The sequence below is a fragment of the Lolium rigidum genome, chromosome 1 (genome assembly GCF_022539505.1).
Source record: "Lolium rigidum isolate FL_2022 chromosome 1, APGP_CSIRO_Lrig_0.1, whole genome shotgun sequence".
Lineage (NCBI taxonomy): Eukaryota > Viridiplantae > Streptophyta > Magnoliopsida > Poales > Poaceae > Lolium > Lolium rigidum.
In genome coordinates, this window is record NC_061508.1 from 178,541,637 (window position 1) to 178,613,725 (window position 72,089).

Here is a 72,089-nt window from a genome sequence, read left to right on the forward strand (position 1 = left end):
GGAACCTTAGAAAGAAGTATTTAGTCTCTAGCCAACTCGCCGAAGTGGTCTCTCCTAGGAAAGGTATAGATCAGAGCTATCGCCTAGTAAGGGTTGAATCCGCAGCCCTCGGCTCTGTTAAGATTTGAGCTTACTAAAATATGTTAAATACTGCGAGACTGAGTCATCTATTCGCCTTCGCCATGCGCATGTGCTGAACCAAGGGATCCAACTGCGGGGTTTAAGACTCAATGGAAAGCTTTCGGCGAAGACCGGTTCGACGGGTTGGTTACCTATACTTCGTTCCTATGGTGTTTAAGCCGAGCTCAAAACCACCATGAGAAGTTAATCATTCCTTACCGGGACCGGAAGGAAAAAGGGACTCTGCTCCAAGATGAAATAGGTGGATACTTTCCTATTTTCTTTGTTCAAAAAGAAACAAGCTCACGAGCCACTCGAAAGAGATCAAATCCAAAGGAGAGTTCCAGTAGGTCATAGCCAAAACACCTAATAAGTTAGACGCACCTCAATTCAAAAGAGCGGTAGGCGTATTTCAATACTGAAAGGGTAGACGTTGTCCTTCAACCGAAGTTTTATTTGCTTTTTCACCCAAAACTACAGTAGTTACTATTTTGAAAGAGTGTGAAGAGCGCCAAAGAAGGAAGGTATCCGCCTATCTAAAACACCCTGGGTGCAGTTCCAGCACCGGCTTCCGTGGCATTCCGATGAAGAGTTTTATCAACAGCCCTCGCGGCTAGAAAACAAGACGATCTATTTGTGCAAGAATTAGAAATTAGGCCTTCTACGTGCTCCTGAGCTAGACTCTGGACTTCCTTATTGCGCTCTCCTAGCGAAGTAGCTTCAATCCGAGTTCTCGGGGAAATGAAAGAGAAGAAGTACTAACTGAAGAAGGGTAGCGATCACCAATTTGCTCTGTTTCTTCTTGGTTTTCTTGATTCGTAGAAGATCGCCCGGATAGCTCAGTTACAGCAAACTATGATGAGGACGCCGGCCCAAAGCTAGTCTATCTATGATTTTTCCTGTCAAAGAAGCTGCGCCAGACGAGGTGGTTGATCTTTCACAAACGAAGTTGCTCTGGATGAAGCGATTGATGTGTGTGCCATTTCAAAAACCCGAGGGGTAGACTGAAGTCAAAACAAAGGACTAAGCGGGCGATGATGACACGGGAGTTATTGGAGTTCCCGCCCCCTTAAACCCAGAAAGCTTTTTCTTCTTTTCTTTCCTTAGGCAGGCGAGTAATCTCTAGCACTGAAGCGCTCCTAGAAAGGGAATTCTCTAGTCGTCATGTCAAAACAAGTAGGCCCGGCAGTAAGTGTAATATCCCAGGATTGGGGTTACAAAAAATAGAGGAAACAGATGTGTGCATTGCATTCATGCATAGAAAATCCGGGGAATTTTCGAGCGTTCGTTTAAAACACAAAGATGTCGAGGTTTCTCTTGTGTCGAGGGAATTGATATAGGTCATCGACACTAGTGCAAAATTTCGACATAACCTTTGACGATTTATTATGTTTTCGAGGGAAGGAGTTTGAATTCAAATTCAAATATGAATAACATGAATTCAAATAAAACTTGAATTGGAAATTGAATTCCAAACAAATATATAAAACACAATTCAAAATTTACAAGTAGATAAAGAAAGAAAATATATATTACATTAAGAAAAATAATAACTTAATCAATTACAAGCTCCAAAAGAAATAGGAGATTACAAAGAAATAAAAAAATCCCTAAATGTAATCTTGATCTCCTTATTCTTCATTCCCTGCAAAAGAAACAACAAAGACAGAAGAAATGGTTTGTGAATGTTAAAATGTTTGCCTCACCTTTGGTGAGGCAATGTTAAATGTTGGAGACTAGCCATAGGAAATTAGGAACTTGTCCTAATAACCAAAGTTCGATCAGAGGGAGAAGTATTCTTTTTAGGCAGCATTAGGGACAAATGGGATTTTTGGATCATGAGGCATCAAATAAGAAGGCAACTTAGGCAAATAGCAACACTGAAATGATCCATTACTATAGGCAACAAACCAACAATGTTCTTCCCTCTAATCTAGCTAGAATCCTCTAAAAAGCCCACAAAGTTATTTATTCGAGTCAATATTGACATGGAGAAGTCAAATATGATTCTAGTCCATTTATTTAAAAGCCACTTGCTAATTAAGCAAAGTCTTAATTAACATAATAGTCACACTTGATCTTATTTAGCTCACATAAGATTATTAGCCAATCCAGATTAACCACTTGGTAATATCAAAAATAAAGGTCAATACAAGATAACTACAAGCATCAGTTGTGCCTTGCACAAGAGGTATGAGAAAAGCAAGTTGGCAACTAACAAAGGCCTATACATGGATAAGCATGGACACCACTGTAGCTTGCACACGGGAGAAGCACCCAGGTGGAGTCTAACCACAAGCAGCTCACACACAACACATGCAACTATGTGTTGTCGATCACACAGACAATAGCCCAGTATTATAAAAGCAAGAGCACCACAGCTAGCCAAACCATTTGGCTAAATCTTCACCAGAGCGTACACCACTTGAGCATCTGCAGTTCATAAGGAACTGCAGAAACACATCATATCAGAACCACCAACAGATCAAGAGCTGCAAGATCAACAATAGGAAGCAGATCCAGAAGCTGGGAGGAGCTAGCCCTCCACAAGAAAAAGGATATCTGAAGGGCTAGAAGAACCAGTCATCAAACTACATAAGTGCCACAGGTAGAACTTTATCAGAAATACAAGATAGATCAGGCAATATATGTTCTTAATTTGCATAGTCACACCAGGGGAATAAGGGGAGTATCTAAAATAAACCATCTCACTACCCTTCTACTAGGTTTTCACCTAGGAGGATAGAGAGATGGATTTCCCTCAGAATGGCATAGAAGTGCTATGCCAGTCTCATCACTGAGAAATAAAAAGGCACAAGCAGTATCTGTTCTTAGTATTAATTAAAGCCTCAGCCTTTGCATCATAGGCAGGGCCAAGATCTCAAGTTCAACATCTATTCTTATCAGTTTATAACTGCCAAATAAGAGATAGCAAGATCCACCAATAAACAACCTTGCAAAAATAAATCATTTCTAGTTGCTAATTCGCAACTAGATCATATTCAAGAAACTCAAAGTCTCACTTTGTGCATTCCAACCCAGTAACTGTCCAGTATCATTTATGCACTTGATTCAGTCATCATCATAAGTAGCCAGTAATAAATAACTCACTCCAGGAATCACTTGGGGTCCAGGAAATCATCCCAGGCCAACCAAGTAGTACAAAAGCAGCAATCAGAGACACCATACGCATACAAGTTAACACAATCAACCACACATGCCTGGATGGTTAATCATTCCAGACTGAGGCATCATCACATGTGTTCCACAACAGTATCTAAAAATCATAAATTGCATAGCCAATATATCCATCAATTTGCATCACAACAACAACACCATCGGAATCAACGCAAGGCAGTAACTAGGCCACAAGATCTTCATCAGATAATATAAACCTTTCCAAGGCAACAACCAGCTCATGTACATGTGGAAACAATCCACCAGATTCCTTAAATGAAAATACAACTAGGAATTATCAGCATAGCCAATTCGTCTCCACCGTAGGCAGACAACAAGATAATTTTTAACCCTGAACGAAATGTTCAGTTAACTCTTCAATGGAATTCAGTAACACTATAAATGCAGAACATTATATTCAGTACATGGAACCAGTATAGTTGCACATAAATGGTAATCCATGACAGCAGCTATAAGCACCACACATACACACATGCAGTTGGTTCAAAGCCATAGAGTGAGTGAGAAAAATAGGATTAGCTCACATTGCAATCGCAACAGTAGAAGAAGAAGTTGGCGCCGGGGTTGCGTCGCAGCACCGTCCCGCCGGCGCCAAGGTCGAGGGGGTAGTAGTAGCAGCAGCGCACCCTAACCAGCACCATGCCACCACCACCAGCACATCACCACCACCACGTCGTCACAGCAACATCCGACCAAGAGCCGAGGAGGTGGAGCCACAGGTGGTGCAGCAGCCGAAAACTGCCAGCAACCTAGCCACGGCTAGGGTTGTCGTGGGACATGTGTGCGGGACAAGGAAGAGACGAGGTGGCAAGGCCGCGCCGGCAAGCAGCGGTGCTGGGAGAAGCCGGCGGCAAGTCAAACCGAGGGGGCTAGGGTTGTTGTGGAGCACATGTGCGAGGCGCAGGTGGGGAGTTACTGGAGGACATTATGCGGAGCAGCAACGGCACGCCACGGTGCTGGGGTTGGCCGGCAGATGGCCGGGCGACGGAGGCGACCGACAAGGATTTCGGGTTGGGGAACGAACGGGAGAGGCAACGAGAATTAAATCGTCGAGGTGGAGTTGTAGATCACCTCAAGGCGGAGCAGAAACCCCGCTCGTCGGCGCTCGGTACCGGAGGCGGCCGGCAACCAATCGGAGCGGCGCCCTCGTCGGTGGCGATTTGGGGAGGCTCGGGAGCGAGCGTGTGTGAGAGAAGGGAACGAGGGAGATGGTCGGGTGCGGGGAGATCGACCCAATCCGTGCCCGACCGACTCGGCTAGTTGGGCCAGGTTGTTTCAGACGAGTTGGGCCAGTCCATTTAGCATCTGACCATTTTTTTTATATATATAGTATATTTATCCCTCAAATAGAATAACTCCATAAGAAAAGTCAAATGCAAATATTTGGACACAAATAAAATTCAATAATTATTAACACTTCTTAAATAACTATAAACTACGTAGGAAATAAAGAAAACACTAAAGGTAATTTTCATATTAACATTAAGATTATCATTTAATCCCTGAATGGTATTAATCCAAATTATTATTTTCTTTATATAATAAAATTAAGAAAAATGTTAAAACAAATATTAGCTTAGACTTAAAAAAAATTCTTAAATTTAATTTTATTTAACCAATTAGTATTTTTAAAAAATGATATTGCAAATAAGGAACTTATTAGTATCTTGTCTAAAATCCTAATTCCATTAGGAGTAAAACCCTAACTCTATAATTACATGAGCAACTCTAAAACCCTAGTTGTTTATCCCATATGTTCATGTGAGTTTCATTTTACATATAAAAACCTTAATAAGCAACCAATGAATGCATGCTCATGATCCACTAAAATAAAACCCATTCACATGATATCATCATTTCATGTTTTTCTTTCTGATTAACACCTATATGATCTACTAGTGCCACTTAAGGGCAAACCCTAACTTGTTACTCTCATTTAAACACCATTGATCACCATTTTTAATACCACACCAGTGGAATCAATCAACCATCATTCTTAGTGTAACCTCATTGAAATCAACTTCAACCATCATATCCTAGTAGAATCATAATGATGAACCTAATACCAATCTTGTGTATCAATGCACTTCACATGCTCCTATTCAACTAAACCCTACCTAGGAAATAATAAGCCACTTAACAATTGGAGATTACTTAGTAAAGCAATTGTGAAACCATAGTAAACCCTAATAGCTAATTTATAGAACCCACAAACCTAATTATTATACTTGTTCTTCATTAAAGAACATATTCTTCAAAAGTTATTCTTTTGAATTATATAATAAGTAATCATCAACCATGCATGATAGGACTTAAAATTGACAACTGCCCTTTACTTATTATACAACTACTATTCCTTGATATGTATGATTGTTACTATGCATGATACCACTTGCTTATGATTCTAATACAACAAGACCCTAATAAGAACCTTGTTTGTGAATCACTCTAAAAGTGCAACACACCCTAAACAAATCATTTCAACTCACTAATCCTAAATCATCGGGGTTAGGTCACGCTTAGAGCGATTGCATCTCATACTTATGCATTATTGCATCCTTGCCAATCTTTTAAAACATCGTCCTTACCGGACGATGATGCTATTTCAGAATTTGGAGTTATTGCGTATCGAAGACCTTGCCTGCATAATCTTGCAGTCAAGAAAGGCAAGTTCATCACTTGCTCATGTCATTTGAGTATCTTTATCAAATTACTTGCAAAGTACTATGATTGTCACTATTGCATAAAAACCAAAACCACTATTTTAATAACTATGAATATGACTATGTGGTGGGCAATGGAACCATGGATTGTGTTGATATGGTGGAGGTTCCATTGCAAGGGTTTATATCCATCTAAGATTAAACAACAAATGTCGCCAGTGATTCTTGTGCCGTAATACCCGTGTTAACCATAAGATCTGGAGTGGGACGGAATAGTCAATTGTATTTCCACCTCTTGTACATCAACGGATGCGCTTTACCGTAGACCCTTGATCCAAGAGAGGACAAGTGGTACCCTTGATCCAAGAGAGGACAAGTGGTAGGGTGGGGGTCCCGATGAAGTCCCCACGGTAATTGCGGTCTATGATGGGTTGCAGCTGCCTGGCGAAGGAGTTCATGGTAGAGACCTGAACTGTTGTCGTGGTCGGGGTCCACCCATAAGTGGGAATAATGGGACCGGCGAGGACCCAGGGTCGGAGTTTGCAGCAAAGGGTGGGTGTATGAGGTAGCGGAGGAATATGATTGGCTATGACCTTATACCGGGCCTCACACCAAAGGAAGTGTGGACGGGGTGTACGCCCGGTTGGCACCAAGGATAAGATCTCTTATGGGTAAACCAACACACCTCTGCAGAGTGTAATGAACCGTGACCTGTCACTCCCTGTTCCGGGATATGGAACTGCGAACCCGGCCGGAAAGGAGCTCCATGAAGTTCTAGTAAACCGGTGAAGGCTGACGGACATAGTTCTTCTGAATAAAAGCAACCTTTTGAAGAAATGGTTATGAAAACCTGCATTGGTATTAGACTTTCTGGTCTAATGCCGTAGCTAATGCATTAAACATCTCTTTCCTATAATGAACTTGTTGAGTACGCTCGTACTCATCCCACTCTTAAATCCCCTGCTTAGATATGGAGGCATCGAAGGAGGATCTACAGTGCAACTCGAAGGCCAAGGAGCCAACAACTACTTCACGAGACAGGACCCTGTCAGCGGAGTCAGATACGTCATCCAACAAGGAGAAAACCTAGATTAGCAGTAGAAAGGAACTAGCTTCCTCAACCTAGCTCCTGCTTAGCTAGAATCTATTCTTAGCCTCTATAGCTAGTCAAATACTCTACAAATAGAGTTCGTGATAGAATTAGACTACGAGTCGTTCTTCTGGAGTTTATTTGCAGATTTACCTCATTGTAAAGTAGGAGGCTGTGCTGATCTTATGTAATAGAGTCAATGTTGTAATTCTATAGACATGCCTTGGAACAGCATATGTTTCTGTTGTACCACTCTGAGCGATATAATACTAGTGGAACGGTGTTTCATTGGTGTTATATCAGACTTGCATACTACACCATGCAGTGGTATGCCGGGTCACCACAGTTGGTATCAGAGCAAATGCTTTGACCTTAGGATTAAAACCCTTTGAAGGAGACCTATAGGATTGGTAGTGTCTATAGGAAGTTGTCCTAGGTAAACCAAATATTTTATGACTTGAGATGGATATTCACTTGAGAATAATCCTGACACACTTGAGTCAACATTTCTTACCTATACTCCCTAAGTAATGTTAGCTAGCTAATCCCAAATTATGTAGGATACTCTTAAGACCCTAAAATAATTATGAGTAGACCACAATTGGTATACAATACATGGTAGTCCAAAGAGAGGATACAACCATAAGGAAGATATCCTATTGGAAGATGTGTACCAACACATGTAATTGGTAAGTAAATTATCCAAACGTGTAAAAACAACTGATACTAAGGAATGAATATAAGTTATATGAGGTTGTATCAACCATGATGAGTCAATCATGGGAGGAAAGGAAGAGGGATAGGAATAATATATGACTACTTACATGGTAGAGATAGAAATCATATATGATTCACTCGAGAATCGTTATGTGATGGGCTAGAATATCATAAATACTTAGGAGGAGTTTGATAAGAAGTTAGACGCGAAACAATAGAGTAAGATTGTGTTCCAAAACCATGGGAATTGTGTCAAGTACATCAGAACCCTAGTTATATGGTAAGAACATAGGAAACTATATGAGCTATATTCCAATAGTTATGTATTTAGATTAGCTATGTTAGAGCCTAGACACACCATGTGTAGTAGTCCTCAACAAAATGGAAGCTAAGTTAGTACTTCCAAAGACAATTAGGTTAACCTTAACTATCCTAGACCACTTTGTTTCAAGTTTATCTCATTGCAAATGTGCAATTAAGGTAAAGGTTGAGATAAATAGTAGAATTCCCTATATTCGTGCTAAGTATCACGATATAAACCTATATTATGTGGTGTCTATACTACACATCAGAGCCTGATGTTTAGAGATGTCTTACTCAACAATCTTATTCAGGCCTATGATGATGTGTAATATAAGCACAAAGCTGAATCTTCTTGGATTTTATTGGATTTTCATTGTTTGACTAGATCCATACATGAAGTTTGACTTTGATATGCAAATGCATGTTGCAATATCAAGTCCTTATTTGATGCTATAGATCTAGAGGGTAATGGTATTCGTGTGAGGAAGTGACGAATTCTGTATATTTTGAAGACAAGATGAAGGTTCATCAGATAAAGGAAACAAAATTGTGGGAAGCAACCACAATACTCTGAAGGAAGTACAATCAGAAACTCATGCTTACCTCAATAGAGGAGTACTTTAGTACGAAAGAAGCATGAAGGCGAGAAATATAATGATTATGGTGAAGCTGAAGCAGATCCATAGTTAATATAGAAGAGGGAATGCATGGGAAATCACTTAGGATACTATAATCATAGTGTCAACTAGTGGTTTTCTTGCAAAATAAACCCTGAAGGAAGGAAGATAACCTATCAAAACATAGCAAATATAAGAAGACCATAGTTGATATCAAAAGACCACAATTGGTATAATATCAATACTGCGAGATAAAGTAGAAGATGTCTCGTCCAATTAATCAGAACCTATAATAGAATCCATTTTTAGATATCAAATAGCCACAGTTGGTATAATTACCACAGCTGGTATCAGTTGGTATTACAAATAGTCCACGATTTAATTAGTTGTAACAAAAGTTTGTGAACAAATAAAAATCTTGTCAGCCAAATAGCTAGATCTATAAACATTTAGTCAAAGGATTCACAGTGGATGTCCACAATTGAGTGGATACACCACAAATTTTCTTCGCAAAACCTTAGAGGAATATAAATTATAAACAAGACCTAGATCAATATGCTAATCATAAGTCCAATAGTTGGAAGAAAAGGAATTGAAGACCATAAGAAAACTCTAAGGGGTAGAGTAAAGACTGAGTTGGATGTACAATAACTCAATATTTTGAGTAAGAAAGATGAAGAAGGTCTGAACTGAGAGGAAATTCAATCTTATTTTCATAAGATTATTGGACACTACTTTCAGAAGAATGTCAGACCAGAAGCCGAGGTTCATACCTCGAAGAAGTAAGATGTGGACTATAACTTGAGAAAGGGAGTAGTACTTACTCAGAAGAATTAAAGCTCAAGTCAGCTAATGCTAATGAAGTTGGAAGAAGAAAATACCGTAGACCAAATACAGCTCGAGAAGGCCAAAGACCGAAGGTTATTGACTATACCAAAACTAAAGTCCATTTGAAAGATTCCTTTCATGGAACCTAAAGAACCCAAAATAGTTTTAGGTACCAATCATAATCCATGATTGGATAGACTAAGTGAGTCTAAACCATTTTCAGGGAAATAAACTGTCAAGAACATATCTATGGTAAGTACCTTACTAAGTACCACTATTGCACTTTTGGTGGTAAGGGAAAACAAAGACCTATTTCACCAATTAGGAATATTTGACTAGCAGCACCAGACAAAGTCTCAATCATGGAATCTTCAATGAGAAAGGAAACAAGATTATGATATCGAAAGAAATCATGGAATTGAAGGAAGAAGCCATGGCTCAGAGAAAGACACTATTTGATTCCAGGAAGAATCTGGACAAGGGATATATTCAATTATATCCAAAGAGATCACCACGGAGTTCGAGAAAAGTTGTAGACTATACAAGTCGGACCCACACTCCGGAAACGTGAGAGTTCAAACTTCGAGGACGAAGTTTAGTTTAAGGGGTAGAGACTGTAATATCCCAGGATTGGGGTTACAAAAAATAGAGGAAACAGATGTGTGCATTGCATTCATGCATAGAAAATCCGGGGAATTTTCGCGCGTTCGTTTAAAACACAAAGATGTCGAGGTTTCTCTTGTGTCGAGGGAATTGATATAGGTCATCGACACTAGTGCAATAAATTTCGACATAACCTTTGACGATTTATTATGTTTTCGAGGGAAGGAGTTTGAATTCAAATTCAAATATGAATAACATGAATTCAAATAAAACTTGAATTGGAAATTGAATTCCAAACAAATATATAAAACACAATTCAAGATTTACAAGTAGATAAAAGAAAGAAAATATATATTACATTAAGAAAAATAATAACTTAATCAATTACAAGCTCCAAAAGAAATAGGAGATTACAAAGAAATAAAAAAATCCCTAAATGTAATCTTGATCTCCTTATTCTTCATTCCCTGCAAAAGAAACAACAAAGACAGAACAAATGGTTTGTGAATGTTAAAATGTTTGCCTCACCTTTGGTGAGGCAATGTTAAATGTTGGGGACTAGCCATAGGAAATTAGGAACTTGTCCTAATAACCAAAATTCGATCAGAGGGAGAAGTATTCTTTTTAGGCAGCATTAGGGACAAATGGGATTTTTGGATCATGAGGCATCAAATAAGAAGGAAAATTAGGCAAATAGCAACACTGAAATGATCCATTACTATAGGCAACAAACCAACAATGTTCTTCCCTCTAATCTAGCTAGAATCCTCTAAAAAGCCCACAAAGTTATTTATTCGAGTCAATATTGACATGGAGAAGTCAATATGATTCTAGTCCATTTATTTAAAAGCCACTTGCTAATTAAGCAAAGTCTTAATTAACATAATAGTCACACTTGATCTTATTTAGCTCACATAAGATTATTAGCCAATCCAGATTAACCACTTGGTAATATCAAAAATAAAGGTCAATACAAGATAACTACAAGCATCAGTTGTGCCTTGCACAAGAGGTATGAGAAAAGCAAGTTGGCAACTAACAGAGGCCTATACATGGATAAGCATGGACACCACTGTAGCTTGCACACGGGAGAAGCACCCAGGTGGGGTCTAACCACAAGCAGCTCACACACAACACATGCAACTATGTGTTGTCGATCACACAGACAATAGCCCAGTATTATAAAAGCAAGAGCACCACAGCTAGCCAAACCATTTGGCTAAATCTTCACCAGAGCGTACACCACTTGAGCATCTGCAGTTCATAAGGAACTGCAGAAACACATCATATCAGAACCACCAACAGATCAAGAGCTGCAAGATCAACAATAGGAAGCAGATCCAGAAGCTGGGAGGAGCTAGCCCTCCACAAGAAAAAGGATATCTGAAGGGCTAGAAGAACCAGTCATCAAACTACATAAGTGCCACAGGTAGAACTTTATCAGAAATACAAGATAGATCAGGAAATATCTGTTCTTAATTTGCATAGTCACACCAGGGGAATAAGGGGAGTATCTAAAATAAACCATCTCACTACCCTTCTAATAGGTTTTCACCTAGGAGGATAGAGAGATGGATTTCCCTCAGAATGGCATAGAAGTGCTATGCCAGTCTCATCACTGAGAAATAAAAAGGCACAAGCAGTATCTGTTCTTAGTATTAATTAAAGCCTCAGCCTTTGCATCACAGGAAGGGTCAAGATCTCAAGTTCAACATCTATTCTTATCAGTTTATAACTGCCAAATAAGAGATAGCAAGATCCACCAATAAACAACCTTGCAAAAATAAATCATTTCTAGTTGCTAATTCGCAACTAGATCATATTCAAGAAACTCAAAGTCTCACTTTGTGCATTCCAACCCAGTAACTGTCCAGTATCATTTATGCACTTGATTCAGTCATCATCATAAGTAGCCAGTAATAAATAACGCACTCCAGGAATCACTTGGGGTCCAGGAAATCATCCCAGGCCAACCAAGTACTACAAAAGAAGCAATCAGAGACACCATACGCATACAAGTTAACACAATCAACCACACATCCCTGGATGGTTAATCATTCCAGACTGAGGCATCATCACATGTGTTCCACAACAGTATCTAAAAATCATAAATTGCATAGCCAATATATCCATCAATTTGCATCACAACAACAACACCATCGGAATCAACGCAAGGCAGTAACTAGGCCACAAGATCTTCATCAGATAATATAAACCTTTCCAAGGCAACAACCAGCTCATGTACATGTGGAAACAATCCACCAGATTCCTTAAATGAAAATACAACTAGGAATTATCAGCATAGCCAATTCGTCTCCACCGTAGGCAGACAACAAGATAATTTTTAACCCTGAACGAAATGTTCAGTTAACTCTTCAATGGAATTCAGTAACACTATAAATGCAGAACATTATATTCAGTACATGGAACCAGTATAGTTGCACATAAATGGTAATCCATGACAGCAGCTATAAGAACCACACATACACACATGCAGTTGGTTCAAAGCCATAGAGTGAGTGAGAAAAATAGGATTAGCTCACATTGCAATCGCAGCAGTAGAAGAAGAAGTTGGCGCCGGGGTTGCGTCGCAGCACCGTCCCGCCGGCGCCAAGGTCGAGGGGGTAGTAGTAGCAGCAGCGCACCCTAACCAGCACCATGCCACCACCACCAGCACATCACCACCACCACATCGTCACAGCAACATCCGACCAAGAGCCGAGGAGGTGGAGCCACAGGTGGTGCAGCAGCCGAAATCTGCCAGCAACCTAGCCACGGCTAGGGTTGTCGTGGGACATGTGTGCGGGACAAGGAAGAGACGAGGTGGCAAGGCCGCGCCGGCAAGCAGCGGTGCTGGGAGCAGCCGGCGACAAGTCAAACCGAGGGGGCTAGGGTTGTTGTGGAGCACATGTGCGAGGCGCAGGTGGGGAGACACTGGAGGACATTATGCGGAGCAGCAACGGCACGCCACGGTGCTGGGGTTGGCCGGCAGATGGCCGGGCGACGGAGGCGACCGACAAGGATTTCGGGTTGGGGAACGAACGGGAGAGGCAACGAGAATTAAATCGTCGAGGTGGAGTTGTAGATCACCTCAAGGCGGAGCAGAAACCCCGCTCGTCGGCGTCGGTACCGGAGGCGGCCGGCAACCAATCGGAGCGGCGCCCTCGTCGGTGGCGATTTGGGGAGGCTCGGGAGCGAGCGTGTGTGAGAGAAGGGAACGAGGGAGATGGTCGGGTGCGGGGAGATCGACCCAATCCGTGCCCGACCGACTCGGCTAGTTGGGCCAGGTTGTTTCAGACGAGTTGGGCCAGTCCATTTAGCACTGACCATTTTTTTTATATATATAGTATATTTATCCCTCAAATAGAATAACTCCATAAGAAAAGTCAAATGCAAATATTTGGACACAAATAAAATTCAATAATTATTAACACTTCTTAAATAACTATAAACTACTTAGGAAATAAAGAAAACACTAAAGGTAATTTTCATATTAACATTAAGATTATCATTTAATCCCTAAATGGTATTAATCCAAATTATTATTTTCTTTATATAATAAAATTAAGAAAAATGTTAAAACAAATATTAGCTTAGACTTAAAAAAAATTCTTAAATTTAATTTTATTTAACCAATTAGTATTTTAAAAAAATGATATTGCAAATAAGGAACTTAATAGTATCTTGTCTAAAATCCTAATTCCATTAGGAGTAAAACCCTAACTCTATAATTACATGAGCAACTCTAAAACCCTAGTTGTTTATCCCATATGTTCATGTGAGTTTCATTTTACATATAAAAACCTTAATAAGCAACCAATGAATTCATGCTCATGATCCACTAAAATAAAACCCATTCACATGATATCATCATTTCATGTTTTTCTTTCTGATTAACACCTATATGATCTACTAGTGCCACTTAAGGGCAAACCCTAACTTGTTACTCTCATTTAAACACCATTGATCACCATTTTTAATACCACACCAGTGGAATCAATCAACCATCATTCTTAGTGTAACCTCATTGAAATCAACTTCAACCATCATATCCTAGTAGAATCATAATGATGAACCTAATACCAATCTTGTGTAGCAATGCACTTCACATGCTCCTATTCAACTAAACCCTACCTAGGAAATAATAAGCCACTTAACAATTGGAGATTACTTAGTAAAGCAATTGTGAAACCATAGTAAACCCTAATAGCTAATTTATAGAACCCACAAACCTAATTATTATACTTGTTCTTCATTAAAGAACATATTCTTCAAAAGTTATTCTTTTGAATTATATAATAAGTAATCATCAACCATGCATGATAGGACTTAAAATTGACAACTACCCTTTACTTATTATACAACTACTATTCCTTGATATGTATGATTGTTACTATGCATGATACCACTTGCTTATGATTCTAATACAACAAGACCCTAATAAGAACCTTGTTTGTGAATCACTCTAAAAGTGCAACACACCCTAAACAAATCATTTCAACTCACTAATCCTAAATCATCGGGGTTAGGTCACGCTTAGAGCGATTGCATCTCATACTTATGCATTATTGCATCCTTGCCAATCTTTTAAAACATCGTCCTTACCGGACGATGATGCTATTTCAGAATTTGGAGTTATTGCGTATCGAAGACCTTGCCTGCATAATCTTGCAGTCAAGAAAGGCAAGTTCATCACTTGCTCATGTCATTTGAGTATCTTTATCAAATTACTTGCAAATTACTATGATTATCACTATTGCATAAAAACCAAAACCACTATTTTCATAACTATGAATATGACTATGTGGTGGGCAATGGAACCATGGATTGTGTTGATATGGTGGAGGTTCCATTGCAAGGGTTTATATCCATCTAGGATTAAACAACATGTCGCCAGTGATTCTTGTGCCGTAATACCCGTGTTAACCATAAGATCTGGAGTGGGACGGAATAGTCAATTGTATTTCCACCTCTTGTACATCAACGGATGCGCTTTACCGTAGACCCTTGATCCAAGAGAGGACAAGTGGTACCCTTGATCCAAGAGAGGACAAGTGGTAGGGTGGGGGTCCCGATGAAGTCCCCACGGTAATTGCGGTCTATGATGGGTTGCAGCTGCCGGCGAAGGAGTTCATGGTAGAGACCTGAACTTTTGTCGTGGTCGGGGTCCACCCGTAAGTGGGAATAATGGGACCGGCGAGGACCCAGGGTCGGAGTTTGCAGCAAAGGGTGGGTGTATGAGGTAGCGGAGGAATATGATTGGCTATGACCTTATACCGGGCCTCACACCAAAGGAAGTGTGGACGGGGTGTACGCCCGGTTGGCACCAAGGTTAAGATCTCTTATGGGTAAAGCAACACACCTCTACAGAGTGTAAAGAACCGTGACTCGTCACTCCCTGTTCCGGGATATGGAACTGCGAACGCGGCCGGAAAGGAGCTCCATGAAGTTCTAGTAAACCGGTGAAGGCTGACGGACATAGTTCTTCTGAATAAAAGCAACCTTTTGAAGAAATGGTTATGAAAACCTGCATTGGTATTAGACTTTCTGGTCTAATGCCGTAGCTAGTGCATTAAACATCTCTTTCCTATAATGAACTTGTTGAGTACGCTCGTACTCATCCCACTCTTAAATCCCCGCTTAGATATGGAGGCATCGAAGGAGGATCTACGAGTGCAACTCGAAGGCCAAGGAGCCAACAACTACTTCACGAGACAGGACCCTGTCGGCGGAGTCGAATACGTCATCCAACAAGGAGAAAACCTAGATTAGCGGTAGAAAGGAACTAGCTTCCTCAACCTAGCTCCTACTTAGCTAGAATCTATTCTTAGCCTCTATAGCTAGTCAAATACTCTACAAATAGAGTTCGTGATAGAATTAGACTACGAGTCGTTCTTCTGGAGTTTATTTGCAGATTTACCTCATTGTAAAGTAGGAGGCTGTGCTGATCTTATGTAATAGAGTCAATGTTGTAATTCTATAGACATGCCTTGGACCCGCATATGTTTCTGTTGTACCACTCCGAGCGATACAATACTAGTGGAACGGTGTTTCATTGGTGTTATATCAGACTTGCATACTACACCATGTAGTGGTATGCCGGGTCACCACAGTAAGTAACCAATGGAAATGCCCTCGACTCTTTAGGTATGGCTTAACACCCCCAATTATTTTTTATCGGGTCGAGCTGGCTCAGCCAATGAAGGCAGAGGTATGACTAAGAAGAATGTCAATTTCTTTTGTCTAGTTGATTTGACGTGGTTAATAAAGATAAACGCGATGATGGTCAAGGATAAAGGGGCTATGCGCCTGGGTAAAAACCAACGAGCAAGACTCGGGGTTATGAACTCATGGATTTTCTATCGCTGGAAGGCGAAGAGACTGAGCTATTATGCCATTTTTTGAACTTAGCTCGCTAGGATCATTCCAAGATCCGGATTCTATGGATATTGACCCGGGTACCGCGGCCTACCAAAGTGGTAGAGACAGGGAAGATATGGCGCGCGCAAGTGTATTCTTTATTCACCTGACCCCCATCTTGTGACTTGCTTTCTTCAGTAGAGGTGTAGGCGCTTTCTAGAAGTAGAGTATGCAGATATTGATTTCATAACCTTGAAGAGCTGTTGTGGTATTATCTTCAAGCTTTACACATCTATCAAGAAGCAAGTGTAGTTCACGGTTCCACCGAATGCTCCTATCTCTCGGCAAAGATCGTGTGAGTGTGCAGTTATGCTTCGGATGCTTCGCCATGGAATAGATCGACTCAGTTCCCCTTCTTTTCCGGTGGAATCGCTTTGTATCTCCGACACACAAGGAAGGACGCGGTGGGAAGAAAGCTGCCCTAGCCTCTGTCCGGTCGATCATTCCGCTGGCATCTTGCATTCACGCCTCCGTTTGACTGCCGCTCGGGAATGTAGTTGTAGATACGTGAGTCTTAGTGGGTCGTTGGCTCCACCTCTTATCTCCTTCTACGACATGCTGTAGTCGTCGCCATATTCAATATGTCACTTAGTCATATCTGCCTCGCAGCGGGTCAGCACCTCCGAAAGAAAGGGAGGGAGGACTTCATTCAGTGACTCCGCGATCGCCCTCTGAACGATCAAAATAAGGTAAAGCTTGAAGATAAGTTTTGTACTCGATTAATTTCTCAGTCCCTCTAGTCGGGTGGGCGCCGGCCGGATCCCCCTGAAAACCGTACGTGCGGGTCTCCCCGCATGCGGCTCACGCCATTTGAGGTGGCCCAGCCCAGCATTCATTCGCTAATCCTGTAGTGAAATTGAGACTGCTCGACCTCGGAAGCTAATTCGCGTGTAGGCAGCGCTGTCTGTCTACCGTTGACTGTATCTATTCATTGATACATTGGCTCGCTCCCCCCCTCTTTTTTCAAGAATGAATAAGCCGCCTTCCATTTCCGTCAAATGACCCGGCTTCCCCTGGCTCTTCCACCGTCCGGGCTCCCTTTCCTCCCTATGCTCCCCCGGCGCAGGCCCACCACGCTTCGCGCCTGCGGCGTTTTCGCCAGACGGTCTTTGCCAGTAGTGCCATCCTCCCCGCAGGCTGTCTGTATGGGTGGGTTGTCCCTTGCTGCTACGTTCTGTTAGGCGCTATGAATTACAGGAAATTCAGTGGTTGACTTGGACAGCAGGCGGGTTACACGTTCCACTGTGCCGAGATGTGAGGTGCAGGTGGTGATGATCACCCCGGGGTATGCGCTAGCGCCCTTGACGGGCACTCCAGGACCCGCCTACGCTCGTGAAAACCCAGGTCGGTCCTCCGACCAGATGTGTGGATAACGAGGCCACCTTCACAACCTTCTCCCTTCTATCTTTATCCAAAGTCAGGTAGGGCGGTTCGCTTGAGTTGCTCAACCGTCCCTTTGCCCGGTGCTCATGACGCGCTACGGAACCTCCACCGTGCTAGCGGCATAGGAGCCTACTCAGCGTCAGCGGCTTCGTGCCGCACTGGAGTGATCCAATATGTGGTTCCGCACGTTCCACCACTTCTCCGTTCATTTCCAATACTGATCGTGAAACACCATGAGCAGCAGGATGTTGAGGTCCGGAATTCGAAGTGAAATTCTTGATTTGCCCGTTCCTAGTCGTCATGGGAAAGAAATAAGAAAGAAATAAGAAAGAGATTATTCCCCTAGAGCTTGTCCAGTACCACCAGTACTCAAAATGCATCTCCGCGCGTCTACCCGGCGCTTTTATTAGCCGCCTTGCATGCAAGCGAAGCGCTATTGGCGGCAATTAATAGCTCACTGAGCGATTATTGATGCAGTCAGTCAGTGCCCTCGATTATTCCTGATAGAAGGATCATGGCGCCCCGGAAGCATTCCATCCAGCAGCAGCATCTCCTTCAACCACGCGAGGACAAAACTGATGTTAGCTACATTCGAGCGTTCACCGCACAGAGGCGATCTCGAACACTACCTATGATAATAAATCCAAAGGAAAGGTCGAAAAAATGATTCAATCTGACTTTAACCAAAATAGCAATCCAAATAACTAAATACTCGAGGCCAAGCCTAAACCACGAACTTCTTCTTGCTTCGGATCGTCTTCCTTCTTTCCAAACTCTGTGAGATTAGCGTCTCTATCTTCCGCTCTACCCTCTCCTGGCGCTACATCAACACATCCTTAGGAGCTTCATGAAGGACAAGGGTCTCTTGAATTGGTAGGCGTCTCCCTCACTCGCAGCCCATGCCTCATCTTAACTTTACTCTTTTCTTTGTCTCAACGGCTTCACTCACATGATGAGAGATAAGACTGATCATTATCTACGGCTGGTGCTGCTTCTATCTCTCAAAAGACTCGGGATCCCTATGCTCTAGGGTTTGAGCTCGGAATAAGGCCGCTCTGGTCTTTCTTAAAAAAGTGGGTTACTGATTGAACAGAACTAGTAGAGTAGAAATGATGAACTACTTCCCGCATCCGGGAAGACAAGAGATCCACTTTATCTTTATCAAGCACTCGCTCGTATTAGCGATAAATATCATTAGAACAATTATGCGCAGTAATTGAAATCTATAAATAGTCTCTTTTACCGCTCCCTTTAGCTTTAGGCTTTAGAACTAACGAAAGATAAACCAATAAAGGAGAGTCGTACTGGAAGTCAGATTCTGATGAGTTGCATTCTTAATGAGTTGCACATGCGGTTCGATCAAGGTATGAGGAATCCCGACCTTGCACTATGGAAAGCTCTTCTCTGCCTACCTCAAAGAACAACTAGCGGAGGAACCATCTTAAAAAGAAGATATTAGCACGCACTAATCGACCTGAGATCGCCCATCCAACGCTCGACTTTTTGGGACTAAGTTTGTTTTCACACAAGATCCTGAGGCTAGGAAACAAGAAATACTACTTTTTCGAAGAAAAGGAAAGGTGAAACAGCTGATTTAGTCCCGTGGTCACAGTAAACTCAAAACTTTTATCTCGCCTAACTGATGCAAAACTGGAGAACACATTGCATTGTGCTTAGAAAATGGGAAAACAGGGTTTTTTTTTGCACACACCAGTACAGATTTTCTTTTTCTTCGGCAATCAAGTAGATCGAAAACGAACTATTTAATAAAATAAGTATGGGTTTCCAATGCTTGGTTCTTTCGCTTTATCGTCCGGCTAGTGCACTTGATAGATTTATTTATGCATTTCTTGTTGCATTTATTTCCACTATGTACTTTTTTTCTGACTGGAATTCCGATTTCCCTTCTCTTCAAGCCCCGATTCTACTTGTCCGAAGTTACGACTGATTTTGCATATTGATTGGCATGGCATTCAAGTTGGAACAAACGCTTCCAAAGCTACCGGAGTTGCATGATCGGGAGTTATAGGCTCAACTTGACAAGCTCTAGGCGTAATTAGATAATGAAACCAGGCCTTCTTCTTGCTGGGATGCTTAGCCAATTCATACTTACCAATCGAAAGATGGGGAACCTGCGGAAGGGAGCCTCTCAATTGAGAGTCTGGAACTCTTTCTTGGTGATGAAATGCGCCTATAAATAGAACCAACCTAGAGTACAGCGGTGAGTTCAGACAGGGTGACTTACTATTGTCCTCCTAGCCAGCTTCTCCCGATGAGCCCAGCCAAAGAGTACGAAGTTCGATTCTCCCGATGGCTCAATTCGATAGAAATGCTAGGCTTCTGCGCTCGATTCTATATAAATACCAGGCTCAATTCGATAGAATTAGCTTCTGCGCTCGAAGCCCAATTAGCGCACGGGCTGCCTCCTCAACTCAACCCTGACGAGTACGCTAACTTGGTCAGGGAGCATTTAGACGGTGCAGTTAGTATTGACCACTACCGCCAAGTCCCAAATTCCTAAATTGATGAAGTCCACATAATGGAGCTCAAAAGCCGTTTCAAAAAGATACTTTTAGAGCATCTTGAAACCGAACATAAGAATGAATGAATCACCTTAAAATAACATACGAGAGACAGCTTTCTTTTTTTTAGAACAACAAGTCGAACCCAATGAACAATTCCATTCAAAGGAATGTTCTAGAGGGGCCTTTTTCCACTAGATTCGTGATATTTAACAAAATGGAATAAATTATTAATGATTTCTAGAGTTCCGGGATTACTTCACTGCTGATATCTATTTTCTCCTAAGCATGGCCTCTAGGTTAGTTCAAAGTATAGTACAACGAACTATCGATACACCGAAAATGAGTAAAGATGGATACATAAAATGAAGACATCGTGGATTACCCAAATTGGGACGACGATAGGACATTTCACTTTCTTTCGCAATATTTCTGATCATGACTCAACCACTAGCAAAGGGGATTGCTTACTCTCAGCCGCGTTTTCGCTTATGCTTAGTCAAGTGAGGATTCCATTCGAAGTAACGTAACAGGAGCACCATCTTCAAAACTTATCGGGATCCGGAGTTTTTCGAGAAAAGGTCCCATCCTTCAATATCATGATTGGGTCAACCAGGCCAGATCATAAGTGAAATAGTTTGATCGGGTCGACCAGGTCAGGCCCGATCATGAGTGAATAGAAAATCGAAAACGTACATAGCTGTTCCAGCGGAAATACTTTGTTTAATTCTACCACTTCTACTAGGAGTAGCCTTTTTAGTGCTAGCTGAACGTAAAGTAATGGCTTTTGTGCAACGTCGAAAGGGTCCCGATGTAGTGGGATCGTTCGGATTGTTACAACCTCTAGCAGATGGTTTGAAATTGATTATAAAAGAACCTATTTCACCAAGTAGTGCTAATTTCTCCCTTTTTAGAATGGCTCCAGTGGCTACATTTATGTTAAGTCTGGTCGCTTGGGCCGTTGTACCTTTTGATTATGGTATGGTATTGTCAGATCCGAACATAGGGCTACTTTATTTGTTTGCCATATCTTCGCTAGGTGTTTATGGAATAATTATAGCAGGTTGGTCTAGTAAGACGGGGGGCGGCCGTTCGGTCGCCTATGATATACGGACCAATTGGTCAAAAATGGGTTTGTGCCGCAGGTGTTGAACGATCTACTCTACACAGGTGTGGGCTTACAGGGCTAGGGCTCATAAACCCTTTCTTTCATTCAGAAAGGGGTCGGTCACTTTTCCGGGCCGGGATCGATAAGTGGAAGTCATAAAAAAAAAGAGATGTTTCTCTTCGCACCTCATATCAAGAGGAAAGGTAGCTTGTCAAGCTGGTCTCACTATTGGAAATTCTAGCTTTTTTTTAAACCGGCTCTTCTTCTTAGTCAACGCCACTAAGGACCTGACGGTTCGCCTACTTGATGGATGAAAGAACATGAGAAAGGGTTCTCAAATAAAAGGCTAGAAAGTCTACTACAGTACAGTCAAAGTCAGCGGCTGAGTTTGCCTAGCCTCGCCTACTCATTTTTGGTAGGCGAGCGAGTTAGCGAAGAGGCTTAGGGATAAGAAATAGAGTGTCGGTGCGTACGTAGCCTTCATTCTACTACGCTACACAAAGTCACTTAGCTCGACGTTAATTAAGAGAGTAAAGGAGGAATACCCTACATAGAAGAACCAAAGTTCGCTTACAAAGGTATAACCTTTAGCTCCCCGGGGCTAAGCTGCTTCACACCACTGATAGACTACTTAATTAAGATTCCATTTCAAAGGCGCTACTTTGTTTCGCAAGCCTTTGTCATTGTCAGTCAACTAAGGTTGGCCCTCGGCCCCCTGCGAATCCGTAAATCAGAGAGCATGCCGCAAAAAAAAAGATGGTCCCCTATGCATTTCATTCTTTCCGGAACGCAAAGAATGAAAGTACCTGACCCCCCATCATGGTGAACCTCTCCTTGTGATCGGGATGAGGTAGATGCCTCCAAGCCGGGGGGCGGATCGAATCGGAGTTTCCTTAGGTAGCCACCGACCTACAGTTCTCCTTAAACTTCTGTGCTTGGTGGAAAAGAAGCGAACAAAGGTACGCTCGCTTGCTGTCTTGTTCTCTGCCGCGGACTGGGATCGCTCGCCAGCTAGGCCCTCTAGAAAAAAAGTTGGAGCAACATTGTATGAGAACATATTACCCATCTTCGGGGACAAGGGGCGGAACGACCTCTCGATCTACTTACTGCAGCCCAGGACGGGCGTCGTCGTCTAGGCGTGAGTTCTTGTTTTGATCTCCCCTACGCCTAGGACGTTGTCTGGGCCAAGAGCCATAGTTAGTTGCTGTTTCCATTTGGTTCTTCTTTCTCGTTGTTGATACCGGCAAGACCCAGCCAGATGATGATGTCTGCTGGTTGGTAGTGAGAGGACTCTTAGTACCCGCAAAAAAAGGGCGCTGGTGAAAAAAAAACAATCATTTGATTTAGTTTCTTGCTCTCCCTTAGCAGCGGGAAAGGAGTCTATCTATCTGCCTAGCTTTGGTAGATTTCCCCCAACGCAATTCAAAAACGGAAATTCCACGAATCCCTGAGGTGGATAAGTCCGACGACTCAGCAGCAGTGCGGAATTGAGTTTCTGGTCCGGTGGATCTGATCTATAGTTAGGGGGCAATACATACCAAAAGGTTCGAAGAAGGAAGGCGCAGTATATAACCAACCCACCCATAGCCGGTCTAACTGCTGAGAGAGAAAAGTGCTTTTCTTTCCCTAAGAGTCCTCGAGTACACACAGCTATTGCTGATCCTTTGCGAGATCAGGATGAGACCCTTCAGAATTGAGAATCAATCCATGTTAGGTCAACATCGAGACAGAGCATCTCAGTTGGCTCTGTCAAGGAAGTGAAACAGGCATTCCTAGGTTGGGGTTACCATAGGATTGACCCTCAGTCAGGCCTCCGATTCCAAGGAGTTGATTCAGCAAGTTCCCCGCGCTACCCCGCGGGAAGTCTAATCGGATCAATCGGTGGTTCCGTAATGAGTAGTCGAATACACATTGAGGGGGCCTTGCCTCCTCCTTCCCGCCCACACCTTCATTCTTTTCCTCCTCTGATCTTAGAAAGCATACAAAACTTCACTCCAATCTTTCTCCATTAGCAACAAGAGCAGCTCTATCTATCGGCCCTTGATGAGTAAGCTTAGCTATACCGCTTAGGTTGCAAAGCAGCAAGCTCCCTTCTAATGCGTTATTAGGCTGCTTGGAGCCTTCTCGCTTAGTAAGCCGCCTTCGGCCCTTCCTCCTTCTTACTCTGTTTGGTATTCGCTCGCGGGTTTGTTTCCAGGTTCTTTCGTTCTTGGTTGGCTCTCTCTATTGTTGTTTGTAGATCGTGCGTCCTGCGCATTGATCCGGCAGCGAGACCCGCCCTGGTTGTAAAGCGAGCCGTCCTTCCTTTCATTCGTTGCTTTGTCTTCGGTTTGTTTTTAAACTCTACCTTCTATCGGGACTGTGGTGACGAACCTTACTCTCCTCGGTCAAGTGGTTGACCCGTCTGTCCAATAAGTTTACTAAGTGAATGGGAATCCTATAGTTTGACCAGCCTGGGAAGAGTAGTCAGAGGCAATTCGCTAATATGGAGCTGTTTATATTGGCTTTCTTTCCTAACTAACAGGAAAAGAGAGACATGCGAGTTCGACTCTCGTTCTATCCATGTTCAGCAGTCCCTTTCCATCTTGGTACTGTTGATGGCAGTACCGCTCAACTACGAGATGCTTGAAAGTCGATGTATCAATAATGTTCCCAAGAGTAGCATCGAGCCTCGAAACGGCAAGCCATGCTTCAAGCTAAGTCAGTATGGATCTAATTGATTGCTAAACTGAAGGAACGATCTCTGTCGAAGATTCTCATTCTGAAGCGGGTGCCTAGCTCTGGAAGGATGGACGGGATCATACCTATTTGAATTGAAGAACATTCTGTAACACTTGTTTTTGAGTGGGGAAGGAAAATAAGCACACAAGCGAACAACCATCTAACCGTCAGTCTGAACTCCCAGGATCAGTCCAATAATACCACTCACTGGTAAATAGCGCAATACTTCTTCGTGAATCTCCGCTATTTGAATATTGAACATCATAACCACGAATAGGAATGAAACGACGATTTCGGTATAGGAAGAGAAAGGGATTGTGCTTTCGACCGTGGCGAGATAGGATAGACTTGGGATTCTTTCTTGGCCCTTGATTGCCAACACTCTGGGGCTGAATTAATTAATTAAACTAATAGGAAGGATTGGGATGATGAACTGGTGAGATTCTTTCTTTCGCTGACTGACCAAGGTAATTAATTCCTTCCATTGGCCAGGCGGGTAAGCAAGGAGACGACGTTCTCATTAAAAAAAATGAAATATGCCATGCCGAATTCAAAAACAACTCCTTCAACTCCGTCGTTTACCGACATCCTCTCGGCTATCATACATCCTCCGCTTATCTCTCTTAGGCATAGGCATCTCAACACATTCCTCCTTCCGAGTTGCTTGTCCGAACTTGGCTCTTTAGTAAAACGAAGGAGCTGCTAAGCTATTATTAGGTATCAATTTAGGAGCCTTTTGTCATTTCCAACTACATTATTGTGAGCATTCGGAACCCGTTCCTACGCGGTCATCAAATTGGCTGGCTTTGGACCCTCGATCGCAGCAATGAACTCAGCGTCCCACTTAACTTACTTTTGGTACTTTTGAATCTTGTCCCATCCCATAGCTTCACAAGTGAATCTACCTATGGATCCATAAAGTTGATCATTACTTTTCAAATTCTTATTCCATGTGTCCGCCATAGCGCTTATCTATCTCCTGGTCTGATTCATCTTTGGAATGTAACCGGACATATTACAAGGCGAAAAAACAGTGATTTCATCGATTCCGGATTGCCCAGTGTCTCCCTTTCCCTCTTTCCTTTCACTTTCCTCGCATAACGAAAGCATGATTTACCCGAGCCGAGTATCTTGTTAGAGTAGTAGATTCCGCGCTCGAGATGATGTGTGTGACCGGGCAGGAGATTCTTTTACTCCAAAGCCGTTGCGCAGGTTTGTGTGTGACAACTATGTCGATCAGTTTTTAAAGACGCCCAGAAACTATGTCTACAGATTCCGACAGAGAGTACAAGTGGTGCCATCGGAGGAAGCTGACAACCTAAGAACAAGAATGGAAAAAGGATTGATTGCTCGACGAAGTAGTACCAACAGGATATATTAATCACTAGGTTACGGTAATATGTGCTTGTCTCCGAAAAGAAGGATAAAAGGAGAGATTAGCAAAGCAGTCACTCCCAACGGCAGATGAAAACGATACCGACACATCTACTAAATCATCTTAACAACCTTGAAGATACGGGATTATATAATAAACTCATTTAGTTGATAGATCATTATTGGATTCTTTTTATTGTGACCAAGATCCATGAAATAGCTCTCTTTATACAACGTTATAACTAGCGGATACTATACTTCCCATTCTTATGTCTTCTTTCCTTATTACGACTCCTGTGCTTAGATAAAATACGACGTTTGAGTTTGGACATAGCCAATTGCTACTTACGGTGCTAGGCCTTTTCAAGCAATGGAAGGCAGACTTGAATGCCAATCAGACATGGCCAGAAGCTTAGATAATATCACTAGTTTCTCTTGTTTATCACTTAATAAATAGTATTATTTGTCCCAGGGAGCGAGGAGAGAAGATGACAGGTTGAGTAGAGAAAGGTGGGTCATTGTCCCAACGTAGTAGTATTTTTGTTTTGTTTTCAGCTGATCTATATAAAAATAATAGAATAAATAAAGGCAAAGGATTTGGTTCAGTCGTCAAGTACAGATTTCCTTTACCCAGAGTTGGGAACTCTGAATAGTTGTTTGAATACCGACTGCCTTCCTTGCGCTTCAATTCCTCTTATCCAATCCAACTTCCCCTGGGAGCCAAGCAGAAAAGCAAGTCCTCTAGTTATGGATGCAGTACTCATCTCACTAAACTTAGGAAGAACTAATTCAAGTAGAATTACAAATAGCGAGAAGTGGATTAAAAAGGGATCGAGCCTAGCTCGAAAACTACTGCTCCTTCCCTCTTTCTTGCTTGCTTTACTCGGTATTCAGTGAAAGATTAGGCTTGGTAATTACAGTTACCAATGGTAAGGATTGGCACGTGAACTTTCCTTTTTATCGAGCTCGAAAAAGCAATGGGTGGGTTGGCTGTGAAAGGAGAGTAGAGTTTTTTAGTTTAGTAATAAAAGTACTGGGTGAGGCTCCTCACATCCATAACATATTATCTGTACTCTTTTTCAAGCATGCCTCTTTTTAATGACTCTCTTTTTCAACTTAATTGTGGCATTTCATTCTGTTATCGACTAATGGTTGACACTGGAGAAGCATTGAAGGCTCCTTCCATAGATTCCAAAGCCCTGTTTGCTATTATCTGAATATTCTGACTCCCTTGTTGTCTTATTGATCTGACCAACCGCAATAACAACATTGCCATTCGGGGTTACGCGAGTCGGAGTATTAAATAAATGGAATATTCCAGCAGGAGCAACCGAACCATCTTCTCGTTGTCCTTCCATTCTTCTGACCAAGAAAATAGCTCTTGGTCATAAGAATCCAGCCGGAGTTCGAAATCGGAGATAAGAATTGAATCGATTTCAGGCACTTCCCTCAAGCCGAAACCGGAACAGGAAACTTGTAACTTCTAGCCGAGAAGGATAAGAGAGGTTTGTCTTGCTTTGTCTTATAGTGATTGTGTGCCAGTTTCCCTTAAGAGGATAGGAACCAGATCTTGCTTCTTTCCCTTGTTTTCCATGGATTTCTGACATTCCTACCTGTTCCTATTTTCTTTATCACTTCTCAACTGGGGTTAGTGGTTAGTTTTGAATGTCTCCCCATCCGCAGGAGGCGATACAAGATGGATCTCTAATTCATTCTATATATAGTGGAGTCAGGCTAGCTTTTTACGAATATGGCTTTGAGTAGAATCAGGGCCCTACTATGTATATGCGTTTGACCTCACTATTACTTTCATTCCCAGCTTTATCCCAATCTTATGAAGTAGCGCAAAGGCAAACGAAGGATCATAAAAGCAAGGAAATCTTCATTCCTCTAGCCAAGTAACGAGCTTGTTGTAGTCGGTCCTAAAGGGAAAACCTTGCTGCTTACTCGCTATATCCCCGCGTCCTTACACGGCTCGTTTTCTTCGAGCCCTGCTTCTCCCTTCCCCCTCTCCCCTGGAACCGACCGTTTGGAGTATAGCCAAGTGGTAAGGCATCGGTTTTTGGTACCGGCATGCAAAGGTTCGAATCCTTTTACTCCAGATTATGAACACCCGATCGGATTTGTCAAGAACGAGCTGACAACTACAGGGGAAGCGGCTCGGGCTAGGGAAAATTTCTTCCCCGGCATGATGCTTCAATATTTCCATTTTGGAATCTTTTATTAGATTATTATGGCAGTCTTTATCAATTCATAGATGCCTCTTTCCGGTCCAGGTGAAATGGTCGCTGTAGGTCGGGACGTGACTCGAGATTTGAGTGCGTCTGTCCGTATGTACTTGGCAGGTAGTCCCGCATAAAACGCAATTCCCAATACATTTCGGTATGGTTCGAGCGTGAACCCGATACAGAGGACCTCTGGAGTAGTTAAGCACTGACGAGTTCAGGCGAACTTCCTTGAAGGCGTCAACGATGACGGTGCAATACTTGACGAGGGGCCTTTAGTGACTCGGCTCCCGGCCGGTCCGCACAATCGGGCAGTGTCCCTTGCTCGGTGCCCGCTGGCCCTTTTTCAGTAACTGCTAATGCCTACTCCAGCGCTTATCCCACTGCCCGCTGATATGTACATGGCAATAGAAGACTATACCCACTAGCGACTTTCTGGCCAAGAGTTTGTTTGGCAGGTGTACTTTGCCCAAAGTCTTTCAATCTTTAGACATCGTTTAAGAAGCGACAGATCCTGGCGCATGAGTACTTGAGGCGAATGGCCATTGCCCCAGGCTGATGGGCGAGCCAACTCGGAGAGAAATTCAAGAAGCAAAAACAGAGTGAATCGTACTTTCCCTGCTTTTCTTCACCAGAAATCGTGTCCCCCCACTCCTGAGCAGAAAGGCCTCGCAGAGCGTCAACACCGACACATTGTAGAGCAACGTCTTCCAACTATGTACAAAGTGGGTGTCGTGTTTGAAAGCACAGTCTTTGTCATAAACCGATTACCTCCGCTCAAAATGGCTCTACCAAGGATCCCACAAAGTTACCGAAACCCAGTTTATCATAAAGGCCTGGTATCCATCTACTCACAATAATTTGAATGTAGAACTGAAGAAGCACAATTTCCTTCTTCGAGAGGAATCCAACCGAAGAGAAGCGAGCATCATAATAGCTTGATAAAAAGATATTTAGTCTAAGAGGACGTTCGCGTCAATTATCATGCCTCTGACTGCTGAGGACGAGGTTCGGGGGTTAATGATATTGTGAAAGGTGTCATTAAACCTGGTCTTCCTCTGTTATATATGCCATGGATCTCATCTATTCCCCTTAAACAAGGGATAACGTGGGTTCCGACCTGGAATCTGGACCCCCAATTACAGTGTGTTTAAAGAGATTGGAGGAAGAGTTCCTCTCCTCGGTCTCCGTATCCAAAGATACTGGTTAAAGTGTTTGGTTCTACTCTCCGTTTTCTTCATAGTAAGGGAGAGCAGTTCAGTCCACTTGCTCTTTGGCCGCATCGGTTGAGGTTTGCTCTGGATAGTATCAATTATGTGAAGACTAATCGTCATGTGGATGCTTGCGAACGTATGTTTGCGCCCCATCTTCCAACAACCGATGATCCATATAAAGGATTCTATCGGGCAGGTCATTTAGGGCAAGCAGTTGAGGGGAGGGCCAAAAGGCGTATTTTCACCATTGGCAATTACGTAAACCAGCGCGCTTGTTGAAGCCAGTTCATGAATGGGTGATGCATGTGCTGTCCCGATTGCCTACTGATGGTACATTCCATCAGACGCAACCTCTGGATCGTATTGTCAATTGGAAGGCTTATTACTCTTCCGATTTCACAACTGCTATCGATCGGATGCCTCTCCGAGTGTTATTCCATGTTATGGAACACTTATTCGGGATTTCGTTTGCTAGTGCTTGTGTTAATATCACGTTGGCTACAAACACTTTCGATGTTCCTTTTGTTAAAGGAAACACCCAGAGGAGATCAATGGTCAGTTTCGTTGTGGGTCAACCGTTAGGGTATTTGTCTTCCTGGCCCTTGTTCGCCCTGGCCCATCACTTTATTGTGTGGGTTGCGGCAAAACAGGTCTACCCAGGTAAACGGTTTTGGGATTACGCTCTTTTAGGTGATGACATAGTCATCGCTGATAAAGAGGTGGCCCGTTCCTACCGGTCCATAATGGAGGAGCTAAGGGTTAGCATTTCAGATGTGAAATCCTTAGTTTCTACTACTCATGGAGCTGAGTTCGCTAAGAGATTCCGAGTAAAGGGTCTCACAGTGGATTGTTCTCCTGTATCTATTAAGAACCTTATGGGTTCTCATCATCCAATGGGTATAACAGCCCTTAAGCTGATGTTCCCATCATTGGGTTTCAAAACAATGATGCGGTTTCATGGTGCAGGTTACAAGACTCTTAGCGTCCTCTTCGTTGCTTGCCGAAGAAGTACACTAGGCTTGCAATGATGGTAGCGAAAACTCACCCTTTGTTTTTTTTACTAGGGGAGGTATACCTCATAATCCGTATTTTAAGGTCGAATGTATTAACTGGCTGATAGTAAGATTGAAGCCACTCTCAGAGGCACGTCTCCTGCTGATCCTGCTCATGGTCAAGGTGGTGAATCCTACTTGAATTTCAATCTTTCATTCCTTTCATCATGAATACAGTATATTTATCTTATCGGATTCATTCGTACCTGGCAAATCCAAGGAAAGAAGAACAAGAAGAAGGCTAATTTCCTTATCGAATTGACTTTACTTATATTCCATTGCTTTGGCACTCCTGTTTCCCAACTAGAATTCCAATAATCAAAGAATAAGAACAATCAGAAGAATAGGTTTAGCCTTTCCGTAAAACTATTTCTAAATAGAATATGTAAAATGAAATGGTTTTCCACCAGTGGAGATAAACCTTTTCGGGAAGGTAAGATCACTAGCTCTACTCTTATCTCTTGTCGAGCTTTCCATAAGGTCAAGTATTGGTTGGTTTCCTATAATCCTAAAAGGGTCGGGTCCTAAGATACAGGTTTCGCTTCTGCTTGGGAAGAATGCCGGAAGCTACATGCAGGTTTTAGGCGTTGACAACCAATAAATTCGAAATGATTTTCATTTTAATGACTTGTATTTTATCGATATGAGTGTTCTATATCAGATAAATTCTACATTAGCTATTTCCCGTTTAAAGCATTTCGGTACTAATACTAATATAGTTGTAGAAAAAGCCCTTGGTAATTACAGTAGCAAATAGACAGAACCCTTTTGCCTCGACTTCAAGCAGTTTACTAAAGGGGCATGGTATACAAAAGCCTATGTCAAACATCAGTGAAATAAGACAGATTTGGCATGCTAAAATCCTTTTCTTAGCAAAGTCAAAGTTGATTTCTATTGAACTCTGGGTTTTAGGTACATCGATACATAGGTTCATCGCACGGCGAAAGGCACCTGGTGAGAGTAGCTGCTGCTGCTGTGCTACCTCCAACTATGAAGTTCAGCACATGAACAATACAGAGTACTTTGTTTCAAAAAACAATACATAGAAGAAAACTAAAAAAAAAATTAAAGAACTACTTTGAGGCAGCAGCATCTGGACAACAGGCTTAAAAGCTTCCATAAAAATGATAGCACAGACAGCCGAAACAATTTGCCTAATATTTCTTTAACTTGAACTTTTTGCAGTACATCTAACAGCATATAGGGAATGCATTTTTTTATATGACATTTGCACCAAACCAAGCTATTCTTAATACTAATTCAACTGTAAAAGGTGCTGAGAATAGCAACAGAGAGAAAACGCTGCAGAAGTCACAATTGAATTACTAACCTGGTACTTGTTCATAGATTTTCTATCATCTTCAATAAGCTTTGATTCTTGATCAAGTTTGCGAGCAATGTAATCCTTGACAACCGAGAGCGTCAAGCATGGGTGGTTGGGGCTTGCCATCCTGTAACAGTTTTGATCTTGGCGGGATCTACGACAATTCCTCCTGCAGACAAGATATGTCCCAGGAATCCTACTTCCTTCAGCCAAAACTCACATTTGCTGAACTTGGCATACAACTGGTGGTGCCTAAGGGTTTCTAGGACAGTCTCCAAATGCTGTTCATGTTCCTCGTCGGACTTGGAGTAGATAAGAATGTCGTCGATGAAGACAACGACAAACTTGTCCAGAAAGTTCATGAAGATCTTATTCATGAGGTTCATGAAATAAGCTGGGGCATTGGTTAATCCAAACGACATGACGTTGTACTCATACAACCCATATCTGGTGGTAAAGGCAGTCTTGGGGATATCGGTGGCGTGAATCTTCAGCTGATGATTACCAGTCCTAAGATCTATCTTTGAGAACACTTTGGCACCGGTCAACTGATCGAACAGCTCTTCTATCTTGGGTAGGGGGTATTTGTTCTTGACGGTGACATCGTTAAGCTTACGGTAGTCCGTACATAAGCGAGTGGCACCATCCTTCTTGTCCACAAATAAAACTGGTGATCTCCAGGGTGATGCACTAGGTCGAATCAAACCTTTGGCTAACATATCATCAATTTTCTTCTTCAGCTCCACGAGCTCTGTTGGGTTCATACTATAGGCTCTTTGGGCGATAGGTCCAGTTCCGGGGATTAACTCGATGATGAACTCGATATCCCAATCCGGGGGCATACCGGGTAGATCATCCGGAAACACATCAGGGTATCGACAAACGACCCTGATTTGATCTAGAGTTGGCTTGGCTACACTTTGGTTGCAGGTGAATTTTCTGGGTAGTCTTTCAGATACATGTTCTACTATGATACCGGTGCCACTAGTCATGGTGATGGCTTTCTTGGCACAGTCAATCAGTCCATGGTGTCTTGACATCCAGTCCATTCCTAGCACGACTTCCAAACCTTTGGTTCCCAGAATAATCAGATTGGCATAAAAATCTACTTCATGGATTCTGATGGGTACATTTTTGCAAAATTTTCCGGCTTTGGTGGTTGATCCGGGAATTTGAACTATCATAACATGCTTCAAACTGATAGGTTGGATTTTACTTGTGCATGCAAAGTCTTCAGTGACAAGTGAATGCGATGCTCCGGAATCAAACAACACTCTGGCAGGTACGGAGTTGACAGAAAACATACCCAGTACCACATCTGGTGCTTCCTGGGCTTCTTCGGCGTTCATGTGGAAGAGACGGCCGTTGCGGTTATTGGGGTTGTTGGGGGCGAACTTTCTGCCGGTGGAGACGCGGCGTTGCTGCTGAGCAGGTGCAGCGGTGTTGGCGGCAGTCTCGGCTAACCTCTTGGGGCACTCGTTGGAGTAGTGTCCCACCACTCCGCACTCATAGCAGGTGATGGTGGACTTGTCCTTGGGGGTGACGGGGATGGCGTTGCTCCCTGTCCTTGGAGCGGTGTTGGTGTTGTTGTTGTTGGTGTTGGGGGCTCTGGGCGGAGCGCGGTTGAACTTGTTGTTGTTGTTGTTGTTGTTGTTGTAGTTGCTGTTGTGGCCTCCTGGCCTGGAGTTTCCTCCACTCCGGTTCTGATAACCGGGGCGTGAAGTCTGCATCTGGGGCTTGTTGTTGTTCCTTGGAGTGAAACCTCCGCTTGAGCTGGGGCGATACTTCGGGGCATTGCTAGGCCCACTCTGGTGCATCATGCGGCGCTTGCGGTTCTCGTTGGCTTGGTTCAGCTTGCCTTCCATCTGGATGGCTGAGTCTACTAAAGCTTCAAGGTCGGCGAAGGGGATGTTGACGAGGACAGTCTGCATCTCATCATGCAGTCCGTTCAGGAATCTCTCCTGCCTCTTCTCGGTGCTGTCGGTCTCGTCGGGGGCGTACCTTGACAGTGTAAGGAACCTGTCGCGGTATTCTACCACCGTCATGCGTCCTTGCTTGAGTTCGCGGAACTCATCCCTCATCTTCTTGATAAGACCCGGGGGCACATGGTACTTGCTAACCTTGAGCTTGAAATCTGCCCAAGTCATGACTTGACCTCCGTTCATGGCACGGGTGCTAGTCCACCAGGCTCGGGCTGGTCCAGCAAGGTAGTGGGTTGCGAACAAGACCTTCTCGTTGGCTTCTACTCCGGCTACTTCCAAGTTGTTCTCCATAGTCTGGAGCCAGTCGTCGGCGTCGAGGGGTTCTTCAGTCTTGCTAAACACCGGAGGGTTGGTGTTCTGGAAGTTCTTGAGCTTTGAACCGGGGTGGTCATGATTTCCATGGCCTTGGTTGGCAAGGTTTTGCAGTCCTGCGATGTTAGCTTGGCGTTCAGCTCTCTCAGTCTCCCTGTCGGCCAGCAGGGTTTGCAGCAGTTGCATCATGGCGTCGTTGTTTTTGCGATTAGGAGGGGCCATCTGAACATAGAGAAGATCATGAGATAAGAGGGAAATTTCTATGGTTTATTTTGAGTAAGTTCAAAACTTGAAAACTTGAATACTTTTGATGACAAACACAAACATTCATTCATTTAACATCACACCTTACAAACTAGCACTTAACACTTCCCATGGTTTTAAGAACCATTTCTCATGCTACGATACAACGGACGGGATACAACGCACACCTACATAAGTGCTCAAGTGCAACTACTCCTCATCATCGACATCGATGGGGACGAAGTCGTCAGGTCCTGCCTCCAGGAACTCGTAGTCCTCCTCCTCGGTGAACTCGTCCTCCTCAAAGTCGTCGTCTTCACTCAGGAAGGCTCCTCCTCCCTGAAGGTCGATACCTCCGTCGTCTTCCTCCATATCTCTTAGCTGGTCCTCCTGGGCCTTGACAGTGGCCTCCAAAGATGCTATCTTGGCGCGAAGGCGCACAATAGTAGCGTCCTTCTTGGCACGCTGCAGGCGGACCTTCTTGCTGTCCTGGGCAAGCATCTTGATGGCATCGGCATGAGTTGCCAATGCAAGGTGAGTATGGTTGGCGTAAGCACGGGCGTTGTCCAGATCCTGCTGAGTGTGGTACAGCATGAAGTCCAGATGCTCAGCATGGTGCCTCAACTCAGGGTGAGACTGCAGCTCCATGGGCACTCCTATAGCATCACGCCTCACGAGATGCGCGAAGCGGGACGCAAGTAGGCGCACCACGTTCTGTCCACAGAGACGCGCAAGTGCCTCCTGAAGGGCACGTGCGAGTCCGTCGAGCCAGTTGCTCTCGCGGAAGGAGAAGAGGATCCTCTCCGAGGTGGGAGGCTCCATCTTGCCCCTCAAGTCTGCGGTGATGATCCACTGCAACTCTCCTCCGGCCTGGTCGTCCACCTGGATCCCGTGGAACTCGGGGTGTGGGCGTCCAAGAAAGTCCGAGACGGTGTTGAGGTCGTGCTCAAAGATCAGACTCCCGCCGTTCCCAGGCTGGTAAAACTTGGCGTTGATGGGTTCATTCGGCTCCATCTGAAAGCGAAATGGATGAGTAAGTTAGAGAGTGAATAAGTGTGGCAAAATTTTAAGTAGATTCAAACAAGAAAGAGCATGATTCATCAATTTTTGAAAAGATCTCAAAGACAAGAGTGTGAATAAATTTTCATAAATATTCCCTTCATTTGATTTCAAAGTTAAGTTTTTCTGAACGTCCATTCTAACTAGGGTCTTCTAAGGTCAAACAATGGCTCTGATACCAACTTATCAACACCCGGATTTTTAAGTCCAGATGCCTATTATGTCATTCATCGCAATCCCAGGAATATTGTTGTTGCGAGGCATAATAGTCGAATATCATAGTCATCATTCATTACAAACCATATTGTCTTACAACTTGAATCACATGATCCATATTACACAAATAGTTGATCTATTGATCAACGAACAAACACAAGTTCATAGTGGAAGCGTAAAGGTAAATGGACTCTCTAGTCCACAGGCCAACGCTTGACGTCGGAAGACTCCTAGTTGTCATAGGCATCCTGCTGGTCATCTCCTTGGTAGTTCTGTTCATCTTCATACTCTGGTCATTTGAATAGCCAGGGACAAAGTCGTGAGTACTTTAAGTACTCGCAAACTAGTACTAATGTAAGTGCTAACAATTCTAGTAAGGGCTGCTAAGCTCTAGTTTATTTGCATAAAGCCAGTTTTAGTTCACAAGTATTTGAGAAAAGACTTATTCAAGTGCTAACTAACTCAAGTGGGAACATTAGTGTCATTCCCACAACATTTTTTGTGATTCAAAACAAGTCACCAATTCACCATTCATTTCACCAACATTTTCAAGAATCTGACACCGGAAACTGTATGGCCTTTCCAACCGTCTGTAACCGTGGACACGGCTATTCGAATAGGTTTACACTCTGCAGAGGTTGCACACTTGTGCCACAACATTTGATTTCATCCGTCGGGATTACCCCGAATCATCGTAACACAGTATGCGGATCATCAACCATAACCTTTCACTTACAAACCCTAGTATGAGCACCACTCCCCATGAGCTTGGCCTCCCAGTGAAGACCAACTATCAACCTGGGAACTGCACAGGGCTTGGCCGTACAATTCACCTCAATTCACATCATTTATCAACAGCGGAGGCAGCCTCGGCATAACCCCTATGATGTGTGTTCAGAGGGAACCCATACTAAGATGCATAAATTTCCAGTTAAGCCCTACCCATAATCAGGTATTGTGGGGGTACTCAAAATTGGAAAGGTATCGCATTCAAACCAATATCAGTTTTATATCAAAAATCACCATCTTCTCTTGGTCATTTTCACCTTCAAAAAACATTCCTTGGAATGACTCATCATTCCAAGGTTTCAAATTCAATTCAAATCACATGTTCCCATCTAGAGTAGTCAAGTTTTAGTATTTAGCACTAGCACTAATCATGAGGGGTGCTATCTTGCTTGGCTAGCTTGAGACTAACTTTGCTACTCTAGTAATCTTCTTAACTTAGACCAAAGTTAACTATAAAAGTAACTCTTTAAATAAACAAGTAAAAACTTGTAAGGTAAAAACTTGGAATAGGCTTTTGGTAAGAAAGATAGGAATCATGGTGCCTTGCCCCAAAGGGCTTTGCACTTTGCAATAATATTAGCTTGCCTTGGTAGTTCTCAAGGTGCTCCTCTTCCTCCTCTTGGTAGAATCCTTCTTCCTCCGGGTATTCTCCGGTGCTAGCGTCTAAATTTGAATACGAGGTATAATCACTCAACAAATTCCTTAGCTATTCTAAACAACACATATATTCACACAAACGATTCTAAGCACAGCATTGGTTTTCTTTATTTAGGAAAAAAATAATTCCTCTCATTATATATGTAATTGATAGTTTCCATATAGTTCTTGAGAAATAATTTCCTCTCATTGAATCTTCTTAAGATTTAATTTCTCAAACAATCATACATGAAATCATGTTGACCTAAGTCAACCATTCATCATCATTATTTGAGAAAATGATTTAAATAAGGTAGAATACCTCATGCTATTTAACAATGCTTAATATGATTTAAAATCTCCAAGTATTTCATGTGAGAGTATTTGACCAGGGGTTCAAACTTCATATGAAAGTACTTGGGACAAGATTTAAATGAAGTAAAATACTTCATATGATTGTCATAATAGTTTTGGACAATATCACTTAAGTATACTAGCCATATTGTCCATTATTTAAACTAGGGCATGATCATTCAAAGTGACCACACCGTTTTATTCCAGAAACAATTAGTGTAAGCTAAATGTGAGCTATTGGAGTTGGAATTAACTAAATATCATTTTTGGTTGATTTTTAAGATTTATTTGAATGTGCAAAAGTCCCTGAATTAATCTTTTTGTCACTTTAATTCTACAACAGATCTCACAGTGAGACCAGTGGCAAGTTGTAGATCTTTTCAGTAGCTTTCCAAGAACATCAAATTTGCTAAATTTGGCCAAGCCAAACAGATTCTATTTAATTTCGAAGTCAGGGCCAGTATTGAAATTTAAATGGATTTGGAAATTCGAGTTTGAATTAAAAGGGCCGGCGGGAAACGAAACTGGGCCGAAACGGTTTGAAATAACGAAACTCGGCCCAGCAACGCATCCAGTGCGCGTGGGCTTGCTGACAAGGTGGGGACCACCCGTCGGCTGTCTTAAACAGCGAAGGGGTACGGGGGATTGAGAGGCGTTGGATTAGACATGGATCGGACGGCGCAGGGCCGTTGTCATCTCCGGCGAGATCGTGCCACAGACACGGCGGGGGTAGGGGTCCGGCGAGCTCACCGTTGCTCCAGCTAGGGTTGGCAATAGGCTCGAGGAAGATATCGACGACGGCGGTTCTCCAGGTACTGGCGGTGTCTCCGGGGAGGGCTCCAATCGACGGCGAGCTTACGCGGCGGCGCTCGGCGGTGATGATCAAATTGGGAGGCTCCGGTGGCTAATCAAGGCGAGGAGGTGGTCGAGGAGATCGAGGGGAGAGTGGGGATGCTGCTGGTGTGCTTGGTTTGGTCCGGGGAGCTCTCTATTTATAGAGGCGCAAGGGTGCTGCGGGGCGGTGATGCGGTCGACCATGGCGCGGCGGTTCCGGCGAGCTAGCGAGCTAGGCGCGGGTGCGAAACTGTTCTGCTTATCCTGGTGGTGCGATTGGCCACGACAGCGCGGTCGGGCGGCGTCTGGTTCGGTCGCATTGCTTCCGTGTCTGCCGCGGCTGCTGCGGGATTCGCTCGTCGTCTCCGGCGGCGGCGGGCTAGGGTTCGTGTCGCGCGAGTGTCTGGCGCGTCCGTGGTGGCGCGGCGAGGCGAGTGGTGAAGAAAAGGGGGCCGGAGAGGGAGGGATGCAGCGAGGCGGCGCGTGTCCGTGGCGTGCGCGTCGGCCGACATGCACGGCATGGCCATGCCGCTCCTGTCGCACGTGGGCGTCGTGGGCGCGTTCTGGCCATGGCGTTGTGGTCCACCTCTCGACGAACGACGCCTACTGGGGTGCTCAGGGGACCAAGTGGAGTAGGTTTGGCAAGGTGGTCGAGGCTGCTGTGGAGAGAAAAAAGGAGAGGGGAGTGATCATGGCCATGGCCGGCATGGTTGGAGCTTGGCATGAATGGCTCCCCTCTAGGCTTCCTATTTGGTGTAATGGAGGTAGAAGGGATCAGGGAACAAGGTAGAGGTCAGTGGTAGCTTACGGTTAGGCCAAAACTATTCACAATAGTGTTTTTGATTTGTTCCATATTTGCCAAATTCAAATTCTTGCAAACTTTGGTTGAGTTCATAGGGTTGCAAAATTTGAAAGTGGTTTGTTTGGTTGAGTTGTAAATGACCAGAGACAACTATGTGTGGTGGTGGAATTTTAAAAATCAAAGAATTGCAAAATTTGACAAAGTGAGATTGTTGCTCATATTAAAAAGTATCAACTTTGCATGAGCATAGTTTTTGATCCAAGATGAATTTGGCATGGTGGTCTTTACCAAATTTGTTCACCTTGATGTGCTCTTGGATGACATGCAAAGAATTGGGAAAGTTTAGTTTGAAAAACTTGAAATGCAGGGGCTCAAAGTAGGGACCAGATTATAAATGGCAGATTTGACCATTATCATATGTGATCCCAATTTGAGTTTGAATTTGATTTTATTTGTGTTTCTTTGATTCCAAAAGTTGAAATAAGTGTTTAGTAACATAATACAACTAATGGTGAAGACCAAAATGGTCTAGGGTAAAAATTTGCAAAAATGGCATAAACCATGTGTGAGGGTTTTAGGGTTTTATTCTTATTTGATTTCTTTCTCTTTTTGCTTTATTTGGTTTGTGATCTTCACTTGATCACTTTAGGGTTTTAGGGTTTAGCACTTAAACAAAAATAACAATCATCATGGCATATCACTCAATTGCACAAGTCCTATGCATGGCACTATATGCAAATAAAAGTTTTTGTTGGTTCTGAATTTTGAATCTCTGGAATTCTTCTTCTCTCTTTTATTGAAATTTGGGATGTTACACGTAGCTTATAGGTTTTCTGGTTTTGTGTGTGTATCGCGAGGTGACATGGTTGGAGAGGAAAAGAGGAAAAAGTAGTTTCTTCCTGACCGGTACTACCGGTACCAGGAGCGGTACTACCGCTACCCTACTGATACCACTCCGCAGTACAACTCTGGAAGAATTGCACTAAAAAGTCCCACAGAGAGCCTTACGGTACCTCTACGGTACCTTGAGCGGTAGTACTGCTTGAGAGCGGTAGTACCGCCTAGGTACCCTAACGCAAGTTACGGCACCACCGCTGTGGTACCGCGCGAGGTCCAGGGGTTCACAGAGGTCATTGCAATACCTCAGCGGTACCGCAAGCAGTACTACCACTGTGATGTCCACGTGGCTGAATCTGTGGGGATTTCGAGTCCAGAGCGATACTACCGCTTACCAAAGCGGTAGTACCGCTTAGGCGGAAAACTGCACATAACGGTTGGATTGGAGGGGGCCTATATAAAGGCCCCTTCTTCCCCAGCTCGTTTTTATGTATTCTCTCTCTCTCCTCCATTGTTACTGAGCTTAAACCTTGAGGATCTCCCCACCCATCCAACCAATCTTGCCCAAACTTTGAGGAGTGGTGGAGGAGGCCCCGATCTATAGTTCTACCAAGAGAGATTTCACCAATTCGTGCTAGTCCTTTGTGGATCTTGGATTGAGAGTTCCTATGGTGGGATCTTGGAGGAAGTGCTCCTATGGAGGCTAGCGTGAAGGAACCACCGCCTCGACCGGTGCCTTAGTGGAGAAGGGGGAGCCCCTTTGTGGAGCTCTCTCTAGGAAGAAGGTGAGGCCTTCCTTAGTGGCGTGGCCGCCTAACCTCTTGTGTGAGGCTATCACCTCCTCAATTCAGACGTACTCCCTTTTGTGGGAGGAACTGCGGGAAACAAACCTCGCCTCGTCTCCGTGCCCCCCGGTTGTCCCGCTCCCTAACTTTGTTATTATGCTTGGTTACTTTGCTTGTTGCACTAGCCTAGGATCATACTAGGAACATCTCCACCACTAAATCTATCACCTTTACCTTCCGCATCGCCTAAAATCTAAAAAAAGACTTAAAATTTGTGTAGCGTCCATTCACCCTCCCCCCTCTTGTTCGCTACGATCCGTTCAATTGGTATCAGAGCAAGGTTTTCTTGCTCGGGCTTAACCTCCTAAGAAATGGCCGAACAAGAGACTGTTGTGAATGGGTCCCTTCCCCGTGAGCAACCCCCTCCATCATCTACCGTCGATAGCACAACGGCTACGTTGGATGACCTCAAGAAATTGGAGTAATCCATCATTAGCCAAATGAAGGCAATGATGATGGAGTTGGCTTCTCCGAAATCAACCCCCACCGTAGATCCTAAGGCAAGTGGCGTGGATCCCCCACCAAAAGCTAATCAATTTCCTCTTGTTGATTTTGTCGCTCAATCGACAAAAGACCCGCAAAAAGGAAGGGCTTGGGGAGACCGGCACTTCATCTATGGGGAAGGATGAGACACCTGTTGCGGAACGCTTAGGGGGTAATCATGCGGTGCCACCACCAAGTGATTACACCATAAATGTTCCAATTCCTATGCCGCATATTTTGTCACATGGTTCACCACCGTTACTTGAATCCAATAGCTTTGAAAATTGGCAATTCTTAATGCGTTCTCATGTGCGCAGCGCTTCTTCCGAGCTTTGGCGCATCATCGAGGAAGGTTATTCACCACGAGACCCGAAGAACTTGACAAGAAGAGAGGTGGTGGATGACCAACTCAACGCCACCGCCATCAACATGATTCACATGGCCGTCACGCCCAAGGACCGCGCTCACATTCACTCGCTCAAGACCGGCAAGGAAGCATGGGATAAACTCGACAAGCTCTTCCTCGAAAATGAGAGCATTCAGAGCTCTCGTTTTGATGAAGTAAACAACATGGCCGACAACTTCGTCATGAATGAGGGAGAATTGCTCGAAGATATGTATCGATGCCTTATCGCCCTCGTTGTACAAATGCAAGATCTTGGAGCAGCGTTTGTGGATGAGCATTGGATCAAGCGAAAGTTCTACAAGGCTCTCCTCCCTTACGAGGAAGTAAAGTTGACGGCCATCCGCCAAAACGCCTCCTTCCACGCTATGACATCCAATGAAGTCCTTAGCAAAGTCATCGCTTTGGACATCTCCAAGAAGAATGCAGAGGATCTTGTTGCTCGCGCCCGCAACACCCGCAAACCCAACCTCGCATTGAAGATGAAGGTGCATGAAGCTAGTGAGAGCGATGAAGATCCCATTGAGTGGGGTCCAGATGATCTCAAGACCGACTATCATGAGCACATGGCCCTCGCCGCCAAGAGATTTTGGGAGGGAAACAAGACCCGAAGCACAAGACCAAGAAGACCACGTGATTCTCCAAGGAACTCCTCCAAGAGTCCAAGGGAGGGGCAAAGGGGGAGAACATGTTAAAATTGCGGCGAAAAAAGTCATTTTGTTGCGGATTGTATATATGAGAGAAGAGAAGATAATGGTGGAAGGCTCGTCCGCAAGGAAAAGTTCAAGTCCCTCTCCAAAGGATTCTCCAAGTTCTCCTCCAAGCCCGGTGACGACAAGGTCTCCTTCACCAAGAAGCCAAGAGATTTTATCATCCGTGAAGAGTACTCCTCCGATGAAGATGAGGAGCATGAAGACAAGAGCTCCAACAAGGAAGAAGAGGGAGTGGCCGCCATCACCATTTCCACTCCCTCCATCTCCCTCTCCGACTCTCCAAATGAGAACCTCGTCACCAACAACTCCCGTTGCCTCATTGCAAAGCTATCTTCGGAGGTAGAATCCCCTTCCAAACTCACATCTCCATCTAATGCTATATCTATTGATGATGCCACTAGTCTCACCATTCAGCATGAGATTGTGGGTTTGGATTCTTTTCTCACTAGCATGCAAGGGGATACCAAGACCCATGTTGGGGTCCTCTTGGCCCAACTTGGTGCGGCTCAAGACCTCATAGAGGAGAAGGAGAGGCTTGAGAGGGAGGCGGCAAATGAGATTGCCTCTCTCAATCAAGCGCTTGAGGAGGAGCAAAACTTGCGCATGTCTCTTGAAGCTAGTGTCATCACCCTCGAAGACTCCAACAACGCCATCATCTACCAACTCACCAAGGACCGAGATCATGCTCTTGGATTGGTGGGTGAGCTCAAGAAGAAGAAGCTTCTTCTTGAGGATGACCACGCATTACTTCTTGAGAAAGTTTCAGCTCTCACCAAGGACTTCAAATCCTTGGAGAGTAAACATGCACTTCCCTCCGAGACATGTGATCATCCTCAAGAGGAAGCTCACAAGGAGAAAGATTATGGAGGCCCAAACTCATGTTATGACGAGCTCGTTGATCAAGTTTCTTCTTTGAAGAGGCACAATGCTTCTCTTGGAGGTCAATGCTCTTCAAGAAGAAGCCTTGGATGAGTATTACCGCTTGTGCAAGGAGAAGACCTCATGTTGCAATCATGAAGAAGTGAGTTTGAATGGCATGCAAGAAGAGTCCTTGATGGAGTGCCCCCGCATGAGCAAAGAGAAGGTTACTTGTTGTGATCATGAGGAAGAAATAGACTCTTTGAAGAGGAGCAAAGTTAAGCTCATGGAGGTCAACTCCATGCAAGAATAAGCCTTGAAGGAGTACTTTCCCTTCAGCAAGGACCGTGTTTGTTGCAACCATGAAGGTGATATTGCCAAGATGGAGAGTGACAAGCGTCTACTCATGAAGATGAACTCTCTCCAAGAAGAAGCTTTGATGGAACATTTCCGGGTGAACAAGGCAAAGGAAGTTCAAGTGTTTGATATCACTCACCCTCACCCGGAGCATGAAGATGAAGTCAATCAATTGAAGGCCAAGATTGATAGACTCCAAATCCAAGCCAAATACTTGGAGGGAGTCATTGAAGCCAAAGATGGAGCCAATGAGGGCTCTTGCAATCAAGGAGGAGTGGCTACCAAGCCAAAGAGGAAGAGAAGTAGGAGGACCAAGAAGAAGAAGAACAAGGAGAACACGGAGACCATCCATGAGGAAGGCGACCCTAACTCAAGGAGGGGTGGAGTTCCCGACTCCACCACAAGGGGTTTCGCCGGCTCTAACAACCCTTCTCATGTTCTTTTTGTTGATTACTATGGACATATTCATGCTCTCTTTATTAGTCCTCAAGAGGACAATGTTGATTGGACTATTTGGGTTCCCAAACCCCTTGTTACTAACATGATAGGATCCATTGAAAAATGGGTACCTAAATCCAAGACTTGATTCCTTGTAGGACTATGCTTCCGGTGGTGCCAAATGGGTGGTTGATAGTGGAGCCACAAGTCATATGACCGGAAGCAAGGAAATGGTTGCCGACCTCGAGCCATCACATTCTACCGTTTCTTATGGCGACAAAACGTGCTCAAAGGTATTGGGTCTTGGCAAGGTAGTAGTAACACCCAACATTTCACTTGTGAATGTCCTCCTTGTCGAGACCCTAGGTTACTGATGCAGCCCGACCTTCGGTCTTCACCGCATCATATGCTTCATCGCCAAGACGACACGCAAAGGTGAATCTTCTCCTTTATGCGTGCCTACAATCGCCTATGTGGAACGATATACTACTTCATACTCCGTCATACATTGATGATAGGAACTCGATGACAAGTACGGAGGGAAGAGGGGATGCCATGGAGACCCGAGGACGCAAGGCCGATGTCACGGAAGCATGGAAGAGAAGGAGGAAGAAGCGCTGGACGCTCCAGGCCGGAACTTCCGCCCAACATCGCCGGAACTTCCGCCCAGATGCTGTCAAGACTGAAGACGCTCGCACAGCAGAGCTGTGGCCGGAACTTCCGCCCCTGATGGCCGGAACTTCCGCCCAGGACCGGAACTTCCGCCCAGGACGGCCGGAACTTCCGCCCCATCGAACCTCAGCTAGATCTCAGCCCACTTTGGCTTGTAACTTACCCCTTCACCCCTTACCTATAAATAGGCACCTACCCCCACCTTCATGAGAGAGAGATGATGTTTAGATGAATTGGCTTATGCCTCTATTATCCCCTAGTGGATTTGGGAAACCCCCACCTTAGGTTAATTCCTATTGTACCACCCGGGCTCCGATCGAATCCTATTGTATCTCTTTGGTGACTTCTACCAATCTTGATCTTTTGCTTGCACTTCTACCTATTTGGTCTTTTGCTTGCACTTCTATTGAGTTTGGTCTTTTCACCCTTCTAGATTCATAGGATCTTCGATTCGTCGATCTTTTTGCGGGACTTCTACCGAAAGGTCTTTTCCTTGCAACTTCTATCGAGTTGGTGGTTCGGGCCAACGAGAACAAACCGATTGTGTTGTGTGCGTGTGTTTGTATCGTGTTCTTCGCGTTCATCCACTTCCCCGCGAATCCCCCTCCGCAATCACACTCACCCGGGTCAAACCGTGAAGATTGGGCACACCCTCGGGCTTAGCCCGCATCATATGGTATCTGAGCAAAGGTTGCCACGGATTTGACTCTCCGATTCCACCAATTTCGCCCAAAAATTTCCCCAAAATTTTTTCCCCAAAAAATAGCTCGAATTTGGATCTCAGGATTTGTTGCGTTGTTTGTGGTTTTGGTCCACATATCTGTTGTTATTGGTGTTGATCTATCATCCCTCCAATTTTCAGCCGTCAATTCCACCGTTTTCCCCCTCAAATCCATCGATTTTCCCCCATTTTTCCGCCCGAGTTCGTGCAGTTCATCGTCCCAGATCTAGATCTGAAAATCAGTGTATTTCCGGTACTACCGGCCACTTCTGGCGGAACTTCCGCTCTGGGCCGTTTTGGTCAAACCTGTCTTCTTCCTCGCTTGCCAGCACCGCGCCACCACACTGTTCGCTCGCCCATCAACCCGCGCGCTACGCCCGCCCAAGCCGCCGCTGTTTTCCCTCGCCCTGCCGCTCACGCACACCACCAGCGCTACGCCCCTGCCTCCGGCTCGCTCCGCTCGCCTTGCCTCCGTTTCGATCGCCCGCACGCCGCATCTACCGCCGCGCGCACGAACTCCACCAGGCCCAGCCAAGCACGCCCGCGCCAGCGGCCGCCCAATTCGCCTCGACCCGCGCGCTCCACTTCCTGTCCACGCGCACGCGCGCGCAGCACAGCCACGCCTGGCTCACTCGCTCGCCGCCGGCCCAAGCGGCCCACGCCACCGCCTGCTCCACGCCAACCCTGCTCGATCGCCACCAAGCGCGCAGCGCGCACCCCAGCTCCTCCTCGGCCGCACCACCACGCAGGCCTGTCGCTCGCACGCCTCAGCAGCCAATCGCTGGCCCAATCAGCTCCACGCCACCACGTCCTGCCCAGCGCTGCAATCGCCCCACTCACTCATCTGCCCAGGACAATCACGCACGCATTGCATCAGATCTCGCCCAGTTTGATTCCCAGTTTCCAAACAGCAAATCACAGAAAAATAGCCCACCGGAACTTCCGGCGAATATCAGCGGTAGTTCCGCCCGGCCGGTACTTCCGCCCAACCTCCGCCCAACTTCCGAAAATCGCTGTTTTGCTCGCAGTATACCCCTGGACCCATTCTGTGCATTACCGGAAGTAGACCGGAAGTTCCGCCTGGCGCGCAGTTTTGCCTCAAACTTCGTCCAGTTTTGACTCCTCTTTTTGTTCCAAACTTTGACAACTTTGACCGCTCATTTTGACCAAACTTTTCGGGCATTGACTTTTGTGTTCGGATTTTCCTTGTGGAGTGCATTGGTTGTCTAATCCGCTTCCGCGCCTACATCAACACCGCGACGACACCTTTGGAACCCCGGATTCCGGCGCAACTTCGACACCATCATCGACACCACCTCGATCATCGCAAGTTCGTGTGCTTGACACCGCCTAACATCAATAGGTATAACTTGCCCCACCCCTTGTAGCCCCGTTTCTTTCTTTGTGTACCTATCCCATTGAGAGTGGCTTTCTGAGTGTTGCGAAGCATTGCACAAGTGTCACGACCGTGAGAGGGTGTGTGTGTGCGTTGTGTTGAGCAAGGCTCCAAAGCAAGCTCGGTGAGAAAGATACACAAAAGAAGAAAAAGTGTGACATATATATAGAGAAAAAGAAAGCTTCTAAGCATAGAAAAAAGTGAAAAAAAAATAGAAAAAGAGTGTGTGTCCACCGATACAAAGGAGTGCAAAGCTTGTATGCACTAAGAGAGAAAAGAGAAGAGTGGCATTTGTGCAAATCTAGTTGCTTCTCTCATATGCAACCGAGCTACGGTCTCTCTTGTGTTGGCGCGACACCGAGCTTATAGTCTTCGTTAGGACCATTTTTGTTACTTGCTCACTTCCTTGGTCGTGCTAACCCCATTGTTCTTCCTTGTGTGTGTTTCCGTGTTTCCTTGACATAGATCACCGCTTTTGACATTTGACTTTGGATCTTACCCACATTTGACAATAGACATTTTCTTTGGTTCTTTTCGTTTGCTATCCACTTCCTCACCTACCACCATATAGAGTTCTTAGCCTTTTGCGTGTGCTTTGAGTGTGTGTGTGAGTACATATCGGTTATTCTCTAACTTGAACCATTTTCTCGATTTTGTTGTGAGGTTTGACCTTTTGGTAGTTCTCCTTCCACCATATATACACCCATCCTAGAAACTAACATGTATAGTGAGGATGAGCCTACGGAGGACGACATGGAGTACTTTGAGGGTGATAGCTCCGCAAGCACCGCGAATATGGAGGACCATGTGGAGCTCGACACCGACAATGGCTCCGCAAGCATTGGCGACATGACCGACATCGAGCATCTCTACACCGACCATGACTCGCCAAGCATGGACAACATGGTGGACCACCACTCCGAGCTCGACCACAACATCGACGACATGGTGGAGCACCACCTCGACCACGACTACGACTACGGCGACATGGTGGAGCACCACCTCGACCACGACTACGACTACGACGACATGGTGGAGCACTACCTCGACTACGACTACGACACCATGATGGAGCACCGCCCCGAGCACTACCTCGAGCATGACATCGACACCATGGTGGAACCTAGCATCGACTCCACCTTGAACAAGACCGGCGCCTACAAGTTCCCCATCTTGGCCAATGGAACTACATATGAAGATAGAGGACCTCCAAGACGGCGCAACCATGAGAGTGCTTATGCACATGATCATCTACGCCGAGCTCATCCTATGAAACACCAAGAGCGCCCCCCTCATGATCGCCATCGACACTCTCCTCCGAGCTCAAGAAGGCGCCACAAGCAAAGTGCCAAGCCACATGAACCATCATCTAGGCATGCCGAGGATCGTCATCAACACACGTCGCCTCATGATCGTCGTCGACCATCACCACCCCATGACCACCATCGACATGCATCACCACATGACCGTCGCCGACACAAGTCACCTCATGTTCGCCATCGACCAACACCTCCCAAGGATCTTCGCCGACACAAGTCACCTCATGTTCGCCATCGACCAACACCTCCCAAGGATCTTCGCCGACACAAGTCACCTCATGTTCGCCATCGACCAACACCTCCCAAGGATCTTCGACGACACCCCCCAAGACATGGTGATGATGCAAGAAGACGAAAGCCTCGACATGAAGCGGCCAAGGCTACAAAGAACAACAACACCAACCATATGGTGTCCACAAAGCCTAGCGCCACCACCAAAATGGCATCTCCAAGACCGCCTACACATGAGAAGATCTCCAATGGAGCGAAACAAGGCACTACACCAACAAGCAAGATGGTGCCAAGTGAAAATAAAGAGGAACCACCTATCATGGTGCTTCCACCTCCTACCGCCACCACCACAATGGCGCCTACAAGAAGCTCAAGCCCCAAGATGAAGACCATGGAGTCTACACTTCAAGATGAAGGACGGTCTACACAACTTTATGCCAACATGACAATGATTTGTCCACCAAGACCACGTAGCTCCCAATGCTATCGTTGCACACAAGACGGTCATCATCTTTGGGAATGCCCCAATCTCCATTGTGATGTGTGCACATCCAACAAGCACATGACGTGGGAGTGCAACACACCTCAAGCCCACAAGCTCTACTTCGCCCAATTGGATGCCCAATTCGCCAACAAGACACTTCAAGATACCATCGTGTTCAAAGAATGGTGCAAGAAGATGGACAAGATGACGACTATGAAGACCACACTTCAAGATGGAGCACGAGAAGGCCAAGACAAGAGTGACGTTGATTCGAGCCTAGCTCTCAACAACACCATAGCGCCATCAAATGGTGTCAACATGGGAGGCGATGGAGTTGAGAAGGGTGAGCATGGGATGATCCCTTCACCAATGGAGGCGCGTGGAGATGAGAAAATCGAGCCTACTCCAATATGCTTGAATGAGGAGATGGTACCAATCCCATGTGAGCATGAGAGCCACTTAGCCCACTTGAGTGAGAGTGATAGTGAGTTGAGTGACTCCCACCCCATATGTGAGTTTGAGTACTTCCATTTGGAGGACATGAGTGATACACCGAGTGAGTTGAGAGAGGTAGTTGATAGGTCCATGGAGGCCATTTTGAATTCTAACAACTTACCCTCTACCTCTAGTGTGTTTTCTTGTGTCTCATTAGGTTCCATGGAGGACGAGTTCCCGATCATGGAGAAGATGTACATGGTGCATGAAGATGATGCTATCACACCATGCTTGATTGAAGATGAACATGGAGGCCACATGGAGCCTACCTCTTCCACAACACCTACTTCAAAGGAGTCGGAGTACAAAGGTACCAACATAGGTGTTGATGATGCCATGATCCCACTAGTGGACATGATGATTTGTGAGTGCTTGCATGAGTTGGATGATCCTATTGCTATGTCATATGCTTCTTTCACATTCCCTTGTGATACTTGTGATACCACCATTGTTGATCATGTGGAAGTAGTTGCTTATGATAATATATCCATGCCATGCTATGAGAGTTTCACTTTCTCTCCTATTTCTTGCAATATGTTGAACAATTGCTCTTTCCCATGTATTGCTTGCAATGAAAATGATGATGCTAATTCTTGTGTTGTGACAACCTTGATGAACAATTGCTCTTTCCCTAGGTTTGTCGACAACAATGATAAAATGTTGAACATGTTTTGTGCTAAATGCTTGCAATACTCTCCCATTAATGCAACCAAAATGTTGAACAATTGTTCTTTCCAATGCTTGGTTTGCCATAATGTTAATATGCTTGTAAATGAGATTGCCCCCATAGCTCTCTCAAATTTTGGAGACTTTGCCTATATCCATGATGAGCATGTTCATGTGTTTACTCCGCATATTCACCATATCTATTATGATGCTTTGCTTAACGCTAATGGTGATGTGCAAAAGAAATGGACCATCATGATGGATGATGTGTTCATATACCATGCACACACGTTCTTTGCTTTGCCTATTGTGTGTGTAGGTACAAGAATGCCAATGTCAACCTCGATTGAGCACGAGTTGACAAAGAGAACTCTAGAGAGCATAATACAAGTGAGTTCAAGATCGAACCCGGCTCTAATACCTTTCTCATGCTTTGCATTGAACATGTCGAACAATTTCTCTTTCTCTTGGTTCTTTTGCAAGAATGATGATGTGATTCTTACCGTTGGTGTTGCCTCAACCAAGTTGACCAATTCCTATTTCTTTTGGTTTGTTGGCACACACGGTTGTGTAAATGTTGTTTTGGTGAACGTTTTGAAAGATATGTTGTGTGTTGCACCAAATATGAGGACCAATTTCTCTTTCCAATGGTTTGTGTGCACACATGTTGATGATATTTTGGACACTCTTCCGTATGTGTTTTTGCCAAATTCTTCACTTGTTGCTTCAAGGATGTTGAACAATTTCTCTTTCCGATGCCTTGAGGGCACCAATGAAAATGAGTTTATACATGAGATGGACACCATGGTCGTCTCACAATTTGGAGTTTTTGTGTTTCCACATTTGGAAGATGTTCATATGGAGCTCTTACACATTGACCTTGCATATGCATTATTCTTGATACATTTGTGTTGTGCTAACGGTGTTGTGAACATGAAAGGAAATGTCATCGATGATGTGCTCCAATATCACACACAAACATACTTTGCTTGGTATTTGTTGTGTGAAGGTACAAGTGACTTGTGGATGAGCGTCAACGAATGGGTTCAACCCCATACATCTACTACACAAGATCTCTCAATGAGAGCACACCGACATCTTGCTAAGGTGACCTCCTTCTACTTGCGCCATCTTGCTAAACCCGTGGAACATTGGCTATGCTTTGAGTGTTGTTTGGCTTTTCTTGTGCTATTGATAGGGCCCTTGACAAGTGAAGCGACATTCAAGCGTTGGTGTCATCTACCTCCTCTACACATTCATGAAGATTTATCGTCGAGGACGACTCTTTTTCAAGTGGGGGAGATGATGCAGCCCGACCTTCGGTCTTCACCGCATCATATGCTTCATCGCCAAGACGACACGCAAAGGTGAATCTTCTCCTTTATGCGTGCCTACAATCGCCTATGTGGAACGATATACTACTTCATACTCCGTCATACATTGATGATAGGAACTCGATGACAAGTACGGAGGGAAGAGGGGATGCCATGGAGACCCGAGGACGCAAGGCCGATGTCACGGAAGCATGGAAGAGAAGGAGGAAGAAGCGCTGGACGCTCCAGGCCGGAACTTCCGCCCAACATCACCGGAACTTCCGCCCAGATGCTGTCAAGACTGAAGACGCTCGCACAGCAGAGCTGTGGCCGGAACTTCCGCCCCTGCTGGCCGGAACTTCCGCCCAGGACCGGAACTTCCGCCCAGGACGGCCGGAACTTCCGCCCCATCGAACCTCAGCCAGATCTCAGCCCACTTTGGCTTGTAACTTACCCCTTCATCCCCTTACCTATAAATAGGCACCTACCCCCACCTTCATGAGAGAGAGATGATGTTTAGATGAATTGGCTTATGCCTCTATTATCCCCTAGTGGATTTGGGAAACCCCCACCTTAGGTTAATTCCTATTGTACCACCCGAGCTCCGATCGAATCCTATTGTATCTCTTTGGTGACTTCTACCAATCTTGATCTTTTGCTTGCACTTCTACCTATTTGGTCTTTTGCTTGCACTTCTATTGAGTTTGGTCTTTTCACCCTTCTAGATTCATAGGATCTTCGATTCGTCGATCTTTTTGCGGGACTTCTACCGAAAGGTCTTTTCCTTGCAACTTCTATCGAGTTGGTGGTTCGGGCCAACGAGAACAAACCGATTGTGTTGTGTGCGTGTGTTTGTATCGTGTTCTTCGCGTTCATCCACTTCCCCGCGAATCCCCCTCCGCAATCACACTCACCCGGGTCAAACCGTGAAGATTGGGCACACCCTCGGGCTTAGCCCGCATCAGTTACAATCTACTTTCCGTTCATCAAATTTCTCGTATGGGTCTTTGTACCTTTTTCGATGAACATATGGTGGTCCTCTTGTGGAGCAAGACACTCCGTGTAGCCTTTGTTGGATATGTAGAGAGCGGGTTGTATATTGTTGACTTCTCCGGAAAGACAACATCATCCGCTTTTTGCATATTCGCTAAAGGTGACAAGGGTTGGTTATGGCATCACCGACTAGCCCATGTCAACATGAGTACTTTGCAAAGTCTCCACAAGGGTGGCCACATTCTCGGACTAAAAGAAGATGTTTCCTTTCGCAAAGATCGTGTTTGTAGGGCTTGCGACCAAGGAAAAATGCATGGAGCTCCTCACAAGGCCAATGTCGTGGATATGACCACGGTAGGTACTACCGGGGGTAGCACTTCGTTGATACGGGGGCAAGGAGACAAGGCCATCTGCGGGTCGCGGTGCACAAGACACAGGGGATTTACCCAGGTTCAGCCCCTCCGGAGAGTAAAAGGCTTACGTCCTGCTAGATCTTATTGCTCAGTGGAGAACTACAATGGGGGGCTCAGTCGGCGGCTACGCCAAGAGCTTACAGGAAGAGATCGGATATCGAGTAATGTGTCCTCTAGGGTTTAAGCTCGGGGGTTTATATAGGCACCCCCGATCTAGGGTTACATGGAGATAACTCCGAATCATAACAGTTGCTACTAATCCGGGATTCGCCACCCCTCTCGCAAGTAAACTCCTTATCCAGTCGCGCAGATCTTCACCCCGGGATCACAGCCTAATCGCCTTAGGGCCCAGTCGCCTGGGCGACTGGCGGTCTACCCAGGCCTTCGTCTTCATGGCGAGTGGGACTGGCGACCCACCCCCTATGGGTGTATCCCCATCAGTAGTCCCCAAGCGCGGTGGTGGCGAAGCGTGGATCCAAACGAGTCTTGAAGAGGCGCGGTGATGGACCAAGGTGAATCGCCATCGGGCTTCCAGAAACACAGTTGCAGGTTCAGTGCCAGTCTCCAGTCGCCATAGCGTGATTAGCCAGTCGGCGTATGACAGTCGGCGTTAACCAATCGCCGTTGGACAGTCGGTGTTTGGCCAGTCGGCGCACATCCTTCGCGAAGCCACGTGGAAGGGCCAACAGCTAGATTTCACGTTGACCGAGGCGCATACCGTTTGCATGCTGTTGACCGTTGGGCCTGACGTGACCGCTAACGGCTATTCAGCCGGAGCCGGCGCAAATCTCGACCGTTGATTACGAGGCGGCGATTCCGGAACAGATCACCGGACGGATTTCATCCTTAATCTGGGTGAGTGCGGCGGTATAAAGGGCAGTCCCTGGGATTAGGGCTGATCATGCCACCGCGCACTTCTCTTCTCCTCATCTCCACTTCGCTTCGAGTTTCACACGCGTCCATGGCGGCGAAAGGTTGGGGCAAGTCGAAGGTCACGCGGGAATCTCTCCTCCCGTATGTCGCTTCCGGGATCATTCCAGAGTTCAAGCAAGAGCGGTGGCGAGTTCCGGCGGCGAACGAAGTGGAACCGCTTCCGAGGCCAGGGGAATTCGTACTCTTCCTGAGCTTCCTTGATCACGGTCTCGCGCTCCCCTCCTCCGATTTCCTCCGACAACTGCTGGCCTTCTACAACATCAAAATCTCTGACCTCTGGCCGCACAGCGTACAGCAGATCTCGCTGTTCGTGGCGTTGTGCGAGTGCTACCTGGAATGCCCGCCATACTCCCCCCTATGGCTATCGATCTTCCATGGGCGGGCGACCCGGGCCAGCAAGAGTGACCAGGCGCTCATCCCGAATGGCGGGATCACCTTCCGGGTGAAGTCCGGGGAGAGCTTCATCGACATGGCGCTCCCCAAGAAGGCGCAATCGCAATGGCGCCGGTTCTGGTTCTACGCCTTGGAGTACACCCCCCCAGGCGAGGTTCGTATCGCCCAATACACTCCCGAGCCGAGTGTCCCTCGGCGCCTCAACGTTCGGTCGCTGCCACGCGACCAGGAGGAGGTGGTGAAGGGGATGCGCCTGGCGATCCAGGCGCTGAAGGACGATGGCCTGACGGCGGCCAACATGTACAACTGTTGGCTCGGTCGCCGTCTGATCCCTTTACGCTGCCGAGGCCACTTCATGTGGGAGTACCGGGGGCAGAACGACTGCAACCGGTCGACGGCGACTGAGTGGGACGAGGCCGAGTACCGGAAGGCCCTCGCCAAGATCACCACGGCCACGTTTACCTCCTTTGAAGACGGGCTGCAGCCCTTCTCCGAGGACAAGCCGGCGCCCCAGGTATTGGTCCGCTGGCCGCCATAACCCCAAGTGCCTGAACAAGGTCTTTTCTTTACTGACGTGCTTCCTCGGCCTGGATGTAGCGATGGCAGAAGGTCGCCGACCATCTCCCACCCCCCTCGCGGGGAAGGAACCTCCGGAGATGACCGAGGGCGAGGAGGAAGAAGCCGAAGATGAGGAGGAGCGCACCGAGTCGGAGTCCGACGTGAGAGACTTCGTCCGACTCCCGCGCAGGGCGAAGAGAGGCGCGACCTCCTCATCACAGGGCGTGCCGGGGGCGAGGCCGTCGGAGGGTGACGAGGGAGAGGAAGCGACCTCACATTCGGAAGAAGAAGTGCTCGCGAAGGGGGGAGCCGAGCCGCGGCCGAAGCGGCTGCGTCAGACCATCCTCGAGGGCTCCATGAAGCTTCAGTGCCCCTTGAAGGATGCCATCGAGGCCGGGACCCAAGTCGGTCCAGGCGTGAAGGTGATTCCCATGGTAAAGTAAGTATCCTCCGCTGAACCTTGTTTCATCGTTTGCGGGATTTGCGAGAGGCTCACGCCAACCATCTGCAGGTCAAAGAGGAAGGTCTTAACGAGACCTGCCTTGGTCGTTGGAGTGGCGGCTACGAGGGCCGCCGAGTCGAAGAAGGCGGCCGCCGACCCCGCGGGCATGGGCTCGTCCCGGGAAGAACCCGCCGTCGCGGGTGAAGCGGTGGGCGCGGCTGCCAGTTCCGCTAGGCCAGTCGCCGAAGGTTACACCTTGGCGAGCGTGGGTAGCGGTGGGGCGACGGACGTAGCCGAGGAGTCAGTCATGGCTCGGGGCCCAGGCGCTGTTCCCCTCGTCGCGGAAGAGGAGACGGCAGGCTCCGGGTCGGCCGACGCCCAAGGTGCGGATGTTGCGCCGCCCGTGGTGGAGGAAGGAACTGCTGAGAGGGGCGGCCTCTCGGCGACAATGAAGGAGCGCTGGACCAAGGCCGCTAGGGACCAAGCTCGTCCTAGCGACCCCGAGGCGCGAGCGGAGGAAGCGCCGTCGACTGAAGCGGTGTTGCAGGCGGGCGAGGCACCCGAGTCGCGTCGTCCTCCGCTGTCGACCTTGTCCTTTACGGAGCTCCACACAGCGCTCAGTGAAGTTCACGTGGTAAGTCTTCATTTACTCGCAGTCCAGTCCCCCCAGTCCCCGAGTGTCGACTTGGGCTGAAGGGGCGAGTCGAGTCTCCTTTTGAAACCTGGACTGCAATTGTTGTTGATGTTCGCCCCACTTCTGCGCAGGCGGAGGTGAAGCGTTTGACAACGCTTGTAGAGGAGGCGGCGAAGAAGAACCGTAAGCTTATCGCCATGGGCAGTGAGTTGTTTTTCTCGTCTCCCCATTTTTGTTTGTTGTGCACATGCTTTTGGATCCGTTCTCATTACCTCATGTTTTTTGTAGCAGAGGCGCAGGCGAAGGCACTTGTGATGTCTACGGGTGCTTCTATTCTTGTAGACAGTGTTGGGCCTCCAAGAGCAGAGGTTTGTAGAACAGCAGCAAGTTTCCCTTAAGTGGATCACCCAAGGTTTATCGAACTCAGGGAGAAAGAGGTCAGAGATATCCCTCTCAAGCAACCCTGCAACCACAAAGCAAGAAGTGTCTTGTGTCCCCAACACACCTAATAGGTGCACTAGTTCGGCGAAGAGATAGTGAAATACAGGTGGTATGAATAAATATGAGCAGTAGTAACGGCGCCAGAAAAGTGCTTGTCTGGCGTGTGGTTGATGGTGGTAATATTGCAGGAAGTAAAGATGCGATAAAACGAGTAAACAAGCAGCGGTAGCAGTATTCGGGAACAAGGCCTAGGGATCATACTTTCACTAGTGGACACTCTCAACATTGATCACATAACAGAATAAATAGATAGATGCTAGACTCTACACTCTCTTGTTGGATGATGAACACCACTAACTGTGTAGGATTACACGAACCCTCAATGCCGGAGTTAACAAGCTCCACAATATTCGATGTTCATGTTTAAATAACCTTAGAGTGCATGACAGATCAACATAACCAAACCAAGTACTAACATAGCATGCACACTGTCACCTTCACGCTACGAATGGAGGCATAGATCACATCAATACCATCATAGCAATAGTTAACTTCATAATCTACAAGAGATCACAATCATAGCCTACGCCAAGTACTACACGATGCACACACCTGTCACCATTACACCGTGTAGGAGGAATAAACTACTTTAATAACATCACTAGAGTAGCACACAGATAAATTGTGATACAAAACACATTGCAATCATAAAGGGATATAAATAAGCACTTCACTATGCCATTCATAACAGTGAATAAGTATTCTGTGAAATATAGCCTAAGAGATCCACACGGTGCACACACTGTCACCTTTACACACGTGGGACAAGGAGTCTCCGGAGATCACATAAGTAAAACCCACTTGACTAGCATAATGACATCTAGATTACAAGCATCATCATATGAATCTCAATCATGTAAGGCAGCTCATGAGATTATTGTATTGAAGTACATAGGAGAGAGATGAACCACATAGCTACCGGTACAGCCCCGAGCCTCGATGGAGAACTACTCCCTCCTCATGGGAGACGAGCAGCGTTGATGAAGATGGCGGTGGTGTCGATGGAGGAGCCTTCCGGGGCACTTCCCGTCCCGGCGGCGTGCCGGAACGGAGACTCTGTCCCCCGGATCTTGGCTTCGCGATGGCGGCGGCTCGGAAGGTTTCTCGTACCGTGGCTTTTTCGTCTCGAGGTTTTAGGTCAGGGACCTTTATATAGGCGAAGAGGCGGAGTCGGAGGGTCGACGGGGCGACGACACAACAGGGGGGCGCGGCCCTGGCCCTGGCCACGCCGCCCTATCATCTGGGCCCACCAGGGCTCCCATCTGGTGGCTCTCGGGTGTTCTGGAAGCTTCGTGGAAAAATAGGATGTTGGGCATTGATTTCGTCCGATTCTGAGAATATTTCCTTACTAGGATTTCTGGAACCAAAAACAGCAGAAAACGACAAGCGGCCCTTCGGCATCTCGTCAATAGGTTAGTTCCGGAAAACGCATAAATATGACATAAAGTATGCATAAAACATGTAGATATCATCAATAATGTGGCATGGAACATAAGAAATTATCGATACGTCGGAGACGTATCAGCATCCCCAAGCTTAGTTTATGCTCGTCCCGAGCGAGTAAACGATAACAAAGATAATTTCCGGAGTGACATGTCATCATAACCTTGATCATACTATTGTAAACACATGTAATGAATGCAGCGATCAAAACAATGGTAATGACATGAGTAAACAAGCTGAATCATAAAGCAAAGACTTTTCATGAATAGTACTTTCAAGACAAGCATCAATAAGTCTTGCATAAGAGTTAACTCATGAAGCAATAAATTCATAGTAAAGGTATTGAAGCAACACAAAGGAAGATTAAGTTTTAGCGGTTGCTTTCAACTTATAACATGTATATCTCATGGATATTGTCAATGTAAAGTAATATAACAAGTGCAATATGCAAGTATGTAGGAATCAATGCACAGTTCACACAAGTGTTTGCTTCTTGAGGTGGAGAGAGATAGGTGAACTGACTCAACATAAAAGGTAAAACAATGGCCCTTCGCAGAGGGAAGCATTGATTGCTATATTTGTGCTAGAGCTTTGGTTTTCAAAACATAAAGAGAGCATAAAAGTAAAATTTTGAGAGGTGTTTGTTGTTGTCAACGAATGGTAGTGGGCACTCTAACCCCCTTGCCAGACAAACCTTCAAAGAGCGGCTCCCATGAATTATTTTTATTTTTGGGTGGCACTCCTTCCAACCTTTCTTTCACAAACCATGGCTAACCGAATCCTCGGGTGCCTGCCAACAATCTCATACCATGAAGGAGTGCCTTTTTATTTTAGTTTTATTATGATCACACTCCTCCCCACCTTTGCTTTCTCAAGCCATGGCTAACCAAATCCTTCGGGTGCCGTCCAACAATCACATACCATGGAGGAGTGTCTATTTAGGTTAATTAGTTTGGGACTGGGAATCCCATTGCCAGCTCTTTTTGCAAAATTATTGGATAAGCGGATGAAGCCACTAGTCCATTGGTGAAAGCTGCCCAACAAGAATGAAAGATAAACACCACATACTTCCTCATGAGCTATAAAACATTGACACAAATCAGAGGTGATAAATTTTGAATTATTTAAAGGTAGCACTCAAGCAATTTAATTTGGAATGGCGGAGAAATACCATGTAGTAGGTAGGTATGGTGGACACAAATGGCATAGTGGTTGACTCAAGGATTTTGGATGCATGAGAAGTATTCCCTCTCGATACAAGGCTTAGGCTAGCAAGGTTATTTGAAACAAACACAAGGATGAACCGGTGCAGCAAAACTCACATAAAAGACATATTGTAAACATTATAAGACTCTACACCGTCTTCCTTGTTGTTCAAACCAATACTAGAAATTATCTAGACCTTAGAGAGACCAATTATGCAAACCAAATTTTAACAAGCTCTATGTAGTTCTTCATTAATGGGTACAAGGTACATGATGCAAGAGCTTAAACATGATCTATATGAGCACAACAATTGCCAAGTATCACATTATTCAAGACATTATACCATTTACCACATGCAGCATTTTCCCGTTTCCAACCATATAACAATTAACGAAGCAGTTCAATCTTCGCCATGAACATTAAAAGATAAAGCGAAGAACACAAGTGTTCATATGAACCAGCGGAGCGTGTCTCTCTCCCACACAAGCATGATGGATCAGATCTTATTCAAACACAAACAAAAATAAAAGCACACGAGACGCTCCAAGTAAAGTACATAAGATGTGACCGAATAAAAATATAGTTTCAAGAGAAGAAACCTGATAAGTTGTCGATGAAGAAGGGGATGCCTTGGGCATCCCCAAGCTTAGATGCTTGAGTCTTCTTTAAATATCCAGGGATGAACCACGGGGGCATCCCCAAGCTTAGACTCTTCACTCTTCTTGATCATAGTATATCATCCTCCTCTCTTGACCCTTGAAAACTTCCTCCACACCAAACTCGATACAAACTCATTAGAGGGTTAGTGCATAATCAAAAATTCACATATTCAGAGGTGACACAATCATTCTTAACACTTCTGGATATTGCCCAAAGCTACTGGAAGTTAATGGAACAAAGAAATCCATCCAACATAGCAAAAGAAGCAATGCGAAATAAAAGGCAGAATCTGTCAAAACGAACGATCCGTAAAGACGAATTTTATTGAGGCACCAGACTGGCTCAGATGAAAATGCTCAAATTAAATGAAAGTTGCGTACATATCTGAGGATTACTCACGTAAATTGGCATAATTTTCTGAGTTACCTACAGAGAATTAGGCCCAGATTCGTGACGGCAAGAAATCTGTTTCTGCGCAGTAATCCAAATCTAGTATGAACCTTACTATCAAAGACATTACTTGGCACAACAATGCAATAAAACTAAGATAAGGAGAGGTTGCTACAGTAGTAACAACTTCCAAGACTCAAAATAAAAAACAAAATTACTGTAGTAAAATAAACACATGGGTTATCTCCCAAGAAGTTCTTTCTTTATAGCCATTAAGATGGGCTCAGCAGTTTTAATGATGTGCTCGCAAGAGATAGTATTTGAAGCAAAACAGAGCATCAAGAGGCAAATTCAAAACAAATTTAAGCCTAACATGCTTCCTATGCATAGGAATCTTGTAAATAAACAAATTCATGAAGCATGATGCAACAAGCATAGAAAGATAAAACAAGTGTAACTTCAAAAATTTCAGCATATAGAGAGGTGTTTTAGTAACATGAAAATTTCTACAACCATATTTTCCTCTCTCATAATAATATCCAGTATCATCATGAGCAAACTCAACAATATAACTATCAAATGAAACATTCTTATCATGAGTCTCATGCATAAAATTACTACTCTCCACATAAGCATAATCAATTTTATTAGTTGTAGTGGGAGCAGATTCAACAAAGTAGCTATCATTATTATTCTCATCATCAAATATAGGAGGTATAGTATCATCATAATTAAATTTATCCTCCATAGTAGGTGGCAACAAAAGACCACTATCATTATAATCATCATATATGGGAGGCATATCGTAATCAACATAAACTTTCTCCTCAATACCCGGAGGGCTAAAGAGATCATTCTCATCAAAACCGACCTCCCCAAGCTTAGAACTTTCTATATCATTAGCAGCAATGGTATTCAAAGTGTTCATACTAATATGTTCCATGGGTTTTTTAATTTTCGCATCAAACCATCCATGTCTTAAATCAGGAAATAGAATAAGAAGCTCATTGTTGTCCATTATGCCAAACTAGTGTAAACAAGAAACAAAAAGATGCAATTGCAGAATCTAAAGGAAATAGCTTCGAGCACATACACAACGGCGCCAGAAAAGTACTTTACCTGAGACCGGAGTATGAGTGCCGTTTACCTTTCCTCCCCGGCAACGGCGCCAGAAAAGTGCTCCGTTGCCGGGATCCGGTGTGTGAGTGCCGTTTACCTTTCCTCCCCGGCAACGGCGCCAGAAAAGTGCTTGATGTCTACGGGTGCTTCTATTCTTGTAGACAGTGTTGGGCCTCCAAGAGCAGAGGTTTGTAGAACAGCAGCAAGTTTCCCTTAAGTGGATCACCCAAGGTTTATCGAACTCAGGGAGAAAGAGGTCAAAGATATCCCTCTCAAGCAACCCTGCAACCACAAAGCAAGAAGTCTCTTGTGTCCCCAACACACCTAATAGGTGCACTAGTTCGGCGAAAAGATAGTGAAATACAGGTGGTATGAATAAATATGAGCAGTAGTAACGGCGCCGTGAAAAGTGCTTGTCTGGCGTGTGGTTGATGGTGGTAATATTGCGGGAAGTAAAGATGCGATAAAACGGTAAACAAGCAGCGGTAGCAGTATTCAGGAACAAGGCCTAGGGATCATACTTTCACTAGTGGACACTCTCAACATTGATCACATAACAGAATAAATAAATAGATGCTAGACTCTACACTCTCTTGTTGGATGATGAACACCACTAATCGTGTAGGATTACACGAACCCTCAATGCCGGAGTTAACAAGCTCCACAATATTCGATGTTCATGTTTCAATAACCTTAGAGTGCATGACAGATCAACATAACCAAACCAAGTACTAACATAGCATGCACACTATCACCTTCATGCTACGAAAGGAGGCATAGATCACATCAATACCATCATAGCAATTGTTAACTTCATAATCTACAAGAGATCACAATCATAGCCTACGCCAAGTACTACACGATGCACACACTGTCACCATTACACCGTGTAGGAGGAATAAACTACTTTAATAACATCACTAGAGTAGCACACAGATAAATTGTGATACAAAACACATTGCATTCATAAAGGGTTATAAATAAGCACTTCACTATGCCATTCATAACAGTGAATAAGTATTCTGTGAAATATAGCCTAAGAGACCCACACGGTGCACACACTGTCACCTTTACACACGTGGGATAAGGAGTCTCCGGAGATCACATAAGTAAAACCCACTTGACTAGCATAATGACATCTATATTACAATCATCATCATATGAATCTCAATCATGTAAGGCAGCTCATGAGATTATTGTATTGAAGTACATAGGAGAGAGATGAACCACATAGCTACCGGTACAGCCCCGAGCCTCGATGGAGAACTACTCCCTCCTCATGGGAGACAGCGAGCGTTGATGAAGATGGCGGTGGTGTCGATGGAGGAGCCTTCCGGGGGCACTTCCCCGTCCCGGCGGCGTGCCGGAACAGAGACTCCTGTCCCCCAGATCTTGGCTTCGCGATGGCGGCGGCTCTGGAAGGTTTCTCGTACCGTGGCTTTTTCGTCTCGAGGTTTTAGGTCAGGGACCTTTATATAGGCGAAGAGGCGGAGTCGGAGGGTCGACGGGGCGACGACACAACAGGGGGGCGCGGCCCAGGCCCTGGCCGCGCCGCCCTATCATCTGGGCCCACCAGGGCTCCCCTCTGGTGGCTCTCGGGTGTTCTGGAAGCTTCGTGGAAAAATAGGATGCTGGGGCATTGATTTCGTCCGATTCCGAGAATATTTCCTTACTAGGATTTACGGAACCAAAAACAGCGAAAACAGACAATCGGCCCTTCGACATCTCGTCAATAGGTTAGTTCCGGAAAACGCATAAATATGACATAAAGTATGCATAAAACATGTAGATATCATCAATAATGTGGCATGGAACATAAGAAATTATCGATACGTCGGAGACGTATCAACTTGCCGAGGCCCGTGAAGGTTCGTGAAGGAATCCTTCTATCGGGAGGCCGAGTTCCGGGCGACGCAGGCCGAAGAGGCGAAGAAGAAGGCGAAGGCGGAGGTTGCGGACCTTACGAAGGTCCTGGAGGACAAGGGTAGGGAGCTCGAGGACGTCATCGCGGAATACTAGGGGAAGCTGGAGTCTGCGACAGAGGTGAGGGATGCTGCTCGGGGGGCCGCAGCGGCTCTTCGGGAGGAGGTTGCGGCGTTGAAGCTGCAGCATGCCAAGGAGCTCGCCGCGGAGAAGGAGGAATCGGAGGGCACTGTCCTAGCGGCGCAGGCCGAGAAGACCAGCTTCGAGGCTTTTGTCCGCAAGATGTCGCGGTAGCTTCTTGGTAAGTTCTTGCGGTCCTTCATTAACTTCTTTGCCGGTCACCAGGCGGGCGAGTCTGCTGCGATGGGCAGTCCCCAAGCACGGCGAGTTTGCTTCGAGGGCCAGTCCCCGAGCATGGCGAGCCCGCGTCGAGGGCCAGTCCCTGAGCGTGGCGAGTCCGCGTCGGGGGCCAGTCCCCGAGCGTGGCGAGTCCGCATCGAGGGCCAGTCCCCGAGCGTGGCGAGTCCGCATCGAGGGCCAGTCCCCGAGCGTGGCGAGTCCGCGTCGAGGGCCAGTCCCCAAGCGTGGCGAGTCCGCATCGGGGGCCAGTCCCCGAGCGTGGCGAGTCCGCATCGAGGGCCAGTCCCCGAGCGTGGCGAGTCCGCATCGGGGGCCAGTCCCCGAGCGTGGCGAGTCCGTGTCAGGAGTGAACTCTGACTTGATTTTTTTTTGTTTTTCAGGTCAATGTGAGCTCGTGGAGACGGCGACCCCTCGGGAGTGCCTGACGACTGCGACCTCGCGCATCATCGCCTATGCAGGGGAGATACTGGCGGCGCTCCAGTACCTGAGTCCGCGGGAGGTGATCCCGCGGGATACGCCGTCGGTCTTCAAGGCTGTCTCCGACATCCCGGCGGTTGTCGACTGGCTCCGCCGCTCTTCTTGCCGCGTGGGCATCACCATGGCGTTGAGCATGGTGTTGGCCCATTACTCGGAGGGATTCGACGTGGAGGAGGTCACGGCCGGGTTCCCGTCGGAGACTGGCGAGTTCGACGTCGCTGAGGTGCTTCGCTTAATGGAGGCGGTGCGCCCCTACGCTGACCGGGTGCTGGCGACTGCGGACTTGGAGACGCATATCATCAGCCAGTCTGCTCCTGAGGATGCGGAGAAGGAGGCGGGCCCGAAGGACTTCCCCGCCGAGCGCCTGTTCCATGCTGCGGCCACCAGTGCCTTGTCCACCTATCCGGTCGTCCGGTACACCCCTAAGTTCCGCCATGGGGAGGATGGAGCCGAGCCGGTGATAGGGGAGAACCCAGGGCCCTCCAAGTAGTTGGTCATTTGTACGAGGACGCCCTTCTGACCTGTATGAAAAACTTTGTCCCTGCGAGCGTGTGACTCGTGGGTGTTAGTTGTACATAAGTTATTTTGCTTTTGGCGAACTATTGTTTGTTGACCAGAGGGGCCAGTCGCCATGCGTCCCCGATGAAGGCTATCGACTTGACTGTTTTCCTTGTCGAGCTGGGCTTCCCCAGTCGCAGTACGTAGTCATTTAAGTGCGAATAGCAGCCTCATGGGTGGAGGGGTGGGTCATTTTGGTTTTCGCGCTGTTTCCTTTGAGCAGCGCGCCTCTCGTCGTGGCTCGGGGAGCCAGTCGCTGGGCGACTCCAAAGGGGTTCTTGGTGTGGCGTTGTTCCTTGGCGAGCCGCTGGTCCGTTTTGCGGAGTCCCTGGTCGAAGTACTTAGCCTTGCAAGTCACCTGCCTAAGGTAGAGGAGGGCATTTTTGGCGTGCTGTATAGCGTAGCACTGTACGATTGCCAGGGCCCGGAGGGCTGGTCGGGCGGGCGACCCTGGTGGAGGATTCAGTCGCCGTTTTCGGTTGTCGGCGTAAGGGACATAGGGTTAGCCGGACCTGGTGTTGCGACCGGCTTGTGCCCGTTGTAACCTTGTTAGCCGAGCTACTTGGCTGATCTTGAATTTTCTCTGCCAGCAGCAGCAATCGAAGGTCTCCCAGTCTCGAGTCGCACGTTTGGTGACTGAGCTCATATTTATGAGATGGGAGATAAGGTTGTGTGGCGAGTAACAGCGAGGCGATCGGCGAATGAGATTTTGTGACGCGACGGGCTTTTTAGCTTGACATTCAGGAAAGCCTTTACATGCCTTTTCTAGGTGTAGAACCGGCGAAGGAGGTTGATGTTCCAGGGGCGCTCGACTTCCCTGGTGAGTGGCTCGCCTTTGTCATCCTTGCGGATGTCGGTGAGGTAGTAGGAGTCGTTGCCGAGCGCGCGGCTAACGGCGAATGGCCCTTCCCATGGGGGGGGGGGAAAGCTTGTGCATGCCTTTCTTGTCCTGTATTAGCCGCAGGACTAGGTCGCCTTCTTGGAAGGAGCGACCGCGGACGCGGCGACTGTGATAGCGGCGGAGGCCTTGCTGGTAGATGGCTGTCCTGACGAGTGCGAGGTCGCGTGCTTCATCGATGAGATCGACGTCATCTTGTCGAGCGCGCTCGTTTTCTTCTTCGACGTAGTTGGCGACTCGCGGCGAGTTGTAGGCGATGCCCGTGGGCATGATAACTTCGGCGCCGTACACGAGGAAGAAGGGCGTGAAGCCGGTCGACCTGTTGGGTGTTGTGCGAATGCCCCAAAGTACGGAAGGGAGTTCTTCTGCCCAGCATCCGGCGGCGCGCTCCAGAGGTACTATTAACCGTGGTTTGATTCCCTGGAGGGTGCTCTGGTTCGCTCTCTCTGCTTGCCCATTCGACTCGGGGTGTACGACTGACGCGAGGTCGAGTCGGATGCCCTTGTCTTCGCAGAAGTCGACCATTTCCCCCTTGGCGAAGTTGGTGCCGTTGTCCGTGATGATGCTGTGGGGGTAGCCGTAGCGGTAGACCAGTTTGCGTAGGAATTTGGTGGCTGTTTTACCATCGCACTTCTTGATTGGTTTTGCCTCCACCCACTTGGTGAATTTGTCCACAGCGACCAGGAGATGAGTGTATCCGCCGGGGGCGGTCTTGAATTTTCCCACCATGTCCATGCCCCAAACGGCGAACGGCCATGTGAGGGGTATGGTCTTCAGCGCCGAGCCCGGCATGTGCGATTGGCTTGCGTACCTCTGGCATCCAGCGCATGCGCGGACGAGGTCGACTACGTCTTCGAGGGCTGTTGGCCAGTAGAAGCCGTGCTGGAAGGCTTTCGTGACAATCGAACGCGCTCCTGCGTGGTGGCCGCAGTCGCCTGCGTGGATGTCGCGCAGGATTTTGCGTCCTTCATCGGCGGTGACGCACCGCTGGAACACTCCAGAAACGCTGCGTTTGTAGAGTTTGTTGTTGATGATGGTGAAGGACTTGCAACGGCGTACGAGTGTGCGTGCTTCCGTTTCATCCATTGGCAGTGCTTGGCGTTGGAGGTATCCTAGGTACGGTGCCGTCCAGTCGTCGGTGTCGGAGGCGAGTGCGACTAGAGCGGAGTCGGGTGCGGGTGGTTCGGCGATGTCGATCTCCCGTGGCGCGCGCACTGATGAGTGGCTGAGGATGTCGAGGAAGACGCTGGGCGATGGCGGGAGTCGCTTGGAGCCAAGCCTGGCCAGTGCGTCCGCCTCTTCGTTCCTGCGTCTGTCGACCCACTCGACGACGTGGCCGGCGAAGCTGGCGCCGGCCTGGTCGACCGCGCGCTTGTAAGCGATCATGTTAGCGTCGGTGGCATCGCAGGTGCCAGATGTCTGGCTGGCGACGAGGTCGGAGTCGCCGAGACAACGCAGTCGTGTTGCGCCCATCTCCTTTGCGACGCGCATGCCGTGGAGTAGCGCCTCATATTCGGCCATGTTGTTGGTGCAGGGTTCGAATCGGAGTTGCAGGACGTATCTCACGATGTCTCCTTTTGGCGAAGTGAGGACGACCCCTGCTCCTGCTCCTTCGAGGTTTTTGGAGCCGTCGAAGTGCAAAGTCCAAGGCTTGAGGTCTGCGGGAGAGTTCGGCTGCTGGGCCTCCTCCCAGTCGGCGAGGAAGTCGGCGAGCGCCTGGGATTTGATGGCATGGCGCGACTCGTACGTGATGTTGTGGACGCCGAGTTCGACTGCCCATTTGGCGATCCGACCGGTTGCATCGCGGTTGCGGATGATGTCGGCGAGTGGCGTTGAAGCGACCACCTTGATGGGATGCTCGTGCAAGTAAGGGGCCAGTCGCCGTTGGGCCCTGAGCACTGCGTATACCAGTTTTTGGTAATGCGGGTACCGCTGCTTTGACTCGATTAAGGCCTCGCTGATGTAGTAGACTGGGCGTTGTGTTAGCTGGTCTTTCCCCTCCTCCTGGCGCTCAACAACCATTACCGCACTAATCGCGCGATTGGACGCGGCGACATACAGTAGCATGGTTTCGTTTGGGAGCAGGGCCGCAAGGACAGGATCGTTCCGCAGGGCGTGCTGAAGTTCTTCCAGGGCTTTCTGCGCTTCGTCCGTCCATTCGAACGACTCCGATTTCTTCATGAGGCGATAGAGTGGTGTGGCCTTGTCACCGAGTCGGGGTATGAAGCGGCTGAGGGCCGCGACTCGCCCGGCGAGTTTCTGCGCGTCGACCAGGCAGGTTCGTTGCTTGGTTCGCATGACTGCCGAAGTTTTTTCCGGATTGGGCTCGATGCCGCACTTGGACACGACATAGCCGAGGAGTTGTCCGGATGGAACCCCGAAGGTGCACTTTAGGGGGTTGAGCTTTATCTAGTAGCGCCGCAGATTGACGAACGTCTCGGCGAGGTCGGCGACTAGATCATCCTCTCGAGTCGACTTGACTACCACATCGTCTATGTAGACGTGTACGTTGCGACCGATTTGGCTCTCCAGGCAGTTGTTCATGCACCGCTGGTAAGTCGCTCCAGCGTTCCTGAGATCGAAGGTCATGGACGTGTAACAGTAGGCGCCGAGTGGCGTGATGAACGCCGTCTTCTCCTGGTCTTCTCTGGCCATCTTTATTTGATTGTACCCGGAGTAGGCGTCGAGGAAGCATAGCGATTCCGACCCCGCGACCGCATCGATGATCTGATCGATTCGCGGTAGGACAAATGGGTCCTTGGGGCAGGCGCGGTTAAGGCTAGTGTAATCGATACACATGCGCCAAGTCTTGTTCTTCTTTAGCACTAGAACTGGGTTTGCCAGCCATTTCGGGTGCTTGATCTCTATGATGAAGCCGGCGGCGAGTAGCCGGTTCACTTCTTCGGCGATTGCGCGCCGACGCTCTTGGCCCACGGGTCGCATCGCCTGCCTGACGGGGCGTGCGGTGGGGTCAACATGTAATTTGTGCTCATCAAGTTCTGTCGGGACACCTGGCATATCAGACGGTTTCCATGCAAAGATATCTCGATTCTCACGGAGGAACTTGATGAGCGCGCTTTCCTATTGGGCGGACAGGCCCGTCCCAATGGTAACTTGCCTACTTGAATCATTCTCTACAAGATCTACTTGGCGAGTGTCGGTTATAGGTTTGAAGGTTGCAGCGGACGAGTCGAGCTCAGTTGGCTTCTCGAGGATGGCGGGGTCGTTGCGGTCGACTGGGTACTTGGCGAGCTCGACGTTGTTGTCGTGTTATTCGGCGATGACGATGTCGGCGAGCTTGGCGCTGTTGACCTCGCACTCTAGTGCCATCTCCGGGTCGCCGTGGACGGTGATGACACCGCGGGGCCCGGGCATCTTCATCATGTTGTAGGCGTAATGGGGCGCCGCCATGAACCTGGCGAACGCCTGGAGACCGAGGACGCAGTGGTATGGGCTTCGGAAGTTAACCACTTCGAACGTTATCCGTTCGGTGCGGTAGTTCACCGGTGTGCCGAAGGTTACCGGTAGCGTGACCTTGCTGATCGGGAAAGCCTTCCGTCCCGGGACGATGCCATGAAACATGACTTTGGTGTTCTCGAGGCGCGAATCTGGCAAGCCGAGCCGTTGGAAGGTCTCATAGTATAGGATGTTAATGGAGCTCCCTCCATCCATCAGTGTCTTTGGCAGCCAGTAATCGGCCACCTTGGGCCGGACGACTAGCGCCACTCGGCCGGGGTACTCGATGCGTGGTGCATGGTCTTCGCGGCTCCACGTGATGCTCTGCTCGGACCAGTTGAGCCACCGGGGGATGTCGTTGAGGATGACTGCGTGAACGGCCACCGCCCTGGTGAGGACCTTCCTGTCCCGGCGGTCGCCGACCCCGGTGAAGGTATGGAGCGAGCCGGCGCTGCGGCCGAATCCATCTTCCTTATGCTGGTCTTGGTCCTTGGAGCAGTCCTTGTGCTGATTATTGCCGTCGGCTTCCTTGGCGCGGCGAGCTTTCTCTATCTGCTTCAGGGAGTAGCAGTTCCCCGTTGTGTGCGTTGAGGGCTTGCCCTCCCTGCTGTGGTAAATGCACGGGGCGTCCAGCAGACTGCGGGCATCGAAGCGTTTGGGCTGGGATCGATCCTCCCGGGGCGCGCGGTTGTCGCGGTGGAATGATTTTGGTTCGCGCTGCTCGTAATCGGCGTTGGCGACGAGTTCGGTGTGTCCGCCGTCGGCGCGGCGCTTGCCGTTGCTAGACCGACCGCCGAACCGGTAGTCGCCGCGGCGAGTGTCGATGTGAGTTGGGCGGCGATTGCGCCGCTGCCCGTACTCGTCGTCCGAGTCGACTGTGGGGTCTTCGTCAGCGTATCGCAGGGCGATGTCGAAGAGCTCGGCGATTGAGATGTTCTCTCTGCTAACACGGCGGAGTTTGGCACTGAGTGGCTCGTACCGGCAGCACCGCCGGAAGCAGTAGATCGCCGTGTCCGTGCTGATACCGCTGGAGGTCGTCCACATGTCCTGCCAGCGCTGCACCCACCGGCGAGTCGACTCGCGCGGGCTCTGGATAGAGCGATCCAGGTCTTGTATGGTGGTCGCGCGGGTATACGCGCTGGCGAAATGCTGGATGAATGCGGCGCGAGCTTCTTCCCAGGAGTCGATGCTGTTTGCGGTGAGGGTGTCGAACCAATGGCGATTTACACCATCCATCATGAGAGGCAAGTAACGTGCGGCGAGCAACTCAGAGTGGCCTTTGATCCCCACCGCCATGGCGTACGAGTCGATCCAGACCGTGGGGTCGATGTGAGTGTCATACTTATCGATGTCGCGGGGCCCCTTGAACCCTACGGGGTAAGGCTCGCCTCTGATCATCGGGCCAAAACAGGCGGGGCCAACTCGATTGAAAGCACTCTGGCGTGGTAGTTCGTCGGCGTAGCGGTCGTTCATGCGGTTTCGTGTCCGCCATTCTTGATCGTTGACGATGTGGGTGCGCGCGTCGATGGGCTGCCCGTTGGCGGTGACCATCACTTGCGCGGGGCGCGGCTCGATTCGGTTGTTAGTCGAGTGGGCCGCGCGTGGTGCTGGTGGCGGGCCGATGTTGACGTTGGCGACCGCGCGGTTTGCCGCTCCTGAAGAAGCTGCGCGGCTAGCGGATGAGCGTGAGTAGAGTCGCCCTTGTGAGTCAGCGGCGGCATGTTGCTGCTCCAAGGCCTTGGCGACTAGGGCCTTAGCGTGCTGGACGAGGATCGCGCCGTCTCCTGTTTCAGGGAGTCTTGCAAGGACAGCTTCAGCAGCTGCGACGTTGTCGGCCGGAGACGAGTGTAGGGGTAGGCCATTGGCGTCGACTTCCGCCCGGGGAACTTTGGGTGGCGGTGGTGGCGGTGGTGCTCCATGCGCCGTTCTGCCAGCGGCAGCCCGACTTCCTTCGGGGATATCGGGGTTCTGGACTCTGGCGGTCCGGACCTCTCCGTCTGGGTCGTCGAAGTTGAGATGCGCACTGGGGAAGTCGTGCGCACGGGCGCGCTCCATGCGCAGGCGATAGCGTTGCTGGCGATAGTGAGACACGGCTCTCACCTCGTCTTGCTCGAGACGGAATTTCTGCCGCTCAGCGAGCTCCTTCTTCCTCTGTTCTTCGAGGGCCGCCCGATGCGCCTCAATCTCGGTCGCGTTGGCGGTTGCAGGGAGGGGTGTGGTAAAGGCGTCATTCGAAGGTATATCCTCACCCCCCGCCATGAAGACGGCGATTGGATACTGGTAGTGCGGGGCCTCGACGGAGTCCGACCCGGAGTCGCTGCCGAAGAGGGAGAGGACGGAGTCGTCCTCAAAGTCACTCGGGTGAGAGACTGGGGAGATGGAGTCCTTGAACGACGCCGCGGTGATGGAACCGGCAACTAACGACGCGATGGTGGATCCAGCGACTGACGCCGCGGCGGTGGATTCGGCGACGGATGCCACGGCGGTGGAGTCGGCGACTGATGCCGCGATGATGGATTCGGCGACTAGCTCTGTGGCCGCCGAGTCGGCGTCGTCCTCCAGGGCCGGTTCGGCCTCAACGTACACTTCGCCGGTGACCGGGAGAGTAGCAGTGAGGAGTTGGCCCGGCGCGAAGGGGTCGTGCGGCCGACCGGGACGAGGCTCGGTGGGGTCGCTGACACCGGCGAGCTCGACGAAGAGGTTGATCGTGCCGATCGGCACCATCCAAGCATGCTCGAGGGGCGATGAGGCCGGCCGGTAGGTGCTTGGCTGGATGTGGAAGAAGTTGCCCGTGGCAATCATCCTGCCAGAAGCGACCGGCCGTCGTATTGGCGAATAGGGCCTCGCCGCAGCTCGGCGGCTTGATGTCCCATGCCCCACAGTGGGCGCCACTGTCGTGGATATGACCACGGCAGGTACTACCGGGGGTAGCACTTCGTTGATACGGGGGCAAGGAGACAAGGCCATCTGCGGGTCGAGGTGCACAAGACGCAGGGGATTTACCCAGGTTCAGCCCCTCCGGAGAGTAAAAGGCTTACGTCCTGCTAGATCTTATTGCTCAGTGGAGAATTACAATGGGGGGCTCAGTCGGCGGCTACGCCAAGAGCTTACAGGAAGAGATCGGATCTCGAGTAATGTGTCCTCTAGGGTTTAAGCTCGGGGGTTTATATAGGCACCCCCGATCTAGGGTTACATGGAGATAACTCCGAATCATAATAGTTGCTACTAATCCGGGATTCGCCACCCCTCTCGCAAGTAAACTCCTTATCCAGTCGCGCAGATCTTCACCCCGGGATCACAGCCCAATCGCCTGGGCGACTGGCGGTCTGCCCAGGCCTTCGTCTTCATGGCGAGTGGGACTAGCGACCCACCCCCTATGAGTGTATCCCCATCAGCCAAGACGACCATCTCTACCACAAGGCGCTTGGAGCTCCTACATGTTGACCTCTCCGGTCCATCGTATCATGAAAGTCTTGGAGGGAAGAAGTATTTCCTCGTCATTGTTGATGACTATTCACGCTATTGTTGGGTATTCTTCTTCAAGTACAAAAGTGATACTCAATGGACCATGATGGAGTTTGCCAATCAAGTTCAACGCAAGTACAACGCCACGATCCTCGCAATAAGGAGCGACAATGGAACGGAGTTTAAGAACTACACCTTGGATGACTTCCTCGGCGAAGAAGGAATCCAACATCAATACTCCTTGCCATATACTCCCCAACAAAATGGGGTCGCCGAAAGGAAGAATCGAACCTTAATCGAAGCCGCTCGTACAATGATGATGGAGTA

At 47.1% G+C, this 72,089-nt stretch overlaps 2 protein-coding genes across 2 annotated transcripts; one reads left to right on the forward strand and one right to left on the reverse strand.

Annotated features, from left to right (window-relative positions):
• Window positions 1–21,229: 21,229 nt before the first annotated feature.
• LOC124682768 (NADH-ubiquinone oxidoreductase chain 1) lies at window positions 21,230–21,798 on the forward strand. The gene has a single exon (XM_047217387.1). It carries the CDS (start codon window positions 21,245–21,247, stop codon window positions 21,614–21,616), a length of 372 nt encoding a protein of 123 aa, XP_047073343.1. The 5' UTR covers window positions 21,230–21,244; the 3' UTR covers window positions 21,617–21,798.
• A 591-nt stretch (window positions 21,799–22,389) lies between these two features.
• LOC124653509 lies at window positions 22,390–35,033 on the reverse strand. Its single transcript, XM_047192563.1, is given in 8 exon segments — window positions 22,390–22,593; window positions 22,596–22,733; window positions 22,814–22,888; window positions 22,992–23,021; window positions 23,023–23,081; window positions 23,170–23,257; window positions 34,497–34,592; window positions 34,890–35,033. Coding segments are annotated over 8 exon segments (834 nt in total).
• Between the last annotated feature and the right edge of the window lie 37,056 nt (window positions 35,034–72,089).

Bases quoted from the DNA above. Each gene is read 5' to 3' on its own strand.
- LOC124682768 (XM_047217387.1), top strand. From the start codon at position 21,245: ATGGCTTTTGTGCAACGTCGAAAGGGTCCCGATGTAGTGGGATCGTTC.